Source organism: Miniopterus schreibersii (genome assembly GCF_964146895.1).
Source record: "Miniopterus schreibersii genome assembly, chromosome: 1".
Lineage (NCBI taxonomy): Eukaryota > Metazoa > Chordata > Mammalia > Chiroptera > Miniopteridae > Miniopterus > Miniopterus schreibersii.
The window spans coordinates 192,441,248-192,512,383 of record NC_138101.1 but is presented as its reverse complement, the minus strand read 5'-3'; the positions used below and the strand labels follow the sequence as shown (position 1 = coordinate 192,512,383).

Here is a 71,136-nt window from a genome sequence, read left to right as displayed (position 1 = left end):
TCAGACATGTTTTGTTTTCAGTGTAACATTCACATTTATTCTGTAAGCGTTGGAGTGATGTTCTTTGTTTGCCAAGCACTGGGCCTGGCACAGAAGTGCCATAGAGTTGAGAATAAACACTTGAGTGCTTTCTGCTTTTATTTCCCTTGGAGAGCTCTTTTCGTTCTCAAGGTTGAAACTTTGGAGAACTCGTCTTTTTGTCAAGATTTTAAACTCTATGCAGATAACTCTCAAGTCAACATTTTCAGCCCTGTAGCCCTCCAGGCCCACATCCCTGCTCAGGTAGGTATTCTATCACCTGAAATCAAACTATCTCTGGGTCTGTCTTAGTCTGGAAGGCTTCTTTAGCTAGGCCTCAAAGTGTGGTCTGTGGGGAGAGGGGCAGGGGAGGTGTTCTAGGTAGGAGGGCAGCCAACAGAGAATTAGGAATAAAAGTGGTGTGGTGGGGCCACTGTCAGGTTCCTGCGGACGCTTCGGACTGGGAGGAGTGAGAGAGAACCCAAGCCATTAGCACTTGTGTTTGGCTGAAGAAACAGTGGTGTGGCATCAGTGTACCGAATGGATTGAAAGGAGGCTGGAGGCAAGGGGATCAGCCAAGGGGTTGTTTTAATATTGCAAGTATAGCATAATGATAGCATTGATTAAATGACAGGCTATTTAGATCCTTTTGGAGGAGAGGGTCATGGACCCTTTGGGAATAGAATGAAAGCTTAGGGGGTCTTCTCCCCAGAAAAATATGCACACATGTGCCCAGTGTTACCTATTATGGCGGGGGGGGAGGTATCATGGGTCCTAGTGGGTCATGAAAGAAATGGATTTGGGATCCCCAAAGGAAATAGGAATATTTGCACAGTGTAACTGAAAGAAGTCAATAGGAGACTGGGAAAAGGAAGTCATTTGGGAAAGAAGGGAACAGGTTTATTTCATACAGCAGGACATGTGGAGATACGCTGATGTGCTTTTGGCAGCTGGAAAGGTGTCTGGAGCTGTGAGGAGAGACCTGGCCGCATGGCTGGAGATGGAGATCTGAGTCATTGGATTTGATTGCTAGAGTTTACATTTTGAGAATGAATGAGCTCCCTGGGTTAACAAGAAAATCAGAAAGCAATCAAGTATTTCTTAATACAAATAATGGAGGCATAAAAATGCAGGTAATCATCCTACAAGTGTTTAAGATTGCTACTGCAAAAACCATACATAAAAAAAAGACGGTGAATTCCTAAGTAAATCATTTCATTAATATTTATTAGAGCCCTAGCCAGTTTTGCTCAGTGGTTAGAGCATCGGCCCATGGACTGAAGGGCCCCAGGTTCCATTCCAGCCAAGGGCGTGTACCTCAGTTGCAGGCTCGATCCCTGGCCCCAGTCAGGGCATGTGCTGGAGGCAACCAATTGATGTTCTCTCTCTCTCTCTCTCTCTCTCTCTCTCTCTCTCTCTCTCTCTCTCTCTCTCTCTGCCTTTCACTCTCTCTGAAAGACAATGGAAAAATATCCTCAGACAAGGGTTAAAAATATATATATATTTATTAGAAAGCTTAAAAATTAAACATAAGTTGTAAGAATCAAGATCAGGATAGAAGCCAACCATGTAAAGTGATAGTTGTTGAAATAAACTTAAGATGAACAGGTACATCAGCATGGCTAAACTTTTCAAAATTGCCTTCTTGGTGTCTGTGTGTTGCAGTGGAAGCAGTGGAAGTCTAATTAGCATGCCCCTGCGGTTTCAGTTTTCTGCCTGCATCACCTGAGCTGGCAACTGAAGCAGCAGCATCTAGATCCTCTGACCTGCACTCACTGGGGGCTTGTTGGAGGTTGATCTCCCGGGAACCAATGCATAGAAGCAGACTGCTCTCCCAGAAGAGAGAAGGGAAATGATATGGTTTGTTCCGCAAATATCCAGGCTGCTGCACACTATATTCAAGAAGTCACCACTCTGATGTTCAGCTTTGGGAATTCACCAGTTCTTCCAACTGGGGCCAAAGTGACACACCTATTCCAGAGACTGAGGTGGGACATGTCCCTGAGCCCTCCCTTGGTCACTCTCTTAGGCTGTTGCCACCTTCCCCAAGGGTCTGGCTGTCACCGGACAGGCCAGGAAAGGCCCTGCATGGATCCAGGCTAGGACTGAAGATACTATAGCCATGAACCACCCAGGAACTGAGCACTGGTCCTGACTTTGTCAGAACCCATGTCCTATTCATTACAATCAGGTCTCTACAGCCAGGTTTTAAAGATAGTATCTGCCTGAAAACAGAGAATATCCCTGAATTACTGGGGCATTTCTGGGCAGTGTGATTTATTTAACAAAATAACTGTGGCCGTTTCAGAGGCCCTAAGTCATCTTTACTTCCCAGGGGCTATACAGCTTTGGGGACCCATTCAGATAGTTACAGCGTAACCGTCCCGGAAGACCTGTAGATTGAGGGTCACCAGGCAGAGTGGGCTGAGCCAGCTGGAGGAAGCCTCGGCCCCCAGCTGGCTCTGGACTCCCACTGAGCCCATTTGCTGCTTCTGTCACCTTGCCAACGGCTTCTCCTCACTCCCCACTGCTCTTCTTGCTCTTGTGTGATTGTGGGAGCTGCTCAGCGAGGCTCCCTAACCTTTCCTTGCCTGGGCTTCACCTCCCTGTGCGTTTTCCAGCAGGGTCCATGTTCTACATGAGGAGCCCCTCCTGGGATGACACAGGGTTTCCAGGGGATTAACACCCCCCCCCCCGGGGGGATGTCATCTCTGTGTTATGTTCCCTCAGCCCTTAGAGCCCAGGACAGGGCTGGGAACCTTGTCAGTGTTACTAAAAGAAATATGAAAAGAAATCAAACACATGGACACATTTAGGGCCTGGTACAAAGTGTAACAGCCACTCCTGGCAGTTCTGAAAGTTTGTAGGATGCTACGACATGTCAGTACTTTCAAAATCTCAGCTGCCTCTTGCTGTTACACAGGATCCTTGGGATTCTTGCTTTTGAGCGCTGTGGGTGATGATGGCTTGCTGTGACTTTTCAGTTACTCAAGGAAAACCTGCAGGAGAGCAGGTTTTCCTGAGCATTCTGGTTCTGAAAGTTTCACTCTGGAAGGTTCTTTGCAACCGCACCAACACAGAGCCCAGTGTCTCTGGCTGGCATATTAGAGATGCTAATTTCGTCTTCTTTCTTTATTACATGATCCCACTTAAAAGAAAAACTCCCTCGCACTGTTCGTCTGATTGCTTAGGGTCTCATGCCGTAACATATAAAGTTTTACAGTAATTGAAAAAGTAATGAATAACACCCCAGGCAGTAAACAAATCACAAAGTTCATTAATTCAAAGTCCCAAACGTCAGTTTGTAGAACACTATAGCACAGTGTAAAATAACATTACCTGCAGTGTAAGAATGGGAAAGTGGGAATTAATTTTATTTTAATCTTTAATGCACTTTTGAATGCTCGTAAAAGATATTAAACATTAACATAATTTAATATATACACTGGCATTTATTAAACCACTGATTCATGAACAAATTAAGCATCATGTATTTTTTAAGTATTAAAAAATAGTGATAATTAACGGGAATATCAGAGGAAACCATTATCAACATAATTCTGCAGAATCCCTCATAGATTAGGCAACCCACATGCTGAAGGATCATGAAAAACTGTGACCAGCTGCCTGATAATCTCAAGAGAGGTTGGAAGACATTATGCCTTCACTTGTTCTGATGAATCAGTGAGCCAAACATTTGAACATAGTGACAAATCAGGAGATGAATTCCTTCCTTGATGCTACCTTTCTGTCTAATAGGGAGAGATGTGTTTCTCGTGTTTAGGCAAATCAAGCCGTATGGAGTTCTGCCTACGACAGGCATCACTAATGACGCAGAATGGAGAACTACACTGGGAATCTCGCTTAGTCTGAATGACTATCACCACTCTGTGACATTTCATTGCTGAGGTCTTCGAATCTGACGGACCTGACTTGAATTTTGATTTTTTAAATACAAAAACTAACTCAAAGTAAGTAGCAAATTGGGATGACTTTTCACTAAAAGGAAAGAGTTGTCATTCTGGGGGCTGAATCAGTTTGTAAACCAGTCAGGTGCTAAATCAACATGCACTGCTACATCGGTTTTTTCCCTAGTTGTAAAGTGGATTTATCCACGAAATTTGGTTGGTGTTGAAATTGAGCATGGGATTCCAAGCTGCAAAAAGAATTTATTGTCTCTGAAGTTCTTCAGTATATTTTTTGTGTTTGTCTACTCTAACAGGGCCTTTTGGCTTAAATTATCTAGTTTGACAGGCTAGAACGATCAAGTTAACAAAATGATTGCCAAGTGTCCACTAAGCACACCCATAAATTCAATTGGCTAATTAATATTTAGTTAGGTTCATAATTTCCCCCAAAATGAATCACTTGCATCTGCCTCATGTCAGTGGCCTCTTTGCTGGTGCACCCTGTAGAGCCACTTTGGCTCATAGTTTGCAATTATTGATGCAAAAAATTAGTAATCAGAAATTAAACTTTATTTAAATAATCCTGGAAGAAATAAATTTGGGACTGAACTGTCGTTTTGTAAATAACTTCTTTCTATTTTATCATAAAGGTAAGAATATTCATTATATATTATGAATTATAAAGCTGAATGTGTATATTTCCCACAACTCCACTGCCCAGATGTTACCTTGTTTACTTTGGGATACATAAACTTTATTTTTCAAATATACATATATGTTTTCCCCCAAAGTGTGCTCCCACTAAGCCTATTGTTTTAAAACCTTTAAGAGACATGTCATATATCATGGCAGCTTTCCATATTAATAAACATAAATTAATTTCATCACTTTTAAGGCTGCATAATGTTTTACTATATGGACCTTTAGGTTGTCTCTAATTTTTCACTGTTTATTGTGGACTGAACTGTGTTCCCCCAAAATTCAGGTGTTGAAGCCCTCACTGTGTCTGTATTTGGAGGTAGGGCCTTAAAAGAGGTAATTAAGGTTAAATGAGGTCATAAGAGTGAGGCCTTAATTCAATATGACTGGCATCTTTATATGAAAAGGAGGAGACACCAGAGCAAGGCCATGTGAGGACACAGGGAGAAGATGGCTATCTGAAGCCAGGAAGAGAGGTCTCACCAGAAATTAACCCTGCCAGCACCTTGATCTTCTAACTTCCAGAACTGTGAAAAAATAAATGTCTGTTGTTTAAGTCACCCAGTCTGTAGGTTTTTTATGGCATCCCTAGCAGGCTAACACACCATTATAAACACAATAGCTGCATATTTAAGGTAAATTCCTAGAAAAAGACTTGTCAGTTCAAAAGTATTCCCTGTACTTTCTCCTTTCCCCTCCACCCGCCTTTATTATTTTTTCTTTGACTTTTTTACACATATTACCAAATTCCCATCCAGAAGATTCCTACCTATGTATCTTCCCACCAGCAGAGTATAATGTCTGCTTTCTGCACAATCTGGAATTTTCAGTCTTTTACATCTTCACTATCCTTTATTGTGATGAAATTTGCATTTCTTTGACTGTGTACAAAAACAATATCTTTCCACATTGTTATTTGCATATCTTGGTTTGTGAATTGCATTTTCATTTCATGTTCTCATTCTTATGGGGGATAGCCATATTTTTCTTATTCATTTATAAGAGCTCTTCATGTGTTTTAAGGATATTAGTTTAGATGATACAGTTTTAAAAATAATTTTGTTGCTTCACTTTTTATATTTTTTTCTGATGGTTTTTTGAAGTTTGGAAGTTAAAATTTTTTTTTAAATTTTAATCTAGTAAAATCTGTCAACATTTTCTCTTTAGAATTTCTAGCTTTGGTGTCATGTTTAGAAAGATCTTACTTGCCCCAAGATTTTATTTTCATTTTATTTTATTTTATTTTTTAATATATTTTATTGATTTCAGAGAGAGGAAGGGAGAGGGAGGGAGATAGAAACATCAATGATGAGAGAGTCATTGATTGGCTGCCTCCTGCACGCCCCCCACTGGGCATGGAGCCCGCAACCCGGGCATGTGCCCTGACCAGGAATCGAACCTCGATCTCCTGGATCCTAGGCTGATGCTCAACCACTGAGCCACACCGGCCAGGCTGCATGTGTTTTTAAATATTTAATCTTTGATCCAACTAGAATTTATTTGGCATTAAGGGGAAATAGGGATTAATAACATTTTTCCTCTGAATTAAAATTTACTTTGAGATCATTATTATGGCCTCACTGATTGGAATTACCATGCTTTGGCAGGCTGCATTCTGCTTCTGTACTCTCTGCTCTGTGCTATTATGTCTACCTAGTTCTAAACCAATGCCATACCATTCAAATCACGATAGATTATCATAGCAATATATTTTAAATCTGGTAGGGCAAGTTTGCTGGACTATTTAAATGGCATTCTCAGCTCTCATTGCAGTTATAAACCACAGCTCGAGTGTGATGAAAAGGGTGTTGCTATTACCAATTGAATCTTTCATTTCCTCTCTGCTGCAATTATGCTGAAAAAATTTCTCTTCCCTGGTCCCACCACATCATCTATGAACATTATCTGCTAATGTGTGTGTTTCCCATTCTGGGTTATGAGATCCTTGAAGGCATCTTAAATGATATTTCCCTCACCTGAGATGATATTTTATCACCAGCGTAGAAGATAGTACTTAGCATGCAGCTGAAAGATATTTGTGCTTTTTATTTTTTATTATTTATTTATTTATTTATTTTTAACTTTTTTAAAAAAATATATATCTTTATTGATTTCAGAGAGAGGAAGGGAGAGGGAGAGAGAGAAACATCAATGATGAGAGAGTCATTGATCGGCTGCTTCCTGCACGTCCCCCACTGGGGATCAAGCCCCCAACCCGGGCATATGCCCTAACTGGGAATGGAACCACAATCTCCTGAATCCTAGGTTGATGCTCAACCGCTGAGCCAAGCCCAGCCAGGCTGTGCTTTTTATTGCTTAAATAAAAAAATCAGGAGCTATTTTTTTGTTCTCCATCTTTCTTGGTAACTTTCACTTATTTCAGTTGATTAATTTTTTTTTTGTTTGCATTGAAGCATCATTTCAGCATTAACCAAATTCAAGGGTTAATTAACCCCAAACTTCTTATAAGTTCTTTGTAACACAAACATCTGTTTGTAAAACTATAATTTGAATTAGGTCATATTTGCTTAATTAGGTCGTATTAGGCCTGCCTTTGGTGACCCTATTCCAATAGATGTTATGAAGCTTATATTCTTCTGTAGAAGACTCAACCACAGGATCCTGAGGGATGGACTCCCAGAGGTGGAATGAAGGAGGGAATGTTCATTACACTATGTTTTGGTCAGAACTGAAACATGTCTAGCTCTGTGTCTAATCTTATTTCTGGAAATGGTTTTTATGGTCTTATTTTCTACTACAGCGAATAAAGGAGACTAGAGGAGAGTTGAGTCTCCTCTCCCTTTCTCAGGAGGGAACCCAGCCCAGCCTGAGAAAGGCCACGGCACAGGCTAGCAGTGGTAAGGGGATGGATCTGTGTGTGTGTATGTGCGTGCACACACGCATGCACACATGCGTGTGAGTAGAGGACTTAAAAGGCACTACCTTTACAATTGTACTTTTTTCATGGCAGTAGTGGTGTCTGTTCTGGGTACTTTCACTCCTCTAGGAGACACTGAGAATTAACTAAAACTTTCAAAGGGTTGAACCCTAAGAACTCAGCAAAAAAAAAAAAAAAAAGAATTGGGAAATAACCCACTGAAAAGAAAATTTGTCCTTATACTTAATTCCTGATGGTGATTGCCTTTGGAAAGAAGGTGGATGGGAAGTGGGTTTGGGTTTGGGTAGGGGAACACAGGGACTTCAATTGTATCTATAGTATTTTATTTCTTTTATTTTATTTTTTATTTTTTTAAAACATATTTTTATTGATTTCAGAGAGAGGAAAGGAGGGGGAGAGAGAGAGATAGAAACATCAATGATGAGAGAGTCATTGATCGGCTGCCTAGCCCACAACCCGATCTCTTGGATCCTAGGTCGATGCTCAACAGCTGAGCCATGCCCGGCCGGGCTTATTTCTTTTAAATCAGGGCTTTTTCAATCTCTGCACTCCTGATATTTTGGGCCAGATAATTCTTCGTTGGGCTGTCCTGTACATTCTAGGATGTTTAGCAGCATCCCTGGCCTCTGCCCCCTAGATTCAGTACCACACCCCAGTTATGACAACCAAAAATATTTCCACACATTGCCAAATGTCTCCTGGAGAGGAAAATTGCCACTCCCACCCCCGTGAGAGCCACTGATTTATAATAAAACACAACAAATAAGCGCAAATAGAATAAATTAAGGAAAAAGGAGAAGATGTTAACACCTGCTAAACTGGGGACGGGTGAGCACGTGATAGCGTGTTGTATTATCCTATGTCTTTAAACTTTTCCCAAAGGAAAATGTATCTTGTTAGTCTTTTTTTTTTAGAAGATCTAAATCGTTTAGCTTTTGGGTAATTGAACGTGAAGTTTCCAATAAACTGCTGCTTTGGCCCGCCACAGGCCGGACACACCCTGACAGAACCAACCCCTGGGGATGCTGCTCTCTGATCTGCCACTTCCAACACTTATTTCAGAGATTTTCGCAATTCATCCTCACTCCTGATGCTGTACTTTGACCCAGTTTATTGACCCTGCCTGGTTTCCAGCAATCCCTAACAAATCCTCCATATTCTGTGCTGTCTCATCCATTCTTTATACTTCCACAGAGTGTTTTTCTAAGACCCAAATAGTTGATATTCCCCGTACTTAAGATTTTTCGAAATAAGATCCAAACTCCTTAGAATGTGCAATAATTGGCCCGGCCGGGCGTGGCTCAGCGGTTGCACATCGACCTAGGATCCAGGCGATCAAGGTTCGATTCCCAGTCAGGGCACATGCCGGGGTTGCGGGCTCGATCCCCAGTCGGGGGGCGTGCAGGAGGCAGCCGATCAATGACTCTCTCATCACTGATGTTTCTCTCTCTCTCCCCCTCTCCTTTCCTCTCTCTGAAATCAATAAAGATATATTTAAAAAAAAAAAAAAAGAATGCAATAATTGCAATGTGATTCCTCTACAAATCACCTGGAATTAGCACCAACTTACAGGGTAAGAGCACTGTCCCTATTAAGACTGCTCTCACTTCAGATGCTAGCCACAAGTTCAGGGATCCCCTGGCTGACCACACTTCTGACCAACTGTCTACAAATTCAGAGGTTCCCTTAACCAGGTAAGAAATGATAATCCTCGAGGACAACTCACAGAGCTCTCAGGAAGGTGGTATACTTACGATTATAGTTTAATTATAAAGGGTACAACTCAGGACCGGCCAAATGAAGAGACACATAGGGCGAGGTCGGGGAGCATCCTGAATGTCAAGCTTCTGGGCACTTTCCCCATGGAATCAGGATGCACCACCCTCCCACACATGGATGGATTTACCAACCAGGAAGCTCACTGGAGCCGTGTTGTCTAGAGTTTTGTGGAAATTTCATTATGTAGGCATGATTGAACTCAATCTCCAGCCCCCGGCCGCTACCTAGAGGTCAGCTGGTTCAAACCCCAATCTTCTAATCACAAGGTTTATGGGCAGTCTACATCCTGAGTCATATTGTTAGCATAAACCCAGGTGTGGTCAGGGGCCCACCATGAATAACAATGAATCATTTAGGAAATTCCAAGGATTTGGTTTTTACCTCTGAAGAACCAGGGACATCACATGGCATCAGGGTTCTTTAGGTCCTACCTCAGCCATTCTCCGCAGGCTCACCCCAGCCCCTCTCACTTCACTGCCTTGCTTGAGAGTCCTTGAACACACCTTGCTGTTTTAGACCCTGCACATGCTCTTTCCTCTGCCTACATTTGTTGTCTCCTTGGTCTATCCAGTGAATTCCTCCCCCTTCGACAAGATGCAGGTAGGCAGCTCCACCTCTGGGGAGCCCTCCAGGCACTTAACCCCACCTCCCCAGTGCTGGCAACACTCCTTGTTCATTTATAGGTCATCTCTGCACTTACGTCTTGAAGCCAGAATTGTTTGTTGAGATGTCTGTAAGTACTGTTGGCAGGTAGTGCAGTGACTTTACTGAGTGGAGCTTTGCCTTTATTATTGGAAGTTCCACTTGTCTTTTTAGAAAGTGTCCTCTCGCCCTTCTTGGCTGACCTTTTCAGCACCTCTCCCCTCAGGCCCTAGCACAGTGGCTCTACATCGTTACAGCCATCCCCCTTGGCTCCTGGTGAATGAGTGAAGCGACCACTGAAGATCCTGTGGCTGACAGTCCTACCTGGCCATTCAGGTTTTGGAGAACTCATGGGTAACATTGATGAGTTGACACAAGTAAGGTCTGCTAAATATCTAGAAACAAGAAATGGTTCAATGCATCGTGACCCATCGTTAGATGAAGTATTATACATCTAATACATGTTTATGAGATTTGTATTAAGACAGAGAGATGTTTATGTATTATATTAGGAAGAAAAGCAATCACAACCATGATGAAAAAAATATACTCACGAACTAAGACACCTGAAAAGCACAAAAGAAAGGAAGACCTGTGTAGGAATGCTCCAAAATAGCGTTTGTCTTTGGGTAATGGAAATTGCATGTTTATTGCCCATCTTCTTTATATTTTCTTGTTTTTAAAACTTTTTCTGTATCAAGCATGTGTTGCGTGCTTAAAGTGAAAGAAGACAGTTTCTGTGTTCCTAAATAGGTAGGCAAAAGGTGAAATCAATTTAACTTAGGTACTTTCATCTGCAACTGGAATTTTACAGGTGAAAAAATTCACACTTGCTTTTTTTGGCACTGAGAGGAGGCAGTGAAAAGAGAGGTGCAGATGGGAATGAAGGGGGAGGAAATAAACCAGCCACTCCTGCCCCACACTTAGGAGACACGTGAGCACAAGCCAGGAGAATTGCCAGAAAGACAAAAGTCAACCAGATAAAGGAGTGTTTAACTGGAGACTGAGATCAAATCAGTTCTTAAAATGTCACTTTCCTGATCAAAGAAAGGCAGCCTGAAGAGTGGGGATTTAACTATTTTGCTTATTAAAAATTATATATAAAAAAAGATTTATGTTCTGTCGATCTCTTCATTATCAACATAACTTATACAACATATATCCCTTTCTGGAAGAGTTCTAATCACAACAAAAGCTGAAAACTCAGGGCATTTTGGGTAGAAGTGTTAATTTAAGAGTGAGCTCCTCAAAAAACTCATTTAACCTTTTAAAACTCTGGTTAAAATCACTCTGACCCACGGCTCCTCAAAATGCCCTCAGCCTGACCACACAACCCTCCTTAGAAGAGAGTAAACCTGAGTGAGCTTCCTCCTGAAGGTTTTAAAGATTCTAAATGGTAACATCATCATTAAGCGTTGTTACTGACGCTCATTTCTATACAATTTCTCAAATCCTTACATATTTCAGACAGATTCTTGAGTATGTGAATTGTGATCAGGCATAAATAAGCTAGTTTATCACTGAAGAACTATTGCTTGGGATAGAAAAAGTCTTGGGATTGTGTCTACATATTAAGCCATTTCTAACCTAAGACATTCCTACCCTCCCCAACACCCAACTCAAAAAAAAAAAGAGAAGGAATGCAGATCACACCAATGAAGTGGTTGGGGCTCTTTTATTTTCTCGCTGGTATCTCCCATCTCCAAAGGCACACTTTCTTTCTTTTACTTCCTAAAGGTTACCAGAAAATTCCTTAAGATTGAATGAGTTGATAGACCAGTTTCTCTGGTTTGCCTGAGTTGGTGAGTGAGGATTCTTTCCTTCTGAAGATGAAAGGAGTTTGCTTTTACAAGTTCTGGGTAGACCAGTTTACAGGTCTCATTCATCACCGCACCTTCCGCCAGACTCTGGAATCAAGCCCCTGGGTGTGGAAACGGTGTCGTTTACGCATTCATTCACCGCGTCATTCTGTATTATCTGGGACGTGTGGTTGCAAACGAGGTAAAGTCCACTTGCATCTGTGTAACTGGGCACCTATCTTGTCTAACTGCCTCTTGGCAATCCTTTTGTTCATATCGTGCTCTCCGTGACATTGCTTGAAGGCCTTTTTTCTATAGTTTTCAGGCCCTCATCATGCCTACCTCTTTTTAAAAAAAAAAGTTTTTGCCTGGCCGGGCGTGACTCAGCGGTTGAGTATCGACCTAGGATCCAGGAGATCGAGGTTCGATTCCCGGTCAGGGCACATGCCCGGGTTGTGGGCTCGATCCCCAGTCGGGGGCGTGCAGGAGGCAGCTGATCCATGACTCTCTCATCACTGATGTTTCTCTCTTTCCCTCTCCCTTCCTCTCTCTCTGAAATCAATAAAGATATATTTAAAATAAATAAATAAATAAATAAATGTTTTTTATTGACTTCAGAGAGAGGAAGGGAGAGGAAGAGAGAGAGAAACATCAATGATGAGTCATTCATCGGCTGCCTTCTGCACACCCCGTATTGGGGATTGAGCCCGTAACCTGGGCATATGCGCTGACCGGGAATTGAACCGCTGAGCCACACCAGCTGGGCACGCCTACCTCTTTTTCATTCTTTATAGCCAGTCTGGCTGCTTACTTTACTGGGTTCAAGACTGTACATCATCATCTCTCATCTAACTCCTTTACTACTAAAATAAAGACCCTTTTCACACATTTCTCCTGCAGAATTTTTCCTTTCTCACTTTTTCTTCCCATAGGTTTTCTTCCTCCACCTTCAGAAAAAATATTCACTCTTGTCAGTGTCCAGAGGTAATCAAGAGCTGTGAGACAGGGCCCTGGCCGGGTAGCTCAATTAGTTAGAGCATCGTCCCAATACACCAAGGTTGCAGGTTTGATCCCCAGTCAGGGCACATAAGAAAAAGCTAATAAATGCATAAATAAGTGAACGACAAATTGATGTCCCTTTCTTTCTCTCAAATTGAAAAATAAAAATAAAAGTAAGAAGATCTGTGAGACAGATGCAGGCTAAATGAGAATACACTAGAAGGTGAGATAGATGCTAAAATAGCAACTTACCGACTTAGATGAGTAACCTGCCACGAAGAACAGAAATACATAGACGTGGTTGAGCAGTGCATTCGCTTCCTTTGGTCGAGCCACGCACAAAGCCAAATAAGAACTTGAAACCATTTTTGGTTTATTCTAAGAAATCTCTGCCATAGGCACTGAAAATACCCAAAGCATCTGGGTGGTGAAATAATATAATAATAATAATAATAATAATAATAATGAGCTGTTTTTGTGCCCTCTGGGGTGGTTTCTCCTATACAGAAAAAACTATTCAAAAGTTTACTTTTAGTTTTGTCTAATGGTAGACAGTTTGTAGGAGTCCAGCCAACTATGTCCTGGGTCAAATCTGTCCACTTGGATTTGTATGGTCCATGAATTAAAAATCGTTTATACATTCATAAATGTTAGAAAAAATAGAGCGGAGAATAATATTTTGTGATGTGAAAACTGTATGAAATTCAAATATCAGTGTAGTTGCCATGGAGACTCTATGTACTGCTAAGTCTAAAATATTTACTATGTCACCATTTCCAGAAAAAATTTGCTAACTCTGGGTTTAAAAGATTGGTGTTCAATTTATTAAAACAACAAATTCAAAACCTTAGTGTGTTTTTAAGGTTTTAAAAAACCAGGTGGTTACACATCCATGAAACCACCACCACCACCACAATCAAGATACAGAACATTTCTATCACCTCGACGGAAATGCTTGTGGAGCCAGAAAACCACTGATCTGCTTCCTCTCACTTTATTTTAATTTGCATTTTCTAGAATTTTATATAAATAGATTTATACGGTAAGTACTCTTTTCTGTCTGACTTTTTTTTTTTTAAATCCAGCCTACAACTTTTGAGATTCATTTATGTTGTATGTATCATTAGTTTGTTCTTATTTATTGTTATGCTTTAAAAAAATAAACTTTTTCATTTTTAGTCTAAACTTTTTGTATTATGAAACACTTCAACATACCTAACAAAATGCTACAAATAGTGTATGTACCCCCATGTACATTACCCAGCTTCAACAATTATCAACTTAGGGTCAATCCTGTTTCAATCATACCTCCACCCATGAACTCCCTCCCATATTTGAAGCAAATCCTAGGCATCGTACCATTTCGCCTGTATTTCAGTATGTACTTTTTTTTATTCATAATGAAATCTAAATTTAATATTGTAAATATTACTATTAAACAAATTTGGAAGTTTACATATGTAATGTATGTCATTTTCTATTATCATAACTCCAAAGATGACATGTGGTTATGATTTCTAGAAGCATGCTTATATATGTAAAACATTTCATTTATTTTTGTCAGTATGTACTTTTATTTTTATTTTTAAAATATTTCTTTATTGATTTCAGAGAGAGGAAAGGAGAGGAAGAGAGAGATAGAATCATCAATGATGAGAGAGTCATTGATCAGCTGCCTCCTGCATGCCCTCGACTGGGGATCAAGCCCACAACCCGGGCATGTTCCCTGACTGGGAATCGAACCCCAATTGCCTGGATCCCAGGTCGACGCTCAACTGCTGAGCCACGCCTGGCTGGGCAGTATGTACATTTATTTATTTATTTATTTATTTATTTATTTATTTATAAATATATATGACTTTTATTGATTTCAGAGAGAGGAAAGGAGAGGGAGAGATAGAAACATCAATGATGAGAGAGTCATTGATCGGCTGCCTCAAGCCCGCAACCCAGGCATGTGCCCTGACCGGGAATCGAACCCTGATCGCCTGGATCCTAGGTCAACGCTCAACCACTGAGCCATGCCCGGCCAGGCCAGTATGTACTTTTAAAAGTGTGGACTTTTTAAGAAACATATACCCACACCACCATTATAATGCCTATAACATCTTAACAATAAAAAATAAAGTTTTAGCCTGGCCGGGCGTGGCTCAGCGGTTAAGCATCGACCTAGGATCCAGGCGATCAGGGTTCGATTCCCGGTCAGGGCACATGCCCGGGTTGCCGGCTGCAGCTGATCAATGACTCTCTCATCATTGATGTTTCTTTCTATCTCTCTCTCTCCCTCTCCTTTCCTCTCTCGGAAATCAATAAAGATATATTAATAAATAAATAAATAAATAAATAAATAATAAAGTTTTAACAATAAAACTGGTTGTTGGATATACATAGGAATAAATGTGTTAATTGAAGAACAATGCTCTTAAATGTTCAAGCTGAGCTTAAAATTTTAAGTCCATAAATTTCAGCAATAATTTCCAGGGGTCTTGAATACTGTTTGTTTCAATTAAAAGGCTGTTAATTAAACACTGCCCAGTGTAATACAGGACCCTTTGGGGTTGGCAAACTATGGCCTAGGGCTTGCCACTTGTTTTTGTAAATAAAGTTTTATTAGAACACAGCAAGCCATGTACATTCATTTATACATTTATTATCTATGGCTGCTTTCCCAATAAATGGCACAACTGAATAGTTGTGGCAGAGACCCTCTGGCCCACCAAGCTTAAACTATTTACTATCTGGACCTTTAAGAAAAAGTTTCCTGACCTCTGCTAGAATTTCTACCTTTCATATAAAGTTATAAATTTAGTAAATTTATTTCCTTTTCAGGTACTTCAGTTACCTGACAATACATCAATCTTTTTCAAGTATTAATTTTTTTAAAGCTAATCAATTATACTTACAAATTTGGTAAACTTTAAATTCTCTTAGATGTTCTGAAACTCTGTCACCATCTCAGTAACCTGAGGTGACCTGCTGAGGGATGCAGATGCTAACCCAATCAACTGAGGTAACTTAGAGCCGAGATTTTGGTAGGACCTGAATTTTACAGTTGCAGACATGCAGGGCTTTACAGCCCCTACTGTCACACTAAGTCCCTTCTCGTAAATACTATGTAGAGGCCTTTGAGGCTTGCAGGGCACTCATTTTGGGCTCACACAGGCCGGCAGCAAGAATCCATGCATCCCTTGATTAGATTTGCATCTTTTGGTTCCTAATTTATTTCCTATCTAACTCTAAAGATCTTTAAACTCACAGGGATCTAAAAAAGTTAATTTTCATTTATCTATTTTCACTTGCAAATACTGGAGTATGTATGCCTAATATAGAGAGTATGTATCTCTACTATATTAGAACTTTAAAAAGTAACCTTAGTGCCATTAGTTCATCTAACAGAATTAAGAATTACTTGATGTCACGTAATACTCTGTTCACTGTTTATTTCTCCATTTGTCTCAAAAGGGCCTTTTTACAATTTGTTCAATCAGAATCATAATGAGGCCATATACTGTATTGCATTTGGTCGCCAATATCTTTTCATCTATCACAATCTTCCACCCCCTTTAAGCCACTGATTGTTGAAGAAACTGGTTTGTTTTCTGTAATTTCCCATATTCTGGATTTGGCTGATGGCTTCTAGGTGGTATGAAGTCTTTAAATTGTTTTCTTTTTAAATCCCTATATTTCTAGCAGGCTTGATTAGTTGTTTTTTTAAGTCACGAATTCTTCATTAGGCAGGTAAATATATTTTCTAACTACGAAAGACTTGAACTTGCATTCTTTTTTGTTATTCCTAAGATATTTAAAATGGTAAACTGATTGAAATTTGGGCATCCCACATGGCTTTCAGTTGGACTTGCAGTCACAACTCATATAATAGCTAAGTCTGATTGCTAAGTGCTTTCCATGGGTCAGGCACAATGCTAACCAAGCACCTTACCTAAATGCTCATTCAATCTTCTAAACATTTTGCAGACCAGGAAACTAAAGCTTAGAGAGTTTGATTAATTTAACCCAGTTAGTAAGCGACGATGCGAGCTCAGGGGTGGGATTGGAACCCCAGCTTCCTAGCACTTCTTGCTCTTAACAAGTCCATCTCTCAGTCCCGCCTCTTCCGGTTCTCACAGAGGCCTGTGGACGTCAATTACTAGGAAGTGGTCCCGCTCTGCCCCGCCCTTTTAGCCCCGCCCCCTTTCCGCCCCACCCCGCAGGGGTCCCTGGTCAGCCCGAGCGAGCGCCCGGAAAACCACACTTCCCAGAGTGCACCGCGACCACGAAGGCCTCACTACCGACGTCCGCTCGCCGGCGCCATTCCCGTAGCCGGGAACGGCGGTGCGGCCTGTGACTATGGCGCTGTTCCCGGCCTTTGCGGGCGTTAGTGAGGCTCCCGATAGCGGGAGCGCCAGGAAAGGTAAGCACGCAAAAGGCGTGAAGAAGGCACTCGGCGGGCTTAAGACGTCGTTTCTCGGCCCGCTTGATTTGGATGTGTTTCTCCACACGTGTCCCAGAGTTCCCCGCGGCCCTGCAAAGCCTGCTGGGAAGGGCCCCGGTCTTCCCCCTGGCTCTTGGGGACGAGAGCTGTAGAGCTGCGGAGTGAGGAGACGCAGGAGGGGCTCTGGCGCTGCGGCTTCCGAAAACTCATTCGCTCTCCGAGCCGCAGTTGCCTCCCCTGTAAAACGGGAACGATGGTCCTGCGCGTCTCAGGGAGACCTCTGGCGAAGGCGGGGTGTTCTTACCGCCCTCTGTCTCTGTTTTCCTTATTTCTGAGATGCTTATCGGGTTCCCATCCTTCGGCAGGCCTGCAGCTAGGGGATCCGGACCCGAAGCCCAGTCAGACAGCCTCTCTCCAGACAGGCACAGTTGCTGGGAATAAGAATAACATTTATTTGTTGAGAGCCTACTGTGTGCCAGGAGGCGGCCTTACGTGTTTCCTGTGAGCCCGAAACGTCCCCAGGAGGTCTGCGTTGTGACGACCTGAGGCTCCGACGGGCAGGAACTCGTAGCTCTTGAGGGTTTGGTTCTTCCCGACCACCGCAGTTAAGCGAGTTGTAATCTTGTTGCAGGTGAAGGGTCTTCCATTTGTAAAAAAAAAATCCTCAACACCTGTGAAGCGCAGTAAAGCGAAGCGCAATAAAGGGAGGTATGCCTGTAGTGAATTGTAATTTAAAGTCATTATAAATGGGGCACTTAGGTGGTGGAGTCCAGTTGTGCCCGACACCTGCTTTATATCCTCTCATAGCTCCTACACCTATAGTTTTGGTAACAGCATAATTGTGAGTCATTTCTTATGTAATGAGTGTGGTTTTGGTCATCCTTTACTGACCGTGACCTTCATGCGGTCAGGGACAGTGTTTGTCTGTTCACTGCACCATACTTAGCCCCTAGCACAGGTGCAAAACATAGGTGTTCACTAAATACTTGCTGAATGTACAGACCAATATTAGGTGCTTAATGAAGAAATAGCAGTGCAAGGTAGGTTAAAGATGTCGCAGGTGAGCGACAAGAATAATGACTTCTGATGGGAGCTTCGTGTAAGGCCATGTATAGGAGCTAACTTTAGGAGTGGGTCTTCAAGAGGGTAGGGTTTGGACAATAGAGATGGTAGAAGGGTGTTCCAGGGCTTTCAAAGGCAAGCAGGAAGAGAGGCCTGAGACCTGTGCAGAGAACTGCAAGTAGTCCAGTTTGTCTGGAAATACAGAGGCATAAAAGGAGCCTCGGGAAATATGGCTGGGACTGGGGGGTGAGGGAGGGTAGTGACTTGAGTAAGAGGCCGAGGGCTTATCCTTTTATTTTGGAAGGGTGAAGTGGAAGGTTTGTAAGGGCGTGTTGCTCTTGTCATTTATCTTAACCAGTATTTATTGGACATCTGGGTATCTAGCATCAGGATTAAGGTTTGTAAAAGTGCTGCTTGTAAAGTACTGCATTTAAAGAAATTTAAACCACATCATCATTACTCATAATGAAATTAACTATATTTTTTTACCATCATCTAATTGTCAGTCAACATTCAGACTTCCCAACTTGTCTCAAAAATGCCCTTTTATAGTCGGTTTGTTCAAGTCAGGGTCCCCAAAAGATCCAACATTGTATTTTGTGGGGATGTCTCTTAGGTTTCTCTTTCTCTCTTTTTTTTAAAAATATATCTTTATTGATTGCAACTGATTCAGAGAGAGACAGAAACATGAGTGATGAGAGAGTCATTAATTGAGCCCGCAACCCGGGCATGTGCCCTGACCAGGAATCGAACCCCGATCGCCTGAATCCTACGTCAACACTCAACTGCTGTGCCATGCCCGGCCGGACTCTCTCTTTTTTTTTTTTAAATATGTCTTTATTGAGTTCAGAGAGAGGAAGGGAGAAGGAGAGAGAGAGATAGAAACATCAATGATGAGAGTCATTGATCGGCAGCCTCCTGCATGCCCCCTGACCGGGAATCGAACTGCCATCTCCTGGATCATAGGTCAGTGCTCAGCCTCTGAGCCATGCTGACCAGGAATCTCAGGTCTCTTTTAAATATAAAATTGTCTTCCTCCCCTCCATTTTCTGCTGTGATTTATTTGTTATGGAAACTGGGTCTTTTGTCCTATACACATTTCCCACCAAATCCTCATGGTGTCATTTAATATGCTTCTCCCAGTGTTTCCTGTAAACTGGTAATTAGATCTAGAGAGTTAATTAGATTCAGGCATAATTTTCTCTTTTAGTTGAAAATACCTCATTGGGGGTGCTCTGCACGTGGTGTTGAATCAGATCAGAAGGATCTGCTGTTTAGTTTTCTCTCTCTCAGTGATGTTAAGATCTATCAGTGGGTTCCTGGACAACCTTATTCCTCCATTATGAAGCTGCCTGTCAGCCTTTCACCTAATGATTTCTGCAGCAGTTTTATGATTATTGCTTAGGTCCATTTTTGGGGGCTTACAAAATGGTTATTTTCTAGTTTTAGCATTCCTCTCATACTTACTGGCATCAGTTATTTTATGAAGAACTTTCCTCAATAGTATCGGGATACCCTGAAATACATTATGATCCATTTCCTCTGCCTAGACGTTTCTTAGGAACTTATTTGCCTATGTCCTGCCCATCCTCTAGGCCTTAACTGAGATGTTCTTCCAGGCAGCTTTCTCTGATCCATATCTAGTTTGGATTAGGGAGCATAGGTATGTGCTCTCATTATGTGCTGAAGATTTTCTTTACCTGGGCATTTGTCACATTGCATGTAATGACTGCCAGTGTGTGGGCTCCCTGAAGGGTCGTGTTGGGTTCTCGTTGGGTTTGCACTCCTAGCACCTAGAACAGTGCCTGGCTCTCAGTAAAAAAAGCACTGAATGAAAGAGACTCAAAGACATGAAGTATTTTCTTCAGAGTTGTACAACTAATAAACAATAAAGCCAGCCTTTGAACACAGGTTTTTCTGACCCAAGAACTTGTGTTATAAATCACACTATGATGTTAGAATGTTTGGGTTTTGGTTGTTTATACATTACCTTTGGGGTCTCTGGGTGTTTTTGAATTACAGGTTTACTCCATGCAAGAGCTGACTTTGCTTAGGTTCTCTTTAATCACCATTTCAGGTGGAGCTCTGAGCCCTGTTTTCTGATGCTTTTTGTAGGAATGTTTGTGCACTCAGATTCTTTGTCAGAAAGTAAGGGTTTTGACCAAAATGAAGAGTTTGGCTCATTATTTTTAAAGAAACAACCTCATCTCCAATATATATGCTAATTTATGTATACAATGAGCCCTAGAAATGCCTTTTGAATTAATCATCCCTGGAGGTGTTTCGCTCACCTTTCACTTAAACAAACTAGTAATCAGTGCTATTTTGTTAGAATGGGTGTAGAACTTGGATATTTTATCCAGTTGTGATTCAGAATATGTTTATGATGAAGTATAAGCACGATAGGAGCAGAGAACTGGCCTGTCTTGTTCACCACTGTACCCCGAATGCTTAGAACTGTGCTTGGCACGTAGTAAGTATTCAGTACTCAATTCTTTAATGATTGAATCTCTATTTACAATGAAAACTGGGAGAATGATAATAGTTGTACTTTATACCTACATAATGGCATACTTTTGACAATCTCTTCCATTTATTCAATAAATTAGGTGCTAGGGGATACAAAAATGCAAAGATATGGTTTAGGTCTTTATTCATTTAATTATTTGACAAATATTTATAAGTCCAGTTACTTTGTGCCAAGGCACTGTTCTAGGAGTTGGGCATACAGGAGTGAGTAGTCATGACTTCTGCCCTCATGTTGCTTTTAGTTTGGGAAGAAAGGAGTGGGAGGGAGAAGAGGGGAGCTAGAAACTTGGTTGTAAGAGTTGTAAACCAGTTGGTGTATTTGTTTGGCTGGCAGATTATTTTTGTTTTGTTGTTTTCTTTTTTCTGTTTTCACTGCCTGTAGTGACACAGTAATCATCACTAGTCTGCTCCTCATAGGGATTTGAGTTGTTCACCTTTGGTTTGGAATATAGTGGGAAGACTGATCATGAGATTACAATACGAAAATTGCTATAGTCGCCCCATGTACCAATTGCAAGGAGACTTTTGGAAAACCAGCTCCTTGGCTGAGGAGGTGAAGAGCAGCACCGTCGTATGGTGGAGAATCGCGGTTCCAGGTTCAGATGTGTGCTCGTGGCCTCCTGACAAAAAGGTCATTTGATTGGGATGAAAGTCACACAGAGGATCAGTGATGATTTGAGTTCAAAACCCAAGAGTTTTAGTTCTTTATAAACTACTTTTCCCCCATCAGTGATCTCATATGGCAAAGCCTTAATTGCATCCTTAAAAGCTCTTTCTTGTACCTTCTGAAGGACTTGGGAGAGGCACACACTTTGTTTTTTGACATTTGTGTTTCTTTACCTTTCCTCCAAGCTGTCATCACTACCTAGAATCTTTATTTTAAAATATACTGGAATTGTTTGAGAGCATCTCTCCTTTCGTGTTGTTTGTTCCATCTTTCCCCACTTTTCTCATCCTCTGTTCATTACAGAATCCAATTATTGTGTAAATAATTGCAATCTCAGTGAGCAACAGGAACTATTTTCACATGCCTCTTGCCAGGAATTGGTCCCAAGGGAAGGGAACCAACCTCAGAAGGAAAAAGGAGACAGTAGAAGAAAGATTGTGTGAACAGTTGTTTAGCAATTACTGTGTATGACCTTATAAATTACTTAATCCCTTTGAGCTTTAGTTTCCTCTTCTATACAGTAGAGATCATCATACTTCCCATAGAGGATTAAAAGATATAAGGATGTAAAGTGCTTAACTTGGTGCTTGTCTACTGTAGGCACTTAATAAATTAGAATCCTTCTCTTCTTTCCTTTTTTCCTGTGCTTTTTAATGTATCTTTCCTCCTTAGGAATTTTCCTTCCTTCCTCCCTTGTTTCTCACAAATATTTATTAAACTCCTACTAATGTATGCCAGACATTGGTCTCAGTGCTAGGGATACAGCAGTGAGTAAAACAAAGTACCTGTCATCAGGAACTAGAATACAGAATGTACAAAGAACTCTTACAAGTCAGTAATAAAAAGACAATCCAATTATGAAATGGGCAGAGGCTTTGAATAGCTATTTCTGTGCTGGTATGAGTGGCCAATGAACACATGAAAAGTTGCTCAACATCAGTAGTCACCAGGGAAATGGAAATCAAAACTGCAGTGAAAAATCACACCCACTCAGATGACTATAATATAAAGGACAGACAGTGTCGAGTTGGTACGGATGTGGAGAAATTGGAATCTTCACGTATTGTTAGTGGGAATGTAAAACGGTGCAGCCAGTTTGGAAAACAGCCTGGCAGTTCCTCAAAATGCTAAACATGAGTTGCCCAGTCTGCGCCTAGATATCAACCCAAGAGAAAACATACATTCATATAAAAACTTGCAAATGAATGTTCATAGCAGTGTTGTTCATAGTAGCTTCAAAGCGGAAAGAACCGAAGTATCCGTTAACTGATTAATGGATAAAATGTGGTATAATCCATAAATGTTACTCGGCAATAAAAAGCAATAACGTAGTGATACACGCTATAGCATGGATGAACCTTGATAATATGTCAGATGAAAGAAGCCAGTTACAAAAGGCCGTAGGTCATATGATCTTGTTTATATTTAATGTCCAAAATAGGGAAATTTATAGAGAAAAAAGTTTAGTGGTTGTCTCGGACTGGGAGAGTGGGATGCGGGTGATGGAGAGAGACTGCTGATAGGTATGGGGTTTCTTTTGAGATAATGGAAATGTCCTAAAACTATTTCATGGTGATACTGCACCATATTCTAACTATTCTAACAACCACTGAATTGTATACTTTATGTGGTTGAGCCTTGTGGCATATAAATAATACCCCAGTACAACTGTTAAAAAATCTAATTACCCTTCTCTCTTCTAACTGCAGCCATCTTCTCAGCATATGAATATGCTCTGACCACCCATCCTAAAACAAAGTAGGACAAATGTGAACCCTTCCTGGGCCCCCTTCCTGCTACTATCCCTTGGTTTTTTCCTTTTCTTCATAACTAAGACCCCTAAAAGTTAGCAGATAAGTAGTTTAGAAATAGTTCATTGTAGAAGAGTTAGAAATTAATGGATAAGCAGAAAAAAGTTTTTTTTGACATTTAATCTCACCACCCACCCAGAGATAATCATTGTTAATATATATATATATTTATTATTTGTTGATTTTACAGAGTGGAAGGGAGAGGGAGAGAGAAACATTGATGCGAAAGAAAAACGCAGATCAGTTGCCTCCTGCGCGCACCCCTACCAGGAATCACACACCACCTTTTGGTGCATGGGATGGCGCTGCAAACAACTGAGTCACTCTGGCCATGGCAGTCATTGTTAATATCTCATATAATTTTAACATTAATTAGAAAAGTTGACACTTTTTTAAATTCTCTCACCTGGTCAGTTGCCTCCTATACGAGCCCTAACTGAGGATCAAACCCGCAACCTAGTTATGTGTCCTGACCGGGAATCCAACCCACAACCTTTTGGCATATGGGACGATGCTCCAGCCAGCTGAGCTACCCTTGTGTTTTCATTTTCAAATAGAAGTGCTGTTTGTTATAAGGAAAGGTTTATGTTAAGGTAGAACATTAGAATATTCTTTTTTTTTTTTTTAAATATATCTCTGTTGGTTTCAGAGAGAGGAAAGGAGGGGGAGAGAGAGAGATAGAAACATCAATGATGAGAGTCATTGATCGGCTGCAGCCCACAACTGGGCGGGCTTGTACCCTGACCAGGAATTGAACCCCGATCGCCTGGATCCTAGGTCGACGCTCAACCACTGAGCCACACCCGGCCGGGCTAGAATATTCTTTTGAAGAGAAATATCTTAAGTCTTCTGTAATAATGTTAAGCATGATGGGCTTTTATGCATGATTTGATTTTTTTAACTCTTTGGAATTGCTTACATCAAATTTGAAGTCATTAAAACCTAATGCTTAAGAAGCCTTCATGCTCATTAGAGTGGATGGAATTCATAAAGCCTCCATGTTGCCTTGTAGGCCTCACTTGTTACATGGCTTTTGCTTAAGCCGGAGCCTCAAATCACAGAGGATTTCAGTCTGAAATATTTTAGAGTGTGTTAAAGGTCTGTGCCCTGTGAAGTAAAAATTTCATGGATTACCTTCGGCTTCTGTGGACTGTTCTAAATATCTGGCTGACGTTGGCTATGAATTGGGATATCAGCTGGTAAGATGGGTTTCCCGCTTTAGAAATTGTATTGAGCTCATTTCATTGATCTTTTCTCTCTTTTGCATGTGCAGAATTAGATTGGCTGAGCAACCCAAGCTTTTGTGTTGAAACTGTAACAACTCTGAGCCAACAAACTGAAGAGGCTACAGCTCTTATTTCTGAAGGGTCACCACTAACAAGGTAGTATTTTTTTTAAAAAATAAATCTTTTATTGATTTCAGATAGAGGAAGGGAGAGGGAGAGAGAGCTAGAAACATCAGTGATGAGAGAGTCATTGATCAGCTGCCTCCAGCACATCCCCTACTGGGGGCATGTGCCCTGACTGGGAACCGAATTGCAATCTCCTGGATCCTAGGCCAATGCTCACCTGCTGAGCCATGCCTGGCTGGGCCAGGGTAGTAGTTTTGATAGATGGAGTTTTAGTCTTTGTCAGGGTGTCGTCTATGGCTTAGCTTGAATGATGCTCCTTAGAAAACCCTGTGATAGAAGAGCTAAGTAAAACTCTTATTCAAAGTAATGAGGTGACCTTTGACTATTTTCCCTTACCTCACTCTTACAGATAATTTCCCCACCCCCAGCCCCCCTTTGCATTGCAGTGGCAACTATGTGACACAGTTACTGCCAGTAATTAGGCCATGAGGGAAATGTCATCATTGTGATTCTTATTTACTAACCTTGTTAGTAACCTTTAGAATAGTGATAAACATAGAATTCAGATATTTCTTTAGTAGCATTTTCAACACTTGTAAAAATAGAAGGCGCTTTTGTAATATAATGTGGGGAAAGAGGAAAATTCTCTTTCTCTCCTCTGGTTTTTTTTTTGGCTAGCCAAATAATAGATCAACAGGAGGTAGATTGACAAGAGAAAATAAAATTTAATATCATGCTCACTGGAACCCCACATACAGGAGAGAGTCAGAGACCCTGCATACATGAGAGGTTCAGTGGTAGAAAGGGAGATTGAGGTATATAAGACATCCTGAATGAGGGGTGAGGTAAGGTGCGTTGGGGCTTCAAAAGGTCATTGCAGCATGATAAGAGCAGACCTTTAGTAAATAGAAGTTTCCTGCCATGTAGGTAGGTCAAGAGAAGTTATTTCTGATAATCTCTTAGAGGCAAGGCCTCTAATTCAAATTTTTCTAGGTAGTTAAGGAATGGGGGAGCGGGGAGAAGTTTCTCTTGAGCCTGAAACTAAAATTGCCTTTAGCTCAAAGCAATCTGTATACCACTGAGGCACTTCTTGGGGTAGCTAGTTCTGGACCCCCACAATAACATAGTAGAAAACCTCATGAAAACCTTGGGAAAGCAAAATGGTACACATCTCTACCCAGATCTGAAAGAGTTTTGTTGTAGATTATTGAATTGAGAAATGAACTCTCTCACCATTAATATGATGACCCCTAGGAAGCTCTGTACTCTAAGGGTGGAAGAAGCCTTTGGAAATTGAGAATAATTGATGTGTGAGAGGGAGTTGTTTATAGATATTTCAGTAATGATGCAGAGCTCATTATAACCTTTAAAAACAAGGACCAGAATTAAAACTTGGTGGTTTTTTGGGTTTTTTTGACATTAAGAACATGCTGGTGTAATGTGTAGGACTGAAAATAAACCTTTATAATGTTGCTTTTAAAAATATTATATTTGATAAAATAACTGGTTAGATTAATTTAAAAATGTATAGATATGAAAGTATAGCTTCAGAAGCTATTAAAATTAGAATTTCTTCACCTGGTTTTAATTTAGATCCAACTCTTAATGTCTTTAAGGTGAGTTGTAATCCAGGAAGATACTGTATAATATATGGGCAGATAGTCAGTGTGAGCATTTTTAGAATTTTCTTTTATACATTTCTTTATTTGGTTGCTGATTTACATGTTATTTTTCCTAAATCTCTTCTAAAAATTCTAATGTTGACTCCCAAGCAGGAGCCCTCTGAAATCAGAGACTTCAGATGCCGGGGACACAAACAGAAAGCTCAGGCAAGCGAGCAGGAGGAAGAAAGAGAAGAAGAGGAAAAGGAAGCGCCAGCACCGCAGCAGAGACAGGAGGAGGCGAGGGCGGTCAGGGAGCAGTGCGTCCGAGTCAGGCACTGATCCTGGAAAGGACAGAGCTCCCAGAGGCTTCAGAGATGCTGACAAAGAGTCGGAGAAACCGAAGTAGGTTTTCTATTCTCAACACCTGTGGTATTTTAAATCTTTAATTTTTCTCCCTCGATCACTGCCACAAGTTAGACAGTTAAATGATTATTTAATTCCACTCAATCAAAACAGAGTCAGTAAATATCTCAATAAAGCTAGGAAAAAATAGAGCTCTACCATTTGGTCAACATAAAAAAGAAAACTTTAACAAATGAGGACCATGATTTTATTTGAGATGTTAATTAGGCACAGTAATGATTGTGTCAGAATCAGATTTAGACAAAGTCTTTGGGAGTTTTGAAAGATGGCAAATGTGCCACATGGTGGGCACACGGGCTAGTTCACTATGGGGCCGTGGGCCTCTGCACTTAGTAAGAAAAATGTCTTCTCCCATTGTGCTGTGTCTTCCTTTCAGTCTCTTCCATTAGTGCCCCACCTCTGGTAAGGTTAATTGTACCGCTTAATATAATCATTGCTTTTGTCCTTACTGCACATTTTTTAGAACCATGTGTTGAGGGTACAAAATGGCCCACGACCACAGTATTTCCTTTCCTTGGGGACTTCACTGCCCCGCAGTGCCCCACTGTCTACCCTGAGCGTGTCTGTTCAAGTAATTCTGCAGGACGATCACAGCTAGGTCGTCAGAGATGCGGTTCCTCTCTGCTTAGTCTAATGCCCTCCTACAGAGGGAGGCACTTTGCCCAGAGGCAGGACAGTTAGTATGTGGCAAAACTACTTTAATTATTCCTCGTTTAACCTTTTTTGTCTTTGTTCATACAGTCTAGAAGAGAGAAAAGTTAAGCACCTGTCTAAGGCATACTAAAAAAGTTAGTGCCATTAAGACTTTTGCAATTCTTGAGAGATTACGCGCTTTTGTTGTGTGCTTTGAAGTCCCATTGATGTCAGTGAGAGCTCTGTGTTGGAGCAGACTTGATTTTGGCCTGTAGAGTTTCCATCAGATAGGTGAACAGTGCAGTCTTCTAGGATCCTTCTGTCATCTGATTAGTGCTGGACAACACTGCAGGCCTCTGGCTCAGAGGATCCAGGTTTACTTAGCCCTCCAGTGTCTCAGGTGCTGTACCTATAACCCACACTTGCTCTAGGAGGAAAAATAAAGGGGTCAGGCCTAAAGGTCTGCATTTGACTGAATTTATGTGGGCAGGAACCATGCCCCCCTTGCTGGCCATTGTACCTCCCAGCCTTGGCATAGGGCCTGATACATAGTAATATATACACTGAATACATTTTTGTTATGTGCTGAATGAATATATTATTGATAGTCTTGCTTTTTTTGCATGTCTTCAAAGAAAAATATATTAATTATTGTATCTTCTGAAAACTCACCATTAGTTACTTGTTCTTTTTTATAGCTAAGGGAAAAAAGCTTTAAAGGATTTCCTGAACACACGTGGGAACCACCATTAGAACTTGAAGGATAGTTGTTTTCAGCCTATGCTTAACCACTGTAGAGGTGATCTTTGCAGCCTCCTGATGGTTTTATGATCCAGACAGGATTTTTAAGTTTGTTGATATTATTAAGATCATAATAAAATGTTTTTGTCCTGTTTTACTTTCTTAGTATTAATGTCTGTAGTCTCTTCCTGGGAAGGTGACCTGGAAGAATTGTCAGTGCCATATTGGCAAGATATTAGTGAGTTCTGAGTCTTTCTTTGATGTCAGGAAAGTGGGTTCATGGGGGATAATATACCATATGGGTCTCTAGGTCGAGGGACAACTTCCCCGAGGCTACAGCTTCTAACTGACCTTTGTTTCCTAGGATGACTTCCTCTTCACCTTCAGGTGGAGGCAGATCCGTCCTTGCACCCAGTCCAGACCACATCCTGCTTCGTGACCTCAATACCCAATAGGGGAGGGATAAGGGCTTGTTTACTCCCCAGGGGTGGTCTGCAGCTGGCCCTTCTTTTTTTTTACCCCGTTGTTTTTCTATGTCTTTCTGGAATGCATAGTTTCTTTCCCTCTCTTCACTGCCCCTAACAGTTCTCATTGACCCCTCCACAGTGGTTCTGAAGGGGAATGTGTTAACCCCTCCACAGTGGTTCTGAAGGGGAATGTGTTAACATTACCATGTTAACCTGAGATGTGTCATTCAACAAATATTTATGGAATTGCTGCTTTGTGTCCCTGAAATACCATTTGCTTGTATTCCCAGCCAAGAATGATTTAGAGGCCTCCAGAATCTTCATTTCTATCTGGGCAGAGCTAAAAAGCAGATGGAATGACAGTTAATGACTGTTGTGACCCCTTTGGCAGCTCCTGTGTCAGCAGCATTAAGAACTCATTTTCTTTAGCGGAGGAAAGATGTTAGATGCCAGAAAATCCTCCCCTCCCTCTCACTTCTAGGGAAGTGGTTCCATTTGTATCTGAGCTGAAAGTCTGCTAGCTCACAGATTGGTTCAAAGAAATAAATCAGGGTCTTGTCTTACAGTGGGGTCCCTCTGCCCTTCCTGTAGGAGGTCGGTCCATACAGGCAAAGCTGTACACACAGCCCAGACCAGAAAAACGAAACTTAGACCAGGCCCAAGTAACACCTGAGGAGGAACTATTCACAACCGGGACCTTTGTTGTTGTTATTGTTGAGTTTTGAGTTGGAATAAATAATCTGAGCACTTTCGAATAAGGTGAAGTAACAGCAGCCCACCTTTTTTTTTTTTTTTTTTTTAAAAAGAAGAAAGCTTGTTTATGAATATATTTGAAATTCAGTTTACAATAATTTAAGTGGAAGACTTGAAAAAGAACATCTCTGTATCCCTCGGGTGAATTTCTGAGATGACTTGTTTTTGGGTAAAGCGCTGCTTGGTGTTGACAGTTTTTGCTTTATATTTTAAACTTTTTTTTTGGGAGCAGGCATCCACTTCTCATCTGTATGGCATGTACACATTTTATGTATCTAGTTCCCTTGATACTGTATGGAGTTTGAAATGTTTAACTTCCATGTTGCTGCAAAGGTGAAATGTTAACTGGAAGATTTTAAGTGCCTCTCCCTTTCTCCACCTTTCCTTGTCCCACAGCCAAGAAAATAATGCTGCTTCTGCTGCTGGACGTCACTGTGTTTGGCTTGAGGACATTCAGGCTCTGACTGGAGAAACCTTCAGAACAGATAAGAAACCAGATCCTGCAAACTGGGAGTACAAGTCCCTCTACCGAGGAGATATAGCAAGGTACCCATCATGACATCTTTCCTGGTTTTCTCTGGGGGAAAGTAACTTCTCTCTCCTGAACTCTCTCAGCACTGTCTCTGGCCAACTCCCCAACTCCCTTATAGATTCTCTTGGGTTTTTATCCATTGCTAGTTGTTTAGGCACATCTTATCTCGCATTCTGAAATGAAAACTTAAATCTTTCTTTTTTTTTTTTAATATATCTTTATTGATTTCAGAGAGAGGAAAGGAGAAGGGGAGAGAGAGAGAGAAACATCAATGATGAGAGAGTCATTGATCGAGCCCACAACCCGGGTATGTGCCCTGACCGGGAATCGAACCCCGATCGCCTGCATCCCAGGTCGACGCTCAACTGCTGAGCCACACCCGGCTGGGCTTAAATCTTGAGATCAGGATACAGGTCAGATTGGTCTTATTTATCCATGGTGCTTGGAACAGTGCCTGGCATAATAGGTGTTCAGTAAATGTTGACTGAATGAATCTAAAAATACCTTGAAATAATTGTGACATACTGTCTGGAAACCATTTGATCTAATCTATATGCCATTTTAAAAAGTTGCGAAAGCCTTTTATTTATTCCCCCCACCCCCACATATGCCATTTAAAAAATGACATTAAATGGTAATGACTTTTAAAAAATGTTTTCAGCGTATATCACCAGATAATCATAAAAATAGGTGATGAAATAGATGATGGTATTTGCTTTAATAATGAGTTTAAACTTTTCTCCTCTAATCTGTCAATCAAAAATATTTGAATATGTATTAAACCCTTTAGGCACTTGGTGCTTTGTGAGACACTGTTGGAAACAAAGAACAATAATCGACAATCTCTGTTCCCAAAGAGCTCACAGGCAATCAAGAGTGAAGGTAGAGCCCAGCCAGCGTGGCTCAGTGGTTGAGCGTTGACCTAGGATCCAGGAGATCGAGGTTTGATTCCCGGTCGGGGCACATTCCCAGGTTGTGGGCTCGATCCCCAGTCGGGTGTGCAGGAGGCAGCTGATCAATAACTCTCTCATCATTGATGTTTCTCTCTCTCTCCCTCCCTCTCTCTGAAATCAATAAAGACTTTTTTTTTTTTAAAAGAGTGAAGGTAGAGAACCATGGAATAAAAGGCCAAGAGGAGGCCTTGAAGATCATTAACATTCTTTATAAGCTAATTACCGTTTAAAATAAGCTTATGAAAGCCTCCCATTACTTTGCTGTACCTCCAAGTTTTAATCATGTTTTCCCTCATGACATTATACCTCATCACATAAGCAATTCCAAGAAAATTTTCTTTATGATGTGTGTATATTAGTTATTTTTCAGTGTATATTTATATCTACTTACTATCTACTAAAACATCATGGCTGAGAGTGAATGATTATCTCATTTAAAATGTACTCATATATTTTTAAATTATTTTAATACTCCCTAAAATCTTGTTTGGTTTTCCATGCCACCACAGTATGGTGCCACAGATGTGGTAGAAACCCAGTAAAAATGGGGAGGCCAACAAACACTGATTGGGCATGAAGTGTGTGCCACGGCCTCTTACTCATTCTTTCCCTGTGTTAGCCTGTCTGATCCTCATGGCTGCTCTCATTCTGCAAATGAGGAAAAGGAACCTCGGAGGTTCAGTGTTCTCAGGGTCATGCAAGCAGTAAGCAGCAGAGTTGGGTTTTGAACCTGTGTTTCTCTGACTTCACATGTTCTTTCACTGTCCTCAGGTGAGACAGATTATGTGGTTGAACATTTTCTCGACTGGGAAACAGGACTGGTTCTCATTCTGACTTTGTCATTTGTTAGTAACATAATTGCAGGCAAGTCACTTGAGCTGTCTGAGCCTCTGTTTCTTCATTTATAAATTGGTAATTGTACCTCTGGCCGACCCTTACACTCAAATATCGGAAATATTTGATATGGAATTAGAAAATGGTGGGCAAATATAAAGGGTTATTATAGATGAACAAAGGAAAAAAATCTTAACGTGTGGCTCTTGAGCATCTGCTAATGAATGTCCCAGACCTTGGAAAGAGAGCCATTAGTGACTTCATTAATCTGAACTGCAAAGGTACTGCTGTCAAGGCGTAGGACATTGGTGTGGTTTCCTAGTGATTTATTAAAGCTTAAGTAAGTTAAGTCTTCCCTGGATCCATAGCTGTACAACTGTTAGTGTCCAGGTCTAGGAAGGCATTGATTCCATGGCACTCTGAGCTGGTCAGAGGACAGTGGGAGTGTTCTGTCAGGTACTGAATTTTCACACCTGAACAGGGACACTAACAAACCAAGAGCATTTGGAGGAAGGTGAGCAGACGACTTGGCCAGCACTGACATGAGGACTGGATGAGGGCTCATGAGTATTTGGCCCATAGCAGGGATATGCCATTGTCTCTGAAGCTTTGTTGGGTTGGCCATGTTCTGTATAACTTGGGGAGGCACAACAAGGACAAATGAGTCAAGTCGCTGGGAGGTCAGATTTGGCTTAGTGCAAAAGCAGACCTGATAGTGTGAACATCCCAGCAACGATGAGGCGTGTGTTGGAATAGTGTGGCAAACAGAGGTTAGGTTCTAAGGTTAATGTATAACAGAGTCAAAATTACCTTTGGAAAATTCCTTAGGGCAAATAATACTGTCTGTCAGTGAAGTTTAGATGAGTTTTTTCTCCGTTTTTGGAACGGATTGTTGTTTCTTTGGCTATACACCAGATGAAATAAATGGTTTGCTTATGTTTAGGAGCCAAGTTTTTAAAAATAATAATAGTTTAAACTATATATACATATAAATCTATACATACACATATATCTAGAAGTAGATGCTTAATAATATGGACCAGTAATACTTTTTTTTCTCCTTTATCATTTCCATCTTTCTTATGAAATCCAGCTATTAAAATCGGTTTTACAAAATGCACTTTTTTTTTTTTAATATATCTTTATTGATTCCAGAGAGAGGAAAGGAGAGGGAGAGAGAGAGAAACATCAATGATGAGAGAGTCATTGATCAAGCCTGCAACCAGGCATGTGCCCTGACCGGGAATCGAACCCTGATCACCTGTATCCTAGGTTGATGCTCAACCGCTGAGCCACACCCAGCCGGGCACAAAATGCACTTTTAAATTCAGAAAACTCAGTAAACATTTTTTAGAGATTGTATGAATATCTAAAATGCCATTCATGCCCAGCCGGGCGTGGCTTAGCAATTGCTCGTCGACCTATAATCCAGGAGATCGCAGCTCGATTCCTGGTCCGGGTTGCGGGCTCCATCCCCAGTAGGGAACGTGCAGGAGGCAGCCGATCAATGATTCTCATCATTGATGTTTCTCTCTCTGAAATCAATAAAGATATATTTAATAATAATAAAATAAAAATATAGTATCATTCATGTTTAGTGAAAATAAAATAGTAATTAAGGAGAACAAAACTAGTTTTTACTTAAAAACTGTTCCTTAGGGAACAATAGGCTTATTTAGAGCTGTTGTAGCACTGTTTTATCTCCTTACCGCTTTGTTAAAGTTGTTCTTGGCTCATAAATGGAATGGAGAGAGATTATCCAGAGGTGGTCTAGAAGGAGCTGGGAGAGAGGATGAGGGAAGGTGTGTGAGAGACAGCCTGACATATGTGAGACACTTTTCCCCAAAGTGGAACTCACTGCACCTGGGCAGCCAGGGCAGCACAAGCAAGCAGAATGCTTCTCAGGTGGCTGTTGACAGTGGGAATCAAAGGCGGTGATGGGGCTCACCACAAAGGGTGGAGGCAGAGCTCCTGGGGAGTTGACAGAAAATGGCAGTGGATCTCTCCTGCCTTTTTCTCCCCGCAGCATTTTATTGTGAGAATTAAGAAAAATACAGTGTAAGTTGGAAGAATTTTATAGTGAACACTCATATACCCACCCCCTGCAATCTGCCATTTTATTATACGTGCCTTATTATATATCCCTCTATTCATCTATCAACCCATCTTCTTATTTGATGCATTTCAAAGAAAATTGCCAAAATCAATATCCTACCCCCTAAATACTTCAGGATGGATATCATTAACTACAGTCCAAGATTTGTTTCATTTTTTCTTTTAAGTTTTACATATCTTGTAATACGCAGATCTTCATTTGCTCAGTTTTTTTGTTTTGTTTTGTTAATTCTTACCTGAAGATACTTTTTCCATTCATTTTTAGAGAGAGGGGAATGGGGGGTGGAGAGAGAGAGACATTGATGTGAGAGAAACAAATCGATTGGTTGCCTCCTGCACGCACCTCAGCTGGGGCTGGAGATGGAACCTGCCACCCAGGTACATGCCCTTGACCAGAAATCAAACCCAGGACCCTTCAGTGCGCAGGCTCACACTCTGATCACTGAGCCACACTGGCCAGGGCCATTTGCTAAGCTTTGACAGAGGCATATACCTGGATAACCTAGACCTTTGTGAAAATAGAGAATTTCACTGTGACCCCAAAAAGTTTCCTCATGCTCCTTTCCAGTCCGTTCACACTCCACCTCCCCAGAGGCCATCACCGTTCCAGTTTTTCCCCACCATCAATTAGTTTGATCTGTTCTTTAATTTCACATAACTGGAATCATATAGTGTGTCCTCTCCTGTGTCTGGCTTCTTTCACTCAGCGAATGTTCTTGCACTTCCTCCCTGTTGTGGCATTTGCCACCCTCTGTTCCTTCCTTCTTCACTTGGCGGACACCTGGACTCTCAGTGCTTGGCTTTATGAATAAAGCTGAGAACAGTTGTGCACAAGTCTTCGTGTAGACATGTGGTTTCCTTTTTCTTGGGTAAATACCTAGGAATAGAATTGCTGGGTCATAGGGTAGGTCTATACTTAGTTTTCTAAAGAAACTGCCAGACTTTCTCCCAAAGAGCTTGTACCAGTTTATATTCCCATCGGCAGCAAATGGGAGTCCTGGTTACTCCTCAGATTGCTCACCAACATTTGGTATTGTCCGTCTTTTTAATTTTGGCTGCTTTCATGGGTATGCGATGTATCTCTGTGGTTTTAATTTGCATTTCCTTGATGACTAATGATGTCGAACACTCTTTCGACATTCGTGTCTTTTTGTGAGTTCTGTTCATATCTTTTGCCCATTTTTAAATTGGGTTGTTTATATAACACACATACAGAAAAGTGCACAATTTTCCGGAGCTTTTGTGCAGATAGTCAGTAGTCATGTGTTTGTAACTCTGGGGACGCCTACACGTTCCATAAAAGCAGTTTAGAAGCCAGCCTCTTTTCCTCCAGTGTAGAAAATAGCCAGATTTAATTTTATTTGACATACTTTGTTTCAGGATTAAAAAAGAATCTTAGACCTATATGTTATCTTTTTAAGTAGGGACACAGGACAATACTGAGGGAAAGGGACTGCTCTAGGGGACAGATGGCTTAGTGTCACCTAAGGTCTCAATGTCCTTATTTAGGGATAGTGTAAAAGAGGGGATGATGATTCCCACCTTGTATGTCACCCTTGATTGTGATGATCACAGGACATAATGTAGGTGACAATACTTTAACTACAAGGCTCCGGGAAAGTAAATTACTAACATCCAGAAGGCAGACATGATCTTAAATTCATGAGACTCTGATGAAGACTTGAAGTGTTAGAGGATAAGTCAAACGGACAGAGAAAGTTTGTAATCCTCATATTTCTGTAAATAGAAACAATTTGAAGGTAAGGTGAATTTGAATATATGCAGTTAACTTGCATAACAAGAGTTTAATTTCAGTCTGATGAGCCTTCACCCATTCAGGGCTAGTGCACATATTCCCTCAGAAACCTTTTTTCTTTCTCAAATTTAAGATACAAGAGGAAAGGAGACTCCTGCCTCGGCATTAACCCTAAGAAGCAGTGTATATCCTGGGAGGGGGCCTCCACGGAAAAGAGGCGTTCGCACAAGCATGTGGAGCGCTATTTCACGAGGAAGAACGTGGGACTGATGAGCACGGACGGAGTTGCCATTAGCAGTCACACCGAACCCCTCTCATCTGAGCCAGTCTCTTTTATCCCAGTGAAGGGCTTGGACGATGTGGCTCCTGTTACAACCTGGTTGAATCCTCTGGGCATTTATGATCAATCCACCACACTGTGGTTACAGGGACAGGGCCCTTCAGAGCAGGAATCAAAGCAGCCAGACTCACAGCCAGACCGAGAGAACGCCCTTCTCAAGGCCAAGGTGGAGGAGTTTAACAGGAGGGTGCGGGAGAATCCCCAGGATATTCAGCTGTGGATGGCGTTTGTTGCTTTTCAGGTAAGTATCACTGTCCCACTTCTCTTATCTCACTTAGCATGACGGTCCTCAGTTTGGGCAAAGCAATATACTGTGCAGTGCTTTCTGAGCTCCCATGAGGAACCCGGGCGCTGGGCATGTAAAGATGATTAGACTGTAGCCCTTGCCCTCAGCTTACCCAGAATGCAGTGAGGAAGACTCACGTGTGAAGGATGCATGCAGTCTGGGGTGATAAATGCTTTAATGTGTAATTGGGGGATGGAATGAGGGAGTGACTCACCATAGAGAGTAAGAGAGGGCTTCCAAGAGAAGGTGAAATCTGACCAGAATCTTGAAAGAAGAATAGATGTTCACCATGCAGGGGGAGGCATTGGGGAAGTACAGACAGAACATGCAGTGGGCACAGAGCTATGCAAGAGAACTGCTGCTCATTGAATTACCTAGTTAGAGCCATGTGCTCCCTTTCTAAAATACATGAATTATCTTAGTTCCACTTATTTTTTTTGAACCACTTATACAATTATATTTTGTCCCACATTTGATCATTTTAATGGTAAATTTGACCCGAGAAAAGGTTTTCAGGGCATTGCATGCTAGTTACTGATACATAAATCTAAGTTTTAAATGACAGAGTAGACAGGTAAATCAGGTGAACTAAAGATCAGATACACTAGGTGACACAGGCACCCAAGGAACTAAGTTTCCATTGGAAGAAATTGTGATAAGTGATTATCAAGAAAGTGTGAATAGCAGTTCATTTTGAGAGATGAGAGACCCTTTGGGGCTTGTAAGTAACTGGATGAGCAGAATTGGGAGGATTTGTAAATTGATGTTTTCGTTGTTGAGGACGAGGTCATGAGGAGTCCTGGCCTATATGCCATCGAGGAAGGAGAGCAGAAGCGGAAGAGGTCGCTGAAGCTCATCCTAGAGAAGAAGCTGGCCATCCTGGAGCGGGCCATCGAAAGCAACCAGAGCAGTGTGGACCTGAAGCTCGCCAAGCTGAAGCTCTGCACCGAGTTCTGGGAGCCCTCCACGCTGCTCAGAGAGTGGCAGAAACTGATATTCTTACATCCCAACAATACAGCCCTTTGGCAAAAATACCTTTTATTTTGCCAGAGCCAGTTCAGCACCTTTTCAATATCAAAAATCCACAGTCTTTATGGAAAGTGCTTGAGTACTTTGTCTGCAGTGAAGGATGGCAGCATCTTATCTCACCCTGAGCTGCCTGGCACTGAAGTGGCCATGTTCGGTAAGGAGATGTGGACCAGAGACATTTACATGAGAGGAAATATGCTTTTGATTTGAGTTGAAAAAGAAGATTTATTTTGGAAAAGCCTAAGTTGATTAATCTGATTAATAAATTGATAGAATTCATTAATCAAGAAAAAAAACTATTATGACTCCTTTTGACCGTAACAGATTCTCCCCGCTCCAGCTTCTTAGTGGTGGTAGTGGTGGGGGCAGTAGAGTTAGGAAAGTACCACTGGCCAAAAAGTTCCAGCTTCTCTGCTCATAAACCAGACAAGCAGAGTCAAGACTCGTAACCACTTCGTCTGTCGATGGCCTTGTCTGTTGAAGGGTCTGTGCTGCTCATCACATCCAGTTCTAGGGTTTCAAGCAGTAATGTTTGTGGGACACCCTGACTGGCTGAAGTCACTGTATAAATATATAGGTCATTGATATATGGTTAGCATTTCTGGTGTGTCCTAAAGGAGCCTAGAATATAAATGTGTCCAGTAATGAGATAATCAGAGGCAGCATGCTATGCAAGAGCTAGAGAATACTGCTCTTGACTTGAATGCTGGGTTTGCCCTTCATTGGTTCTGGTGTGACCTTGGATAGGTTCCTTAGCGTGTTTGAGCTCCAGTTTCTCCCTCAGCAGCAATAGTATAGTACCTGCTTTACAGCGTTATTGTGCACATTAACCGAGATAATATATGGTGAGTCTAGCTCAGTGTCCGGCACACGGCAGGCAGTTATTGGATCAAAACCCTGCTATTACAATTAACTTCTAAAGATACAAATATATTGCTCCAGAATTAGTAAGCATTCACCACATTGTCATAAAGAGCCTCGTGTTTGCTGTCATTTGTGATATGCTCACATAGCTTCATGTTATTTAGTAAGTAGAATTATGCCACACTTACGGCAAACTGAAGTGTTCAAACATGGAACCTTGGTTCGTTCACAGCGACACTGAGCATATGATGAACTCGCTGATGAATAATGCCATCTAGTGATCCACCGAGTACAGACCTTGGCTTTCTGGTAAAAAATCTACGCCAGCCTTTTCCTGGAATTTCTCTTGTAATAATGAGCTGTGAGTTTTTGATAACCAATATTCAGACCAACCTCTTACCTTATGTTTATGTATATGTAGTTTTTATTGTTAATATTTGTCTTCTGTGATGGTTTCACGTAAAAATTAGAATAAACATACTTTGATTATACTATTGTGAATCCTTTTAAATCAGGACATGTAGGTATCACAGCTTTGAAAACATAACAGTAACTCATTCCAGGGAGAAGATGTTCTCCGTATTTTACTGCGTCTTAGAAGTTACGTTTCTTTCCTTGATGGTGTTAACCAGGGTTCTCCCCTGCTCTGCCTGCTTCCAGCGCTCTTCCTGCAGCAGTGCCACTTCCTGCGCCAGGCTGGTCACTTGGAGAAGGCAGTCTCCTTGTTCCAGGCCATGGTTGACTTCACCTTCTTCAAACCAGACAGTGTGAAAGATCTGCCCACCAGGGGACAGGTAGGTACAGCTCTGCTTTCCTGTTCTCTCCCTCCTCCCTCTCCCCCTCTCTCCTTCCCTCCTCTCTCTTTTGGGAGAGGTGTGGACCATGGGAGGTGGTGGTAGAATTATTAAAATGTATCTTCCTTTATATCAGACCTGCTGAGGATTTTTTCTCAGAAAGATTCTAGCAATCCAAGGAAAATTCCCTAATGAAAGTAGTGAAACATGGGCGATGAAAGAAGCCCCCCCCCCAATATAAATACTCAGGGCCTTTTTCCCCTTACTTACGGCCCTTGTTTAAGTGCTGGTTATACCCACCAGTCAGGGAAATCATCGTAGTGCCTTTTAAACAGTGTGTCCCTCGGCCTACCTTTGTGCGTTCTAAGGTGAGTCTTGTGTTGCTTCCCCCATTAACCTTTCCACCACCTCAGGTCTTCACTCTAGTTGCCAAGAAGATGACACGCTGGTACTTTGTTAGCACCTATCCTAATGGGAGAGGTTAGTCATTCAGGTGACAAGTGAGCATGGCCAGTATTTGTGATGTGAAGCATTAAGAAAACCTCATCATAGAGCTGTTATGTAAGAAAGCCACCTTTTCAGCGCCCTGCTCTGCAGAGGTCTGGTGGAGGATGGTAGGATTTATGGATTCATGGTGACCTTCCAAAAGGCCTTTCTTGAGAGGCTAAGACCTCCATCTTGTGGAACGTTTGTGAATTACCTGTAAAGACTATTTTTATCATCATTATTTTTATCTTTTTTCCCCCAGACAAAATTGGGTTAAAGAATATTGGTGAATATTGATATAACTGTTTACTAGTATAATAAGCTATTTAACAGTTATTTTAAGACGTATTTTGCTATCTTAAGGGTATGCTGTGCCACAGAAGTGATTCTTAGCCAGCCCTGTGGAGCATGGGGTGTATGATTGGGGGTTGGGACTAGGATCAGGGTCGTGCTTGTGCCACCCCTTTGCTGACACTCGCTGTCTGTGACGAGAGTAGTTAGTTACTCATGGGGGTGGGGTCAGGAGAACCTGATCCAAGCTCTTGAGGTTTTAAATACAGCACAGGTAATTGAAAAGTATTTACATGACAACTTTGAAATAAAGCTTTTTATTTGAGGACTCTGTATCTTTACGAGTAAGAGACTTTGTCACCGTGAACAGACAGAGTTTGGTATTACTGGTCTATATTTCTGTGGAATAAATACACTGGTTATAACCATTTATCACACTTTTTTTTAAAAAAAAAACACCTTCTTTTTTTGCGTGTGCTTTCTTCCCTCCCTCTTATACAAGTAAAACCTATAAAGAGGGAGTGTAGTCTTGCCAGTTCCCTTCCTGAGGTGGCTGACATGCACTCGGTGTCTAGGGCCCACACCAGGACGTCTGCCCTGCTTTCCGTGGCTCTCCTGGACACAGTCCTCCCCGGGCTCAGGCTGGATGATCCTGCAGCTCCTGGCCCATGGTGTGCCCGTAGGAAGCCTGCTCATCCTCTTCAGCGATTTTACAAAAGCTTTCATTGAGCAAGTTATTGGCTCTCTTTTAAAGTCCTTATTGTTGGTTGAAAATGCGATCGCTTTCCTGTTCCTTGCTGTGTTCACATTCTGTTCCACGTGGAATTTTTTATTGCCCCTGAACTGGTTCCCACACACTGCAGACCTAAGGTCCAGATGAATGAGGGAGGGCCAGGCTTTAGCATGCAGACCTTTTAATTCATTGGATGCCTACCATTTGTAGCACTGAGCCAACAGCGTTTATTGAGTCCCTACTAGGTGCTGGACACTGTGCCAGGTGTTCGGAACAGCTAGTTGAGATGTAGCCATGTCCTCAAGACCTCAGAGTCTGTCCTGTTGAACCTTGACTCCCCTTCCCCTCAGAAGGTCTGGAAAGCAACAGGACTTTAGGTGTGTGTTAGGGGGCCTGGTGAGGCCACTGCTTCCTGTTAGACTGGCTGACCAGGGTCAGAACTGGGAAACCATTCTGTTCCTGCCCTTCTCAGTGACCTTGGCCAGTCTTTGTAACCCAAACTTGGAAGTGTCATCCTATCACTTTTTGCCATATTCTAGGTCCAGCCCACAATCAAGGGTGTGAATCCCACAAGGCAGGGGGATAGTCCTGGGGGCTGCTGTGGAGGCAGCCTCCCACACTAAATAATTACATTTTCTGTTTTGGGGTGTGTGTCACCTATCTGCTTCAGAGACTGATGACAGGCAAGATTGCAAGAAGCATCGCCCTCTTATGCCAGTTAGCACTTAATTTGCCCAGTGACTCAGCAGTTTGGTGCAAATTAGGCTAACCACCCTGTTTTACACCTGAACAGGTGGAATTCTTTGAGCCCTTCTGGGACAGTGGAGAGCCCCGGGCTGGGGAGAGGGGCGCCCGAGGCTGGAGGGCGTGGATGCACCAGCAGGAGAGGGGAGGCTGGGTGGTCATCAACCCAGGTAAGGCACCTCTCAGTACTGCGTGAGTTTTTCTCCTGGAACTTGTTTTTACGTCTTCATAATTATTTGTTTATATGTATAAGCCATTTATCAGTATAAACATCAAAATGTGAAAAGCACATTAACTAGATGTCCCGGGAGAGTAGACTGTTCTCCCTCCTTGGAGTCTTTGAAGCAGTTGACCCCCCCCTCACTACATAATGCTCTGAGGGTCTGAATTCTTCCCAAAGAAATACTTCATTTCTCCTCTGATAGGCTGCTCCTGAAGAACTCACCTTATTACTAACCTCCCACCCCCATTTTAGTGTGGATTTAAGACAGTCTGTTTTCTTGGCAATGTCCAGATCCTTTGAAAAATACCTGCCTTAGCCGATCAATGACTCTCTCATCATTGATGTTTCTATCTCTCTCTCTCCCTCTCCTTTCCTCTCTCTGAAATCAATAAAGATATATTAAAAAAAAACAACCTGCCTTTTAAAGAGTACTATAAAATAATTAACTGTCATTCTAAGTGATGCCAAAGTGCTTTCCAGATTTACCCCCTAAAACCGCACTGTCCAGTAGAAATATAACTCGAGCACATGTGTAACTTCACATTTTCTAGTAGCCACGTTAAACAAGTAAAAACAGGTGAAATTAATTTTGATAATGTGTTTTGTTTAACCTAGTATATCAGAACATTAACATTTCAACATCTAATCAATATTAAGAAACTAATGAGGTATTTTGCATCTTTTCCCCATATGAACTCTTTGAAATCTGGTGTGTATTTTCTATTTATAGCACATCTCAGTTCAGACCAGCCACTTTATAGGACTTGATAGCCTCATTCACCTGGTTTCATCGAAAGTGGGAGGGAGAAAGAGTGGGCACTCAGACTAGCCCCCCTCGCCCAGGCTCAGCCAGCCTTTTTTCACAGGCATCACCTTCCTGGGCCTTGGTTTCTTCTGAGAAATGAAAAACTTTGGATTGGCTGTGATCTGCATGGCAGTGCAGAGCTCTGGGCCAGGTGGCATGTCTGTCACCACTTAAGCTGAGCCCTTCAGGTGTTTGGGATAACCTTGCTCTGGGCAGTACCATCAGGTGACAGTCATGCCTCACTTGGCTGTCACAGCCTCAGCCGTTTCGACTTCCCTTTGAATGGTCTTTCCAACAAAGCACTGGAACTGCTGTCCAGGCTGACCTGCGGTGTCAGACATGAAGAAAGTAACCTGCAGGCACAGCGGAAGTACCTATCGCACTTTAGCCACTGAGTCTGCAGGACCACATGCAGGACCAAAAAGTAAACAGGTCTTCTTGGTAGTAACTCTTTCGTTCTCTGAGTGACCAACTCAGCATGGCTCTGTGTTTTTAGGTTTTTTTGTTTCTGTTAATTATCGAATCCCTTACAGTGCATGGTATTTATGTTCTGCAGTTGCCCATATTTGGCACTTCTGTGAGGATATAGAGTTCTTGTGGCAGTGCCCAGAGACTTAAGTTAACATCACTGCTCTGATAAGTGTCCAGATGTCCAGTAGTCACTCATAATCAGATGTGAAGTTCGTTTTCTCAGTAAGGTAATGCAGGTGTCAGAACCTTGACTTTTAACATCAGGTTAGGAGTGTGGTGGTGTGTAGGTACCCTGCAAGCTTTTCCACATTCCCTTCCTGGACAGTCTCTGGAATTTAATGAATTGAATGTATTTCTTTCTACTGGACTTAGAGGGTGTCCTCTACAACACCAGGATCTGAAGAAAGGTTGCAAGTTTCTTGTTTCCAGAAAACTAGTTATTAACCATTTTTTGTGTTTAAGTTCTCTTGTCCTTCCTGACGAGGTTGGCATTTAGAGAGTAGCTGGGATTTATTGTGGATTCTGAGGTATTTTTTTATAGCATCACAGTTTATTTTTTCTTGTACCATCACTTCCTGTTAGTCTGTAATTATTATACATGTGTCTGTGTAAAACGACGTAATCTTTTTGATTCCTAGTGTAGTAAATTCAGGTATCTAGATCTGTCACGTGACTCACCAGATAACTTCTCTGATGGTGAGAATTTTTCAGCATGGATTACTTTAAATGTAGATCACTAGACGCTGATAATTAAATTTTAGTTTTCTTTGAGAAATTCAGAAGAGTGTTAAGATAGAATATTGGGTTTAGAATATCACTTATTTGAATTCTTTGGGGTTTCTGTTATCTGTTTATTTTGAAATATTTACAGATTCATAAGAAGGTGAAAAAAGATACACAGTTCCCCCTACCCCCATGGCCCAACAGTGTTGTCCAATAATAGCCACTAGCCACATGTGGCTGTTTTAATTAAAGTTAATTAAAATGAAATAAAATTAAAAACTCATATCTTCTACCAGCTACCTTTCAAGTGCCCAGTAAGTCCCATGTGGTGGTGGCTGATAGGTCAGACAGCACAGGTATAGAATGTTTCATCATTACAGAGAGTTCTGTGGTCAGTCTGTTGTAGAATATGTGTCCTTCCCATTTTAATTGGTGTAGTAGCATTAAAAACCATTGATTTCATCAGCTAACCTACCAGTTTTTCCTGGGAACTTGATTGTGATTATTGGAGAGTCTCTAAAGGTCACTGAGAGTTCCAGAGGCGGGGCCTAGCTCGGTCTTACTCAACCTGACATTCCAGTTGCCTACCATAGTAGCTGGCATACAGGGTGGTTGGGTGTTGATGGTGGTTTTATTTGCTGGTTAGATGAACTAGAAGTTTTGTTCTTGTCTAGATGATGATGATGATGAACCGGAAGATGATGACCAGGAAATTAAAGATAAGACTCTGCCCAGGTGGCAGATCTGGCTGGCTGCTGAGCGGTCCCGAGACCAGAGGCACTGGCGGCCATGGCGCCCTGATAAGACCAAGAAGCAAACTGAGGAAGATTGTGAGGATCCAGAGAGACAGGCAAGTACCCCACCGCAGGAGGGGATGCCAGCCCTGGGGGTCTCTGCCTTCTCCCCATTCCCATTGGGTTTGGGTACCTAAAAGAAAGTGTTGGGCTCCCTGAGCACTTGCCTGGCTTAGGAGATACTGGCCTGACTTCCGTTCCTGTCTGTGGAAACTTCCCTCTTACTGGAAACCAGGGTAGAATATCATTGGCTGCTGGTGTTGTGGGAACTTAGAGGCACTTGACACCATAATTCCTGCCCCTGAATAGGAGGGTGGGTTCTCATGGTCACCCTCTGGCGATTGTCTTCCCGGTTGTTCAGGAAGCTGGAGGGCTCAGGGTTTAAAAACACAGAATCAGTGTCCTAGGTTCGTTAGCTGTGTCCACTTTCCCCACCCTACTTATATGTTCAGGAATGTAGCAGCTAGATTTGACTCCAAAAGACAAGGGGGACTGGATGTAAGGCCATTTGTGTACAGTCGGCATACAGCTTGTCTTGCTGGAGAAGGAACTAGCATTTACAACCTGTTGTGCGCCAGGCATTTAACTTCCATTAGCTAGCTTATTCACTGTTACTGCATGACTAGGTACATGCTGCTCTGTCTAGTGGCCAGCAGCCCTGGAAGTTTTTCTTTAAAATAAAGGAAAAGATTCTCTTTGATACCTAGAATTGACCCAGTTTCACAAGATAAGAATTCTGTTGCTTGGCATGTAATATAATACAATATTATACAACATAACATAACATGGTGTAGGTGTAGACTGAGAGATTTTCGCAGTGGGAGGCCTGTCAGCTTTGGCATGGCTCCTTGTCTGTAACCCTCTGTACTGTTACATGCCTCGAGGGTGGAGATGTTTGCCTGTTTCTTCACTGCTGAACCGACTGTGCCTGGTGGGGGCACTGCCTTGAGGCGAGTCTGCACGTGAGCTCCCTCTCCTGGCTGCAGCTGGAATGTTCAGTGAGGACTGGGGTCTTTCTTTGGCTTGAGGATTTTAGAGAGTTCATCACCCTTCCAAGAAGTCAGTTCTCAAGGTTCAGAATCTTGGCAGTTTCCTGGAAGCTCATTTCTGGAGCAAACTCCTGCTGTGAACAGTTTTTCACCTAGCTTTTTCTCTGCTCAAAACCTGAAGATTTCTGTTTAATGGATGGTTTTGATTAGTTGACTCTGGTAGTCTCTCTTTGCTCATAGCCACAAAGACCAGTCAGATGTAAAGCGTTGTCTCTGTGGCCTTACATTTTAAAGTTATTACCCGAAGTCAGCTACAAATGCTCACAGTTAGTATTAGGCTCTTATAATTGCTCTTTACATGGTTCATTACTCCTGTAGTTTCCTTCTTAACTTGCTGCTGTGTATTTATTTTTTAAGCATATTTTTCATTTTCTGAAGCAGTTTTGTACAAAAGAAAACAACACAAAATCATAAAGTTTTTTTTCTTCTGTCTTAAGTTTACACTTGTAACTACAAAGCAATTGTGTGTGCTTTCAGAAGTGGATATGATTCTAGATTTTCTATGAATCTAGCAGGCTACTTTGACATTTTTGGCTTCAGCCTGCTCATGGACCTCCCTCCTTCAGAGAAGCCCCAGGAGTGTGAGAATCCTAGCAGCATTGCAGGGCCCCCAACACTTACCCTGCACCTCTCTGGGTTGCCTTGTGGAGCCTCTAGTTTTTTTTGCATCTTGCAGAAAACCCAACTCCTGTCTGTTTAAAATCGCATAATGTCGAATCATTATACATTCATATGAAGAGAATTGTGGGGAAATTGTGAAGGCCTTTTTGTCTGTCTATTGTAGTACCGAGCCCCTGAACAGGTCACTTTATTGTGTCTTTATTGCAGGTGCTGTTTGATGATATTGGACAGTCTCTAATCCGACTTTCCAGCCAAGATCTTCAATTCCAGCTGATTGCGGCCTTTCTGCAGTTTTTGGGTGTTCCTTCTGGCTTCAGCCCTCCAGCCTCCTGCCTCTATCTGGCCATGGATGAGAACAGCATCTTTGATAATGGCCTTTATGACGAACAGCCATTGACTTTTCTCAACCTTTCCTTTTCCGGCGTCAGCTGTGTTGGTCGCACAGACCAGTTGGGCTGCCGGCGCTGGACCAGGGGTCACAGCCGAGAGGGCGAGGAGTTCATCCGCAACATCTTCCACCTGGTGATGCCTTTGTTTTCAGGCAGGGAGAGGTCTCAGCTCTGTTCCTCCTGGTTGCGGTACGAGATCGCAAAGGTAACTCCGGCCCCCTCCCCCCCTGCGTGAGGACTTCCTTTTTGTCCATGTTTATAAATGGACTCTCAGGCTCTTGGTGTTCTTCAGGGTCCTGGGCCACAGCACCTCCTCTTTCGGGGACCCTAAAGGAACTTGGTGTGGCTGCCCCTTCTGAGGGGCCACAGTGAAGAAGAAAGCAGGAGTGGCTGGGGCTGTTTGTGTTGATTCTTGTATTACCAGATGCCTGTGATTATGTGAGCTGTTAGTGTTAAGAACTAAACTTAAGCTTAAGTAGGGTTAGAGGATTTAGGGGCTTACTAAAATAGATAAAATAAGCTACTTACCCTGCTCTTTTTATCTATGTATCTGCCAGAAATTCGTTTAGGATGGACTCTTCTGCCCTCTGCTGGCCGCAAGTTAGTATATTCTTAATACCCAAAGTTCTGACACTCCAACTACAGATTGAACACACCAGGTTGTGTTATCAAAATAGGGTTGTCTGATAAAATTGGGTGGCTGCCTCTCTTTGGAGAAGAAGAACATTTAGAGTAGGTAAGCCTTGTTTAAAGAGGTTTCAGATGGAAACCTGGATGTGTTCGTTTTGGAGTTCCTGTGGCCTCAGTAAAAAAATCCTGATTTGTTTCCCGGCTCAGAGAGCCTAAATGTTTACCAAACATGTGATGAAGGAAGTATAGATGCCTTGTGCCGCTTTCTCAAGCTGTCAGGATAGCGGGATTGCTTTAGAGTCACAGAGCACTTGGAGTCATACTTTTCTTTTTACCTCTAGGTCATTTGGTGTCTGCACACTAAAAACAAGAAGAGGCTAAAGTCACGAGGGAAGAACTGCAAAAAACTAGCCAAGAATCTCCTTAAGGAGCCAGAAAACCGCAACAATTTTTGCCTCTGGAAGCAGTATGCACATCTGGAGTGGTTGCTCGGCAACACAGAGGATGCCAGAAAAGTTTTTGATACAGCACTCAGCACGGCAGGGAGCGGAGAGCTGAAGGACCCTGAGGTCTGTGAGCTCAGTCTGCTCTATGCTGAGCTGGAGCTGGAGCTGGCACCGGACCTCAGAGTGGCCACCGAGGCCCGAGCTGTTCACATATTAACTAGGCTGGCTGAGAACAGTCCCTATGGGCCCTACACCGGGCAGGTCCTGGCAGTTCACATTTTGAAAGCTCGGAAGGCTTATGAGCATGCACTGCAGGACTGTTTGGGGGAGAGCAGTATTCCTGATCCAGCTTCCCTTAACCGCCTAGTTAGCGTGGTTAAATGCTTTATGCTCTTCCAGTATTTGACCATAGGGATTGATGCTGCTGTGCAGATATATGAGCAGGTATTTCCAAAACTGAAGGGCTCTGTTACCCCAGAAGGCCCAGGCCTGGAAGACAGTGCCAGCCCACAGAGTGCAAGGAACGTTCTCGAGGCTATCACACTGATGCACACGAGTCTGCTCAGGTTCCACATGAAAGTCAGTGTTTACCCTCTGGCTCCGCTGCGACAGGCGCTTTCAGAGGCTTTGAAGTTGTATCCGGGCAACCAGGTTCTTTGGAGGTCCTATGTACAGATTCAAAACAAGTCCCACAGCGCCAGCAAGAGCAGGAGATTCTTTGATGCAATTACCAGGTCTGTGAAACCCTTGGAGCCATGGTTGTTTGCCATTGAAGCTGAGAAAATGAGGAAAAGACTGGTGGAAACTGTCCAGAGGTAATTACAGATCATCTTGTTCATGTGTCCACACCTTTATGGAACGCGTGCCATGTCCCCCACCCTGTGAGCCTCAGGAATACAGAAATAAATATGGGCCATGGCCTGGCACACCGGTATGGGTGTTTGGGTATTACAGGAATAGCAGATTGCAAGGGGAATGACAGACCTACAAGTAGTAACATCTTGCATTCGAGGCTTTTGTGGCTGTCTTCCTAGGCTATGCCTTTTGGGACCCTGAACATTGCTTATGGTGCGTGGGTGGTGACTGTTAGGCCTTCAAGTATCTGAGAAGCTGCAGTAAAAGCATGTGGGTAAGAGCACAGGCTCTGGAGTTGGACTCTGGTTTCAGATCCCAGCTCTTCCCACGTCACTTTACCTCTCTGATAGGTTCCTGAGAAGCAAGGACTTGGTGTGTGATTCCTAGGCAGACTCTGTAATGTAGAAACCACAGGACCTTGGACACAGCCTTCCTCTGGCCTTGGAGTTGCCCATCACATCTCTACTCTGCACCCCCAGCACCCACAGATCTGAGGGACAGCCCTGCCTCTGACAAGCTCTGATTCAGTTCTTGCTGACGTCTCTTGTCACTAATGTGTCTCTGCCTCCTGCAGTGTCGGTGTCAGAACTTGTCTCGGGTTTCACGAGCCTTTGTCTTGCAGGGTAGATGGCAGAGAGGTGTACGCGACTATTCCTGAGACTGGCTTGACGCACCGGATCAGAGCCCTGTTTGAAAATGCGATCCGCAGTGACCACGGCAGCCAGTGTCCTTTACTGTGGAGGCTGTATTTGAATTTTTTGGTAAGAAAACACTTAGAGTTTTTATATTTATGCAGAACTCTACTTCCTTCCTGAGTAAGAAAGTGCAGGTGTCCAGTGGCTTCCTTCACCCTCACCCCTCGGACGGGGGTGACATCAGGTCTCTCGGGACTTGGGGAGGGGTTGCAAGTGGCAGTTTTACTCAGGGCATTTGACAGAATAACGGGGGAGTTGCTGGGCGTTTTGGTGCAGAATTTAATGTGGCGTTCTGTAAAAGATAGGGCCCTTAGGGAATTTCTAGCTTTTTGGAAAGGTTGGCATTGGACCGAAGGTTAATTAGAGCAGTGACTCTCCCTAGCAGCTCCTGAGGCATCTGGTGGGCTCCTAAAGCTTTGATAGTGAAAAAACCAAATCAGCCAAAATGCAAGGTGTGGGCTGCAGTGCGAGGAGGGGCAGGAGAAGGGAGCCGTGGGGCCGTGTGAGGGAAGGGTTAAGGCTCCGGAGAGGAGGGTTGTTGGCTTGTTTGCTGTGCCTTTGCACCTTCCAGCGTGCATCTGCACATGCTTGCCTGCTGCTTCCATGCGCGCGAGCACATTTGCTTGCTTTCCCTCTGCGAAATCGAAGAAGTTAAAACGTACTGCTGGCCATGGAGAACCTGGGGGGAAAGGACTTGCACAAAGAGCAGGTAAAATTTTCCACTAAGGTCGGAACTTAGTTTAAAGCCTCTTTTTTGAGGGGACTTTCCGAGGTGCTGTTCTGCACACCCATTAGCACTTTCAGCCAAACTGTTTTTGTTGTTTTGGCAAAAATCAGTTATTTTCAAGATTCTTAGACTTCTTTAGTCTGATCATCTGCCTACATAATAAAGAGATAAACTTAAGTATATAAGCCAGTTAGCTGACTTCATGGGCCTGATGAGAGACATCTTAATACATAGAAAGGGACTGGTGGCATTTCTGACTGGGAATCATCAGATTTTATTGTCTCCAGTGCAGTTTCTTCCCACTTTGTCAGTGGCTGGCAGGTAGAAGGTGCTGAAAGGCCCCCACTTATAGGAGCTGTAGGAGGGAAGAGTCCTCTCCGTCCCCCTTCCAGTGGGCATAAGTAAGCCTCTACAGTAGGGCCAGCCTCCTCTTAGGAATGAATACGCTGGTGAGAGTTTTCTAGATTTACTTGTATTTATTTGGGGAGGGTTTGATGTCAGTTTTGTCAAATGACTTTTTCAAAAAATTGTACACACCAGCAGGTGCTCAGGTTTGTTTATGCTTAGTTAAGATAATCCAATTTTGCAAAAGCCCGAAGGTCCCTCGCCTCTCGTTTTCTTAGAGACATTGCTTCCCTGTGTGGAGGAGGCACGCGGATAAGCAGGCACATACATGGCACGTAAATGGCAGACGCCAGCCAGCCTCTCGGAATGCAGAGCTCCACCACGCGTCTGTCACGAAGGAGGTGGGCAGCTGGCTCTGCATGGCCCTGGCCCTCTCCCTGGCCCCTCCCACCTATGCTGGGAGAGTTACTAACCCAGCTCAGGTCCGGGCTGATGGCCCACAGCATGTGCCACAGACTCCTGTCACCTCTTCCTGAGAGTCCTGGCTGAGTCCTTCGTGTGGTGTGAGGCTTAGTTCTGGAGACTGGCGGTGGCCTTGAGGCCTTTACGTGGAGAGCAACATCAGCAGCTCTGCCCCTGCGGAAGCCGTGACTTCAGTTCTGTGCCTGGTCCTGGCTAGTGCCCTGAGGTGCTCCTGGTCTCCCTGAGGAGACATGCTTTCACTGGTCCTGGTCCCGTGGGGTCACAGGGTGCCCGGGAGTTACCCACTCGTTAGATTTCAGCCCCAACTTAGGCATTCTCCGGGGGGCGGTGTTTGCTAAGATGAGGAAGATGAGAAGGTGGGTAAGGACGTGGAGGTCTGGTGGTGCTCGTGCACTTTTCTTCCCGTTGGAGGCCCCGCTGTAGTGAGGAGAAGGTGCACCCAAGGGCACGTCTTAGAACACGGGATCCTGAACGGAGAAAAGCGGCGGCATGCCAGGCGTTCACGTGGCCGCGAACCCTCTGCACATTCCAGCGAGGTGTGGAGCTCCTGGTGGCCAGTTGGTAGCTGCAGAGCGGTTCTCATTTGAGGCTGGCCCACTGACGTACCTGCGTTTGCTGGGTCCAGGATGTCTGTGAGATACGGTGGTCCAGAACGTGCAGTAGTACAACCCTTCTTTCAAAAACGAGGGGAAACCATCTCTCGTTTAGCGAGTATTTTAGGAGAGGACATTGAGGTCCTTTGTTGTGCAAAGGAAGGACAGCTTAGGCTGGCTCCTAGGGTGTGAATTTAGGTTTTAGCCTCAGAACGGCTGAGTCTCACAGCTGAGTCTCATGCCAGGGAGGGAAGACAGGAGTGCCCCAGCCAGAAAGCTCTGTGTGGGAGGAGGTGGGGAGGCCTGAGCCTTTCCTGACAAGTTATCACAGATGCTGGTTATAGGTCAAAGTTATAGTCTTGGTGACTGTGGGGGTTAACCTGAAAAAATGGAGAAGGGAGGGAGGCCAACCTTGGTGGGCAGAGCTCCTGAGGTACAGATTGGAGTCTCTAGATGCTATTGCCAGGGTTTCTGGGAAGTTGGTCAGCAGCCCTCACTGGTGCCATGCTGGACGCCAAGCACCAGCCACCTGGCAGAGACCTGGCGTCCCTTAGAAAGTTCTGTGGGAATGGAAAGTCTGGAGGAGGTGGGTGGGTGGGAAGTGCAGGAACAGATTTCAGCTCCATGGGCTTGGCTTGTGCCCACGAACAGCTGTCAACACCTGCCAGCCTGGGAGCCGCCCGTGGACTGTGAGTGCATGGAGGAGCTGCCATGAGAGAGATCCATTCCTGGGACCTGGGAGAGGCCCCAGTGGGGGATGCCACCTGCAGCTCCAGCTCCCACAATGGGCGTGGAGAGACTTACGGATTTTATACCTAGAGAGAAAAGCTGCTGAGTATCTGCACACTCTCAGACTGAAATTCCTGCCTGTTTACTTTCAATGTTACCCGCTCAGCAATTCTGGTTTCCTTTTCTCTGAGATAGTTTTCAGATAATGGCAAGTGTTAAAGTAGATGTTTTCTCTGTATAAAGTCATCAGCCTTATCACACACACATGGCCTCGAGGGTCCCAGGCACTGTCAGTAATGAAAGGTTGAGGGCCCACAGGAAAGGAGATGAGACCAGTCAGAAGTGTTAAAGGGCAGCACTCTGGGCCTGTTGGTGGAGGAACCGACCCTGCACATCAGAGGCCCCGGTAGCGTCCCCGGTGCGTAGACTAGCCACTGTGAGGATGTCCCCACGGCTGGCTGGCTGCAGCTGAGGAGTCCTGTGTGAGTCACTGCAGGGGTAGTCTCTATGGCCTCACCCTACCTGTTTCAATTAATCATTTTTGTTTTACCCCCTCACCTCAGGTTTCGTTAGGAAATAAAGACCGAAGCAAGGGGGTATTCTACAAAGCACTTCAGAACTGTCCCTGGGCAAAGGTAAGTTCTAGAGACCATGGTATCTTCCCATATCCAAGGAGCTGCTTGCCGAGAGTCAGTCCCCCCAGTGTCTGCTTGGCCTGCACCTTTGTCATGGGAGGCAAGGCCCAGTCAGGCCTTTCTTGGTGGAGCTGAGCCCTGGGCAGCCTGAGCCAATGGGCACATTTCCTGTCTCTGTGGTGGAGCTGGTGTTTCAGGGGAGTTGCTGTGGGCAGCTGGTTTCCCAGCATTTGCCCAGAGTTCAGCCCAGAAGCTACAAGTGTTGGGATCTGGGTCCCAAGTCTGCCTTGCAGAGCCCATCAGATACTCAGCAGTCTTGCCTGCCAACAACTTCTAGTCCCACCTTGAGTTCACTCCCTTTCACTGAGCCTCTGAGCTCAGAGTCCTTCCAGAAGTGTGTTGAGGTGCTGCCAAGTGAGTCAGGACAGTGTGTGTGTGGGGCGGGGGGGTGCCTGTGGAGGGGCAGCAGGAGGGCAGGCTTGCTGGGACAGGAAGTCTCTGGCTGACCGGGGTGGTGGCTCTCCTGGCCCTAGGTGTTGTACATGGACGCTGTGGAGTACTTCCCTGATGAGATGCAGGAGATCCTGGACCTGATGACCGAGAAGGAGCTCCGCGTGCGCCTGCCTGTGGAGGAGCTGGAGCTGCTACTTGAGGACTAGAGACCTGGGGGGGATGGGGGCCACACCTCCAAGGCCATGTTGCCTGCCTGTGGGAGCCAGGGTGAGCGAGAGGAGAGGGTGACACGTGTCCAGCGTGTGTCAGCAGACCTGTTTTTAAAGTTTCTGTCTAGATAATGTGTCTGGGTTATCAGTCTTTCATTCCGCACATTTTTTGGATGTGCAAATGATGCAGTAATTCTCGTTTTACATATTATATATGTAAATCTGTGTATATATGTACATAGACAAGAATTGGGCCAAGTGCTAAGTAAACCTAACGTGGTTGGTGTGTGCGAGTTGTTCGTTCCGCTCCTCCCCTGCCTAGCTAGCGCCAACCCCACAACAGTGAATGTACCCTCTCAGTTGGCATCCATGGTCCTTGCCAAGTCTTGGGTTTTGCAGTCGTGATAAGGTCTGGTTACTCAACACCAGGACCTCCTCCCCTGGGGCTGGTCAGTAGGAGAGCAGATTTTGCGCTATCTTCAGATGAGAGCAGGAGAGTCATTTAAAACTTGGTGTTTGGCCTGTATTGTGTAAAGCTTCTTGTCTTCCCTAAGCCTTCGCAGTGCTGCCTCCACTGTGGACCAGCAGCATCGCCTGGGAGCTTGTTAGACATGCAGGCTCAGCCCCACCCCAGCTCTGCACTCAGGACCCCCGGGGGCTTGTGTGCACCAGTGTGGAAAGCACAGCTTGAAGAAACAGGGACTCCCGCTGCGGGGGAGCCTGCCAGACCCACCCTGCCCGTGAGATGTGCCGAAGGTGCGCTTTCCTGTGCTGAATGTCAGCACCGCTTAGGTGGAGTCCCAGACTCGCTACGTCCTCAATTTGATTTCTGAGGGCTGTCCAGCTGCTCTGGCTTTTTAAAATCATGACCTCTAGAATTGCTGAAGAAAAATTTCTTTGGCAACTCACCCAGAAAAGCCAGTGTTATGGAACAGAATTTTGGCTAGAAACAGATGGGCATTAGGTTGGGAAAAAGAAGGGAGGGCAGCCTGGCTGGAGCCCTTTCTAGGGCAGTGTCTCAGCACACAAGGAAGCTGGCCACCAAGTGGATGCTTGCTGCCCCACTCACTGACTAAACTGTTGAGAGAGGAGAGAAGTGCAGGAATTACGTGGGATATCTTTAGATGCTCTCGAGGATGAGGCAGGCAGGGCTGGTAGAAGATTCTTCATCCCTGATCTTTCTCAAATTCTCTTGGAAACCTCCATCTCTTACCACCATTACTTCTTTCCTGCCCCCAAGTGCTGAGACCCACAGCTCCAGACCTTCCAGAAAGGAAAGGTGTTTCCTTCTGAAGCCACAGGAGTGCAGCCTTTGCTGAAGCATCAGCAATGGTTGGCATGTGGCTATGATCACGTCTTTCCCCTTAGCTGGTGCCTGACAGCTCCTCCACCAGCTCTGGGGCCTGACGTGAGGGCAATGGGTAACTGAAGTCTGCACTCTTGTGATCACCCAGAAGCTTCCCTGACACCCAATCCACCCACTTACGCTGCCGAGTGGAGGGTGTGGAGGCTCCAGAAACAGGATGAACTGCTTGAGAAAGAGCTCGCTTTAATGGGAATGGAGCACTGCATGATGGGTGTACCACACGCGATGCTCAGGAAGGTACAGTGCACAGAACGTGTTGCTAATGAAGATCAACTGGATTGGGGCTCATCTGGGCAACTTCCCCCCCTCCCCCCTTCCCCTCCCAGGGGTCGGGCACTCCCAGCCATTTCCTTGAAGGCAACTGGGGTTTGCTAGAGATAGAGCCCCTCAGGAGTGCCTTCCTGTTTTTTATAAAGGACATTTTCTTTCGATTTCTTGAAGTCTTCATTTGTTACTTTCATCCTGCGTTCTCGCAAGGCCATCAGACCAGCTTCCGTACAGATCGCCTGAAAGAAGGGACGGTATGTTCAAAAAGCAAACTATTTTTTATTCTAACACAATTCAGAGAGAGCTATTTTGAAATAAGGTGTAAGACACTAAAACACAAAATTATTCAAATTCACTTGAGAAAAGGTTAGATTTTTAAAAATGTGTTAAGTATTCTAATTATTTTCTCAAAGGCTCTCAGGCAGCTTAGACTGGAGTAATTAAGGAATAGGACTGGCTAGGAAGTGAGGCTCCGGGTCTAGTACTGGCTCAGGTGCTAGCCAGTTGTGTGGCCTCACAGGTCAGTAAGTTCTCACAGCTCCACTTTCTAAGAAATAGATGAAGTTATACCCGGCCATTTCATGTACCTATAGTCATAAGAGGACATGTATTCTGGTTAAGTATTATAAATTTCAGTATAGTATTCACTCTAATATATTTATTGTTTTCAATAACTACCTGTAAAAAAGAACAAACCAAGAACCCATGCAATATGTGATAAAAGCCCCATCATGGCACCGAAGTTTCTAGTTGGTTATGACCATAGGATATTTCAAATGGTTCAGCAGAAAAGAACGTGTGTATATATAGAAAGATAAAGCAGATGGGTAATATCTGGTAAATCAAAGTGATGGGTATATGGGTGTTCACTATTATTGCAACTTTTCTGAAGGCTTACAATTTTTCAAAGTAAAATAGTTGGTGCAAAATTAAATTTGCTTTAAAAAAAGGGAGATTTCACTTCCTAGCTGAGACGTTAATGCAGTTCTACAGATGCCAAGGATACGCAGTTCAGTGCAGGCAGCAGCACGAAAAGGCCGTCTGCCATCCCTACCGAACACCCTGGTATTCACACCTGACGGAAACCTAGGTCCCCCCATAAAAAGCAGGATGTAACCATGTTTAGTGCTGCCAGGTCTGGTTCTAAATTCTGGTCCTCTGGGAAGAAACATCCAAACTCATATGGATGTGATAAAACCAAGAGTTCCAGTCAGTGCAGGTTCTCACCTTGATGTCAGCACCGGAGAGGTCATCCTTAGCCATTATCAGGTCGTCCAGTGTCACGTCGTCAGCCAGTGTCATTCTGCTTGTGTGGATCTGAAAGATGCGCTTCTTGGTCTTTTCATCAGGCAGGGGGAACTCGATCTTCCTGTCAATGCGGCCTGCAGGTACAAAGGTTTCAGTGGCAGCCCTGTGCAGCCCCAGCTCAGGGAGAGGCCCAAGCCCAACTTCTCATGCATGCAAGGGGAGAGTTTTAAGCTATTCTGTGCAGTATTTGCCTTTATCTGTTTCATTTTACAATCTCCCCAAAATACATTTAAACACATTGATCTTCCACAATGAAATTTCAAAAGCAAATGTGACCTGGTCTGATAAGTGCTGGATCCAAAGTTTCAATTCTGTTTGTGGCCATGATGACTTTTACGTCTCCCCTTGAATCAAATCCATCCAGCTGGTTCAACAGTTCCAACATTGTTCGCTGAATTTCTCTCTCACCACCGGAATTTGAGTCATATCTTTGCAAAAGAAGTAAAGAAGGAATTGAGGACCCAACTGATCTGCTAACAGGGAATTACTACAAAACACCTTAACATTCCTGTTTCAACGCGTATGTCATACCCTCCCAACAGCCATGTTACAAATCTCATTATGTTCTTTGTAGTAGTTTTCATGGCCAAAGTTTTATCATTTATTCAGTCTCCAATTTTGGTGTCCCCCACCTGCTGTGAGCTCCTTGAGGGCAGAGACTTGTATTCATGGCTGTGTCCCCAGAGTCTAGATGGAGCCTGGCTCAGAGCAGATGCTCAGGGTATGGTTACTGACACACCGATCTCCAGGTTGACAATCACCTGGTACTTGAGGGAGCAGAGCCTAAAGCATCCAGAGAGCCATATAACAGGAATTGTGGCAAACAATGTGCAGGCCATGGTTTTCACCTCTAAAGGATACAAAACGGGTAAAAGAAAGTACCTTTTTGTCCCAATGGCATCAATTTCATCAATAAAGACGATGGATGGTGCATGTTCTTCAGCAACTCGAAACAATTCCCGAACGAGTTTGGGTCCATCGCCTAGGTACTTCTGAATAAGTTCAGAGCCAACCACTCTCAAGAAAGTGGCTGAGGTTTGGTTTGCTACTGCTTTGGCTAATAAGGTTTTACCTATTTTAGATGGAAAAAGACAAAGGAAAAAAAAACATCACGTGGTGTTTTACCTTAGAAACACTGTCCTTACCAGCTTAAATGGACATTAAAAATGGGTGGATTCCTATGATAAAAAGGAATGCCACTGTTCAGATGTCTTAACATTCTGTTCCCCAATCCCTCCAGTGTGGGCAATCCCAAGCACAGACCCTCTTGGGTACATGGTTTTAAGTCAATCAAAAGACCTTCTTCCTTTGTAATTTACATAGCAATGAACTGCTAAGTCCTGGACTGCACAACTTACATAGGTCAGTTTATTGCATAGTGAACCAAATATATATATTTTTTACCTTCATGCATTTATTATTTTTTAAATATGTCTTTATTGATTTCAGAGAGAGGGAGGGAGAGTGAGAGAGACAGAAAAATCAATGATGAGAGTCGTCATTGATCAGCTGCCTCCTGCATGTCCCCAACTGGGGATGAAGCCCACAACCCGGGCATGTGTTCTGACCAGGAATCGAACCGCGATCTCCTGGATCCTAGGTTGATGCTCAACCGCTGAGCCACAGCAGGCTGGCCCTTCATGCATTTAGTCATCCAATATTATATTTAGTACTAATGGACCAGGAGAATGAATCTAACCTGAACAGCAGAGGGTAGCTTTTAAATCATGGTTCACCATGGCTCTGATGCGTGACCACACTCCAGATGAATACACTGGAATCTTCAGGGATGGGACCAGACATCAGTGTTTTTTAAGGCTCCCAAGGTGATTCAAATGTACAGCCAAGGTTAAGCACTCTGTTTTATTTTTTCTTAAAAACTATTTTTAATAGACTCACATTTTTTTAAAGTGATTATGTTTGAAGTGGTTTTGAAGTGATTATATTTGAAGGTATTATGTTTTATAGCATATACATCAAGTATGTTCAAGGTATAGGAATTCTTGGGAACTATAAATGTGTCAGACGGAGCAGGTATTTTGGGGAGGAGTGCCTCCTAGTGTCTGCTGTTGCAATCCCTACTATTGTTTCTAACACACTAACTTTGTACAGTCTACAATTTCAAGTCTAAGATAGTTCACTTTCTTAGTGCATCTATTATACAGATAAATACACTTTTATGTAACAGGTATTTTTCTAGAGGAGTTGCTTATTCAAAAATTCCAAAATGTTGATTAGAGCACCGTTTTAAATGAAGGACTGTGGCATCCTCACGCAACAGGGAATTGTGATTCACTAATGCTGCTGCTCAAGAGTTGAGGTGAGTGCCTGGAAAGTGTCAAACCCACAGCGCACATACCTGTGCCAGGTGGACCATAGAGAATGACCCCCTTAGGGGGCTTTATACCCATCTCTTCATAATATTCAGGATGAGTGAGAGGAAGTTCCACAGATTCCTACAGAACACAAACACGAAATAAAAACGAAAGGCTTTCTTACTGAGGTCATCACCATATTTGTGAACTGTAACCATGAGTATGTCTCATTTTGAACAAAAATAAGCTCAAATTTAACCAGTGTGCTTGATATTAGCAGCAGGGACATGCTGAAAAGGATATCTGTCCTACTGGAGCTCCCAGCACCCATTGCCTCTCTTCCTAATCGCACCTAATTTCCCTTTCACTTCCTAGTAGAAGTCAGCTTTGAACAACATTTAAGCACTTCCTCAGCAAATGGAACTTCTTCCAAATTAAACTATAGACAGGAGCTGGCAAGATTTTCTATTGCTGTTACCACCTAGGCCATTTCCCAGCTGTTGAGAAGTCAGCAGTGGAGATCTGTGATAGCTCTGAATGACTTTTCTACAGATGAAAGAGCCTGCAAAGGACTGGCACACAGTATCCTGAATGATCACTTCCCCCCAGGACCAGGGCAGGGAATATGTTCCAAACCCCACCACTGTGTGTGTGCCAGTCACCCTATCCCATACATCACTGGCTGAAGTCAACACAATGAGGACATTACATATTCACACAAAGAATTATTAAACATTAGATGTAAAAAGTATTAAGCTGCAGCTGCTGTAAGAACTATCACAGAATTTGTTATTTCTATTACCTAACTTGGTATTCACAAATACAAAACACCACAGCTGGCAAGCTCTGAGTCAGTTACTAGCCTGATCAATAAAACAAAACATGCAAAATAATTCCAAGTACCCTAAACAAGACAGCAGTAAGAAGCCAAATCTAAAAACCCAGCGCTGGTTCTTAGACATACCTTAATTTCCTGGATTTGGTTGTCCAACCCCCCAATGTCAGCATACGTCTCCTGCGGGGCCTTTTCCACCTTCATCACCGTGACCAAGGGATCCGTGTCATCCATCAGCACCCCTATCACGGCATGCACCTAACGGAATGTTATGCTTTAACACAAGGATGTAAGGCTCACACGTCATTACAACCAAGCAATGCTGATCACAGAATTTGATTGTGGAAGACCTATTTCCACAGGAAGAGGGGGAAGATCTAAGAGGAAGGAGAAAGCTTTCTCTGAGACTCGCCTCACCTTGTGGTTGAGCAGGACAGAGCAGCCTGGCTCCAGCAGGTCCTTGTCCACAAAGGAAAGAATGCTGACGTAGTGTTCTGAGCCCACAGATGTAGACACAATGGCATGATTATCATCAATGATCTCTTCCAAGGTCCCCACCGACATTGGGGTCCCCCTCAGATCATCTACTTTTGACCTTTCCTCCTGCGGAAGGTTGTGCCAAGAAAGAAAAGCAGATTAGACCTAAAAAGTAGGTGATGTTCAGGGTTCACTAGATTTGCAAAGCAGGTGGCACTTTCACTTATTTTTATGTTAACCCTCACCCAAGGATATTTTTTCCATTAATTTCTAAGAGTGGGTTGGGGGGGGACACACACATCAATGAGAGAGAGAGCCATCAATTGGTTGCTTCCCGCATGTGCCCCGACCAGGGCCGGGGATCAAACCAGCAACTCAGGTATGTGTCTTTGACCAGAATTGAACCTGTGACCCTTTGGCATGCTAACCAACACTCAAACCATTGAGCCACACTGGCCAGGGCACAGCTGGTGCTTTTAAAAGGCAACTAATAATGATTCAAAAAGCCTGCTGGGGAGGGCGGTGGGACAGGGTAGAATAGGTCATTGGAGAGAAAAAGGGACATCTGTACTATTTTAAAAATAAAATTAAAAAAAAAAAGCCTGGATGGTTCAACTACTTGAATTGCATTTATTCATTGACAGTTTTAGGGTTTAAATAGAGTTCAGTTTGTAAAAATGAAAGTTATAGTAATTTCTCAATTTACCTCTTGCTTTTCTTCTAAAGGCTTCATCTGTTCCTGATTTCTAATGAATTCTTCCTCCATGAGAAGATAGTCTTTAATTCTCTCTAACTTCAGTAACTTTAACCGGCACTGAGTGTGAGGTGTCACTATAATTGAAAAAAATAAAACTGTATTATACTTGAAGCTTGAAGTTAGCAATTGTTTACTCTTTTTAAAAAATTGACACTATTACAGATGTCCCCATTCCCCCCACCCTTTACCCACCTCCACCCAGCCCCCCTCCTCTTGTTAATTCTTAAGGGGAAAAAAAACAAAACTTAAAATAAGCTTACTTTAGTTGGATAGACTCTGAAAAGTTAAAAATGTGGTGACCCTAATTAAGCAAGTACCTAAATGCAAAGGGGACAGGGATTTTATAGTTATAAGCAAGCCTGTAAAAAGGGGGTGAGGCCTGTGACCAAACAGCTAATACAAAGAGATACACTAACTGAACTGTGTGCGTGTGCAAAAAAGTCATAGATCCAGAAGATAAAATTACTTTGGCTTATTGCTCCCCACAGAGCTAACAATGGGTACACATGCTGTTCAGTCCCTCCACCTTGCTGCACAATGCCTGTAACACACCCTCCACTGGTAACATTGTGAAATATTAGGGATATTAACATGCAGCAAACATTTTCCCCCACACACTTTTGTGCTGTTTCTCTTGGCTTCACTTCTTATGCCACACAAGAATTTTAACATTTATATAAACCTGTCAATCTTTTCTTTTGTGGTGTCGGGTTTCCTGACTTCTTCAAAAGGTCTCTCCTCCCATAAGGTTAATAAATTTATTCCTGAAATATTTTTAATTTACTTATTTTCATATGTCTATCTATAATCCATCTGGTAAAAAGCAAGGGGTCTATTTTCATTTTCTTTGAAAAGCAAATAAAAGATGCTAGCCATTTATATCAAATAACCCATCCTCTTTCCACAGAACTACAATGTCACCTTTATCATATATTAAGTATCCATGTAACCTGTTTTTGGACTTTCTATGTTCTTCTAGTGACCTGATGATCTATTCTTTATAAATACCACATTGATTCATTGCAGTAGATTGATGACACGTTTTTTACTCACTTCTTTCTTAACCAGGCAAGATTTTAAAAATTATTTCACCTAAGCAGGAACAAACTGGTTTAGATGGGGTGGAGGAGGTATTTGCTGAAGCTTAAAGGGGTGAGAAGCAGGCAGCCATGGAAAGGGCTGGGGAAGAACATTTTGAAACAGAGGGCAAGGCCCCAACATGCAGAAGAGTCAGAGGACAGGCTGCGTGAATGACCAGCAAAGGGAATGGTGGGGCTAAGGAGGGCCACATGGGCCTGGTTTGAGTTTTATTCTGTTCTATAGGAAGCCAATGAAAAATGTTATGTTCAGGCGCCACATGATGTGAACTCCAATACTGTGGCATTTCTTTTCTTCATGGTAAATGTGTTTCTAGGTTACTCCAGCTCAGCCTGAGTTTTCTAATCTACAACTACTTTTAATGTATTAGAGGAACTGGTTCAAGTTTCTTAAAGTGAGCTAGTCATATAATTGAGCTAGTCATTAAACCCAAATAAAGCTTTTATTCCAACCTTGAGGATGCCGCAGGTAGGAGTGAGACAGAATACAGCCATGGAGCTGGGGCCCGAACCACACCCATTTCCCGTCCACATGCGGCCCTCTAAGCTACCCACACAGTCAGTTTCCCGGGAATGGGAGAGACAGCACGGAAGAGCCCTGTCATTACCCAGCGGCAGTTTGCTGGCAGCGTCTGGCCCCTTTGTTTTCTTCTTCTTCTTCCCCACTCTGGTGGGTACAGGAGGTTCATATTTCTTTTTCTTGTCCTTGAGATTTGGAACAGTGGGGTAAAGAACCACACAAATCACATTAAAACACAGACTTATCTGTGTGGGGCCACTGTCTGTTTCCAGGTGACAGAATTTTCCTTATCTTTTAGGATGCTATTAAAAATTGTTCTTGCCCGGCCAGGCGTGGCCCAGCGGTTGAGCATCAGACTAGGATCCAAGAGATCACGGTTCGATTCCCGGTCAGGGCACAGGCCCGGGTTGTGGGCTCGATTCCCTGTCGGGGGCGTGCAGGAGGCAGCTGATCAATGATTCTCTCATCGTTGATGTTTCTCTCTCTCCCTCTCCCCTCCTCTCTCTGAAATCAATAAAGATATATTTAAAATAAAAAATAAAAATTGTTCTTTAAAAAAACACTAGATTTTACATTCCTGCAATTTTAATATGTGGGTGTAATTGACCTTTTTATGATACACAAGGACAATTATTCCATAAGGAACAGTGAGGTCAGAATTCAGTTATATGCCAAAAGTTTGAGTTGAAATAATTTGAGACAATTCCTCATATCTCAGGAAATTAAACACCAAAATACAAGCAATTTATTTTAACACTTCTGTAAAGTGTAAATTACTTTTACACATTTAAAAGTCACTAATTCATAAATACCTATTTGACGGTTAGGTCGATAATCTTTTCCAAAACATGTAAAGGGTACTATATCTTTAGCCTGGTTAAATAATTACAGGATCATTTATTTTGCATTGTAAGATTCATGAATCCCCAAAGAACTCAGCTGAGATCTATGACATTTTCCACAATTTGTTTACATCACAAACATATCTGGATTTATATTTACCTTGTCATCCTTCTTGCCACCTCCAGGACCATGACCACCACTCTGACTTTGACCCTGGGAGTGTGGGTGGGGTGGGGTGGGGTGGAAAGAGGTATAAATTCAGAATATTATCATTTCAAAAGAAAATCCTTCTTTTCCTGAGATTCTAAGACACTAGCACTCCCCCCTCATTTTAACATTTCTCAACACAAGATGCATTTGTAGTCAAGGACCACATTTAGCATGGCAGCATTTTTATCCCGAAAAGCTGTTGGTAGCACAATGGTACACTTTTAACTGACTGCATCTTAAATCAAGGACAATTCTATCAACAAACATATAACTGATGTCTCGTAATGAGACTAAGATTCTAGACACCCCTCCTTCTTGAGGGGAAGGTTCAGAGTTTGGTACAGTATTTCTTTAATATAACACTGACTGAGGCCACCAAGAGTATATTTTGTGAAATTAGGTCATGAAAGCAAAATCAATTTTCCCTTTTCGATGATTTATTAATCACTCCTTACTAAGATAACACTAAGATCCAGGAGACTTTCCTTTTAACTGCAACTTACCTACCTACCATCCCTAAAGCCTGGTATCTCGGGCAGGTCTTGCTCCCCCAACCTGAAAAGCTGAATCACCTTAAGGTACCAAGAACTTAAGTGTATTAATAATAAGCTTCAGTGGGATTTCTGATTTTAAAAGACCCTTCAATTACAGGACAATGCTTAACAGAGCAATGTCTCAGAAGTGACAGCATTTTAAACGAGTAATAGTGAACTTACTTTATTGGCTGGGGGGGGCGGGGGAAGAGGGCCTCTTGGTCCCCTCAAATCACTACATAGGCACCTCTAAATTACTACACTGCCAGCTTCACTATCAAAACAAACCTACCATACCATGGTTACAAAGGAGCTAAGATCAAATATATATTTCCACGTGCAGGCTTCTTAAAACTTTGTGCTTTATTCTGAAAAAGGTAACTAAGGGCTTGGAGAAATTCTGGGAAACAGCTATACTGCAATAGGCTGTCCAAATTATAGGTCTTTAACAATTATAAGTCCTAAGGAAATCTGCTGTTGGCTGAGGCAGCTCATGTTTGTGGGGTTCTTACTCTGCGCCTGACTGTATAGACATTTTCCTTCCCGATCTCATTAATTCCACAGTCCTTCAAGGTAGGGCTCATTACTCCCACTTTCTAGAGGAGGAGCTACAAGAAGACAGAACATGAGCCATGGAGCTAGATGCATCCAGGTTTGAATTCCGACTCCATCACTAATAGGCTAGTGACCTCAGGTAACCTACCAGAGCCTTGGTGTCCTACCAGAGCCCAGAAGACACTAGCTCCTACCTGTTGCTGAAAATGAAGTAACGCACATAAACCACTAGGTTTTTTTTATTGTTCAAAATATTACAGATGTCCCTTTTTCTCCCCATTGACCCATCCCACCCCGCCCCACCCCCCTTCCCAATCCCTCACCACACCACTGTCTGTGTCTTTGGGTTGTGCACATATGCAAGTTCTTTGGTTAATCTCTCCCCTTCCACCCATACGCCCCCCTCCTTCCCTCTGAGATTCGTCAGTTTGATCCATGCTTCCATGTCACTGAATATATTCTGCCAATCAGTTTATTAAGTTCTTTAGATTCCACATATAAGTGAGATCATGTGATGTTTGTATTTCTCTGCCTGGCTTATTTCGCTTAGCATAATATTCTCCAGGTCCTTCCATGCTGTGCCAAGGGGTACGAGATCCTTCTTCCTTATAGCTGCATAGTATTCCATGGTGTGAATGTCCCACAGCTTTTTTATCCACTCATCTACTGATGGGCACTTGGGCTGTTTCCAGATCTTAGCTATTGTAAATTGCGCTATGAACATAGGAGTGCATATATACTTTCTGATTAGTGTTTTAGAATTCTTAGGATATATTCCTAGAAGTTGGATCACTGAAACAAAAGGCACTTCCGTTTTTAATTTTTTGAGGAACCTCCATACTGTTTTCCATAGTGGCTGCAACAGTCTGCATTCCCACCAGCAGTATACTAGGTTCCTCTTTCTCCACACCCTCGCCAGCATGTCATTTGTTTATTTGTTGATGGTAGCCATTCTTAGAGGTGTGAAGTGATACCTCACTGCGACATTGAGCATTTTTTCATCTGTCCCTTGGCCATCTGTATGTCCTCTTTGGAGAAGTGTCTTTTCAGGTCCTTTGCCCATTTTTTAATTGGATTGTCTTCCTCTTGTTGAGGTGTATGAATTCTTTGTACACTTTGGAGATGAGCCTCTTATCAGATACATCCTTTGCAAATATGTTCTCCCATACTGTGGGTTTCTTTTGTATTATGAGGCTGATTTCTTTTGCTGTGCAGAAGCTTTTTAGTTTGATGTAGTCCCATTTGTTTATTTTTTCTTTTGTTTCTGTTGCCCTAGGAGATGTATCAGTGAAAATTCTACTACGTGAGATGTCTGTTATTTTACTGCCTATGCTTTCTTGCAGGATTTTTACGGTTTTGCGACTTACACTTAGGTCTTTTATCCATTTTGAGTTTTTTTTTTTTTGGTATGGTGTAAGTTGGTGGTCTAGTTTCATTTTTTCGCATGTAGCTGTCCAATTTTCCCAGCACCATTTATTGAACAGACTGTCTTTACTCCACTGTATGCTCTTGCCTCCTTTCTCAAATATTAACTGACCATAATGGCGTGGGTCTATTTCTGGGGTTTCTGTTCTGTTCCATTGATCTATATGTCTGTTGTTGTACCAATACCAGGCTGTTTTGATTACAATGGCTTTGTAGTACAGTTTGATATCCAGTAAAGCGATCCCTCCCACTCTGTTCTTCTTTCTGAAGATGGCTGCAGCTATTAGGGGTCTTTTTTGGTTCCATATAAATTTTTGGAATATTTGTTCTAGCTCTGTGAAATATGCTGTTGGTATTTTAATAGGAATTGCATTGAATCTATAAATTGCTTTGGGCAGTATTGACCATCCTAATCCCAAAACGAGATAAAGACACTACAAAGAAAGAAATTTACAGGCCAATATCCCTGATGAACATAGATGCTAAAATCCTTAACAAAACACTAGCAAACAGGATCCAGCAATACATTAAAAAGATCATATACTATGACCAAGTGGGATTTATTCTGAGGATGCAAGGCTGGTATAATATCCACAAATCAATAAAGTGATACATCACATAAAAACAATGAAGAACAAAAATCATATGATTTTTGCAATAGATGCAGAAAAAGCATTCAACAAAACCCAGCACCCATTTCTGATAAAAACTCTCAGCAAAGTGGGAATAGAGGGAACATACCTCAACATAATAAAGGCCATATATGACAAACCTATAGCCAACATCATACTCAATGGTCAAAAACTAAAACCATCTCCCTTAAAAACAGGAACAAGACAGGGGTGTCCACTTTCACCACTCTTATTCAACATAGTACTGGAAGTCCTAGCCACAGCCATCAGACAGGAAGAAAAAATAAAAGGCATCCAAATTGGAAAGGAGAAAGTAAAACTGTCATTATTTGCAGATGACATGATATTGTACACAGAAAACCCTAAAGACTCCACCAAGGTACTACTAGATTTGATCAATGAATTCGGCAAGGTAGCTGGATACAAAATTAACATCTGGAAATTGATCACATTTTTATACACCAACAATGAACTCTCAGAAAGAGAAACTAAAAAAACAATACCATTTACCATTGCAACTAAAAAAACAAGATACCTAGAAATAAACTTAACCAAGGATGTAAAAGACCTGTACTTGGAAAACTACACGTCACTGAAAAAAGAAACAGAGGAAGATATAAACAAGTGGAAGAATATACCATGCTCATGGATTGGGAGAATTAATATTAAAATGTCCACTTAGTATTTACACGACTCATGGTAACTACTCGCCAATATAGTATTATTGGTGAATAAGAAATGTCAGGGGCAGGATTTTAATTGTTGGTCTGGTTACACATCTGGACCCTGAAACAAATCCATCTGCCCCGGCTCACTCTCTCTCTGTCTATCCCTTATTTCTCTTCTTTGTCCAGGCCATTGTACAGTATCTTATTTGTAGTCAGCCTCCCAACTGAGATTCCCATGTCTAGTTTCTCCCCTCACCAATCCAGCTATCACCTTTGAAAACAAACAGCTGATCCTTTAATTCTTCTTAAAAACCTTCAACTGCTCCCTAGCATTTATGGTGTAATGTCCAATCTCTTTAGCTTAGCATATCTGGCCCTTGCCAAACTTTCTCATGAACCTGCAAGTCTTGCCCCACCGGAGGACACTTTCCTGAACAAATTCCAAACTTCTTTATGTCTGAGGCATTTTACATGATGTTTCTCAGTCTCAGTTAACAAATAGACCCATTACTAAGCCCTTACTATATGCCAAGCAGTATGCTAAACATTCTCAGGGTATCATCTCAATTCCTACAGACACTATGAGGTCGGTACTATCATTACCTCTAGTTCACACACAAGAAAACCAAGGCCCAGAGAAGTAATGCACATTGTCCCAAAGTGTGTCAGAGAGGTAGCCAAGAATCACACGCAGGTCTACTGGAAATCAACATCTGTGTGTTTCTCCACTGCATGGATATCTAGTTCATCACAGCAAGGGCTCAAGAAAAGACTGCCAGGGTTTGTGTTCTAGCACAGCCGCTTACTGTGTCTCACTGAGGATAAGAATTACCTCAGGGGGCCGTCGTTGTGAGGAATGATGAGAAAATGCTGGAAAAGTACCTTGCATATGCTGCTTAGAATATCGCCCCAAAGTCCTTGTAAGACCTGTAAGGCTATGTGGGCCGGCCTTCTTGCTGTTCAGATACAGGTTACACAGTCCCACCTCAGGCCCTTTGCACTGCTGTCCCCGCTCCCTGGACCGCGTCTCCCTCAGGCAGGTGCACAGGCTCCTCTCCCGCTTCACTGAGCTCCACGCTCAGCCCTCACCTCCAGAGGGACCCTCCCCATCCCCTGCTTTTCTATAAAACAGTCACATAACCATGGCCACCACCATCCATCTCTATCCCAATCCCTGGCATCACGTACATGTTTCTTTCCCTGCATTTGGCTGTCTTACCTAGAATGTAAGCTCCACGAAGGCAGAGATGGTCAATCACGCTCAACCCCTACACCCTCAGGGCCTAGAACAGAGCCCCCCCCGAAGTGCAGGTGCTCGACAAATACCTGCTCAGTGAACTAAAGAACAGATGCCGGCTGCGTTTATTACAACGCACCACGGGGCCGTTCCCTCCGACTCCCACCTGGCCTAAAAGCGTCAGTGGAAGGCCGCCTTCAAATGCCCCACTCGGGGCGGCCTCCGCGACCCCGCTCGGCTGCACGAATGGCTCCCTCCCTCCCCCTCCGCACATCCCTCCACCTGGCGGCTCAGACACTCGTCCCAGCTACTCGAGGAGGCCCCGTGAAACTCCCCGGCGGCTCAGCAGAGCCCGGTCGGCGCGGCCGCAGAGCCGGGCGACCTGACCCGTCCGCAGCCCCACTGGCCCGCCTGGGGGACCCTCCGCGCCGAGCGCCGGCCCCAGGTCCCCGAGCCAGGCCCGGGGGTCGGCCACGGCCCGCGGTGGACCCGAGCACCGTCTCCCGAAGCCGCCGTTCCCCGAGGAGACGGGGCGGGCGGGGAAGCGGGTGGGCTGCTCGAACCCCGTTTCCCCGCGCCCACCAGCCAAAGCCCTTAGTCACTCACCATTTTGCCTCAGCTCCTGGAGCCGCCGCCGCCGGAAGTGCAGTGGCACCGAGGCCGGTGAGAAGCGGAAGCTGCCCCGGGGCGCTACGGAGGCCGATAGGAACCAACCCCCGCCGGACGCGGCCGCGCTCCCAGGCTGCGCGCAGCAGGGCGGCAACGCTATTTTCTGTGAACCTTATAAAAACTTAACTGGAAAAAAAATTTCCAAATTGCAGGTTTTAGACGGTCGTCAACAACGGAAGGCAATGACCCCGACAGTCAGAGAGCTAAGACAATTGTGAAAATACAAACTATTTTAAACATGCAAAAACCATACCTGGAAAGAACTTTCCTTATTGCTCCAAGAACCCGAAAGGGGTTCGGCACCGCGAGGTTGACATATGCTTTTGCATCAACATTTAAGTTATTATTTGGTGTCTGGAATTAATCCGCTCACCTGAGAGGATTTCTTTGTCTCGTGCGTTACCTAAATCTGTTTCTTTCTGATGACTGGTGACTTGTGATGACACCAAGTGTGCTGAAGTCCTCATGTTGCATCTGGCTGGTTAAGTCCGTCCTTCATCACATCCGCCAGGACATGGGACAGACGGTGGCCTCCCTTTGGCCTCTGGAGAAGGTCTAACTGGCAAGTAGTGCTCGATTGCAAGTCACTCAGCTACATCAGATTTCTTTCTTGTCAGGAAAAAACAAAAGTGACTCCATTTTTCATTATATAAACTCCTTAATATGCAATTCAAGGCATATTGCTTTTAAAATTGCTGAGGAATAAATTACGGAATGCATCTCACAAGATAAAGTTAAAATAAAATCAAAATAATGTGTTCATGTATAATAGGCGATAAAACAGATAAATTAATCTTTGTTTCTCTTTGATTAGGTTCCAATAACGCAGTGTACTTTAGCTAGAATTATGTTATCTGTGAAGAAGGGTGGTAATAAAATTATGGCAGTCTTCTGGTAAATGTGTGGCAGTTTCTCCAAAGGTTAAATATAGAGTTACCCTATGACCCAGCTATTCTACTTGTAGGTAAACACCCGGGAGAAATAAAAACGTGTCCGCACAAAACTTGTACATGAATGCTCACAGCAGCGTGATTCATCAAAAACTCCAAAAAAGCATAAACCACCCACATGTCCATTGACTGATGAGTGGGTAAACGCAGTGCGGCCTATCCAATACAGTGGACTATCATTCAGACATAAAAGCAACAGTCTGCTACTTATAACAGGAGGGAGCCTTGCAAACATTATGTTAAGTGAAAGAAACCAGTCACAGGAGACCCCATCTTATAAGCCTCCATTTACATGAAATGCCTAAAATAGGTAAATTCGAGGGAGACAGAAAGTAGATTGGTGGCTTCCTGGGGATGGGAGAGGGCTTGGGGAGGGGACCTTTGGGGGTGAAGAAAACATTATAAAATTGACTGTGGGGATGGCCGAACATATCGGTGAATACGGGTTTCACACAGTAAAGCAAAATCCTCTTTGGATTTCCTTCAGTTGGTGAAAACAGGGACTAATGTAGCTCTTTGGGCAAAGGGAAGTGGCGTAAAGTGAACTTTCAAACAGTGGGGCGTACCTGTTTACTATAAAGCACCAACTTGTGCACTTTAAATGGGTAAATTGTGTGGTTGTGAATTATATCTCAGTCGAACTGTTATATTTAACAAAGAGAGGGGTGGTGGTCTAACGGTTAGAGCACAGGCTCTGAAGCCAGGCTGCCTGGGTTTGACCCCCAGCTTGCCACTCGCACGGCACGTTGGGGTGTGACCCCAGGCATCAGTTTCCCCTTGTGTAAACTGGGTGTACTAATAGACCCAACTCAAAGAACTAGTTGGAATAACAAATTAGGTGACTTTGTAAAGTACTTACAACCATGCCTGGCACGTAGTAAGCAAGGCATATGTTTGCTAAGTAATTTTTTAAATGAAGCATTTGGGTAAAATGCCTTGAGGTTTGATAATCTGCCGCCCAAAATAGCCCCCAGGGCTAGCCCCCAGGACGCTCGCTGCTGTCGATGTGTCTCCTATGCCTGGTGATAAAAAAAGAAATGAATGAATGAATACATGAATGAATGAATGAATGAATGAATGAATGAATGAATGAATGAATGGTGGCCAGTTTTCCGGGTGGCTGATGGGTACATGCAGTTCACACACTCACCAGAAGAGGGAGCCACGAAACCAAATACAGTTGCTCCGCAGTGGCCCTATTAGAAGTTCCTTGTCGGGGGTCCCTACGGCTTCTCAGCTCCCAAATGTCTTTGATGCTCCCTGCCCACCCACCGCCGGGGTTAGCCCACCCTCTTTCTCACCGTGGCCCTTGAGCCCATTGCCCAGGAAGCCTGGTGTTTGGCCTCTATCCGGTTCAAAGCCTCAGGCATTGCTTCTGGAATCTACCTGCTGTCATCTCTGTGGCCACACCTTTCAGGCCCCTGTCCAGGCTCCACCCGGCTGGCTCACCCATGCAGGGGAGATACTGGCACTGCCCAAGCCCCTTTCGTGCTGGAATCAGACCACTTCATTGTGATCCCTAGTCACCACTTCTCCCCTCTCCTCATTTTTGCACCCCACCCGTCCCCTTGGGCAGGTGATCCTCAAAGATAACTAAAGCTAAAAACTTTGATTCCACTAACA

The 71,136-nt window shown here is 43.3% G+C and overlaps 2 protein-coding genes across 7 annotated transcripts; one reads left to right on the top strand and one right to left on the bottom strand.

The window, feature by feature from the left end:
• The first annotated feature begins 17,001 nt into the window (after positions 1 to 17,001).
• On the top strand, positions 17,002 to 54,283 carry NRDE2 (NRDE-2, necessary for RNA interference, domain containing). 6 transcript variants are annotated; one of them, XR_013997809.1, is made up of 15 exons: positions 17,016 to 17,154; positions 24,518 to 24,626; positions 26,369 to 26,602; positions 29,614 to 29,763; positions 35,541 to 35,988; positions 36,814 to 37,216; positions 38,587 to 38,720; positions 41,024 to 41,144; positions 43,871 to 44,046; positions 45,868 to 46,254; positions 47,021 to 47,940; positions 48,603 to 48,741; positions 52,116 to 52,187; positions 52,721 to 52,907; positions 53,404 to 54,283. XR_013997809.1 is itself a non-coding variant. In XM_081123013.1 (14 exons), the coding sequence occupies exons 1-14, from the start codon at positions 17,091 to 17,093 to the stop codon at positions 52,844 to 52,846; spliced, it is 3,480 nt and encodes a 1,159-aa protein (XP_080979139.1). In that variant the 5' UTR covers positions 17,002 to 17,090; the 3' UTR covers positions 52,847 to 52,981. The 6 variants fall into 6 exon arrangements, 5 of the variants coding, with proteins under 5 accessions (XP_080979139.1, XP_080979138.1, XP_080979140.1 ...); XM_081123013.1 differs by lacking the exon at positions 53,404 to 54,283 and having other exon boundaries at positions 17,002 to 17,154; positions 26,372 to 26,602; positions 52,721 to 52,981; XM_081123012.1 differs by lacking the exon at positions 53,404 to 54,283 and having other exon boundaries at positions 52,721 to 52,981.
• Positions 54,284 to 54,378: 95 nt separating this feature from the next.
• On the bottom strand, positions 54,379 to 69,228 carry PSMC1 (proteasome 26S subunit, ATPase 1). Its single transcript, XM_081123060.1, has 12 exons — positions 68,937 to 69,228; positions 68,501 to 68,689; positions 62,794 to 62,847; positions 61,880 to 61,976; positions 60,124 to 60,248; positions 59,358 to 59,543; positions 59,070 to 59,198; positions 58,150 to 58,246; positions 56,673 to 56,862; positions 56,067 to 56,218; positions 55,710 to 55,864; positions 54,379 to 54,721 (listed from the first exon to the last, which is right to left on the bottom strand). Exons 2-12 carry the CDS (start codon positions 68,501 to 68,503, stop codon positions 54,587 to 54,589), a joined length of 1,323 nt encoding a protein of 440 aa, XP_080979186.1. The 5' UTR covers positions 68,504 to 68,689; positions 68,937 to 69,228; the 3' UTR covers positions 54,379 to 54,586.
• Positions 69,229 to 71,136: the final 1,908 nt, after the last annotated feature.

What these genes read in the sequence shown, in the direction of transcription:
- NRDE2 (XM_081123012.1), top strand. Translation starts at nt 17,091, where the DNA reads ATGGCGCTGTTCCCGGCCTTTGCGGGCGTTAGTGAGGCTCCCGATAGC. An exon ending in ATCTGCCCACCAGGGGACAG is followed by an intron (nt 38,721 to 41,023) that starts GTAGGTACAGCT and finishes ACACCTGAACAG; the next exon opens with GTGGAATTCTTTGAGCCCTT. An exon ending in CTGGGTGGTCATCAACCCAG is followed by an intron (nt 41,145 to 43,870) that starts GTAAGGCACCTC and finishes GTTCTTGTCTAG; the next exon opens with ATGATGATGATGATGAACCG.
- PSMC1 (XM_081123060.1), bottom strand. An exon ending in CTTTAGAAGAAAAGCAAGAG is followed by an intron (nt 59,544 to 60,123) that starts GTAAATTGAGAA and finishes AACCTTCCGCAG; the next exon opens with GAGGAAAGGTCAAAAGTAGA. An exon ending in CTATGGTCCACCTGGCACAG is followed by an intron (nt 56,863 to 58,149) that starts GTATGTGCGCTG and finishes CATCTAAAATAG; the next exon opens with GTAAAACCTTATTAGCCAAA.